The sequence below is a fragment of the Eucalyptus grandis genome, chromosome 9, assembly GCF_016545825.1.
Source record: "Eucalyptus grandis isolate ANBG69807.140 chromosome 9, ASM1654582v1, whole genome shotgun sequence".
Lineage (NCBI taxonomy): Eukaryota > Viridiplantae > Streptophyta > Magnoliopsida > Myrtales > Myrtaceae > Eucalyptus > Eucalyptus grandis.
The window spans coordinates 43,606,109-43,662,954 of NC_052620.1; the positions used below are offsets into that span (position 1 = coordinate 43,606,109).

Genomic DNA, 56,846 nt, shown 5'->3' on the forward strand with positions numbered 1-56,846 from the left:
TACCCAGCGTCCTATTGGGGCCTAGGTTTGGGCCATGTTGGACCCAACATGGGTACATGCGGGGTAATTATCGGCAATTCTTTCTTGGGCCCTAGTTCCTACTCTTGACCAAACGGGTCGCAGTAGGTCCAAACCGTAGAAATTGGGTCATGTTTAAGTTATTAATGGCCCACTTTGCGTCCGTACTGGCCCTTCTTTGGACCGATGTCAAAATTAATGATCCTACGGCTGTGCAGCTTGGGTCTCACTGCAGCACAAATAGGGTCTCCATTGCACTCCATGGGGCCCTATTTGTTCTGGCTTATGGCCGTTGTTGGTCTGTTCTCATAGCCCCAAGTCGTGTGAATTGGAAGTAGTCCCCCTTTTAGGATTTCTATAACGCTGACCTCGCCTGAGATCGGCTGGTACAAAACGTTTCCGCTAGTACGCTACGACAAACTTATAGCGTTCGACTTATGATGACCAAATCGTTACAGGTAAAAATCCTCCAAGATTATTCAAGGTAGGGGGGACAAACTTCGTCTAAAAATTCTTCTAAATTTTAGGGAGGGTGATTACAGCAGATCTGAAACAGAAACAAAAGATTCATAACAAAGAAAAGAAGATATCACGGCAAGAATCAGAGGCCTTATATCCTATAACCCCAACATAAATCTTACTACAGTATGGTTTCAGCAGCAACTCAGCTCGTCCAAAAACGGTGGCGACATTGATCACCTAAGCCTGCATGGAGATGGCTCGTTGTCAAATGGAGTCCTACAAGTTTGCACCATAGCTTCCCATACGTTGGTGGTTTCTTTACAGCAGGTAGAATGCACTGATAACCGAAGAAATGAGGTGGGCACTCATTCTAAAAATGCAAAAGCGACCTGATGCATACATGAAGCATACGTGCGATCAAGGAGCATTGCCATTGACTACTGGTTAACAAAAGGCCATAGACTCGAACAAATTTACTCATCACTGGCCTCAACATTGGCTCCCTTGAGATGCAAGTGCTTTTCCCTCTTCTGAAACTCTGTCAATCCTTTTCCACTTCCGGTGACACCAACCTTACCATGCGGATCATCCGGAGACTTGAAGATGCTCTCACGTTTCCTCCCAGTGAGGAACCCAATCTGTAAAGGGCAAAAGGGAATTACCAAGGAATTTTTTGGCAAAATTCATGGTTAAAAAAAAAAAAAAAATTCAGCAAGTATATATCCAAAACATCACGGGTAGATTACTTAGTTGCCTAGGCTGCACTTGTTAATTATAATACAAAGAGAGGCGTGGATATTATTATTATTTTTTTTTTAAAAAAAAAACCTAAACAAGGTATGTAGTCATTTGCTAGCTTTAAATTCATGTCTCATTACTGAATGTCACCGACCACTGTAGATTGTTACATAGTTCCAAAAGTCTTAACAGTTGTCATTCCATAGTAGGAAAATGGTTTGGAAATAGTGGAGCAGAACAATTCCCAATCTATGAAAATCTCATTTTGCTAGGGCTATAGAGTAAACTACCTTCTAGTGAGGCATTAAACACACGAAACATCCTTTTCAAACAACCTTTAGCTGTCAAACTAAAGAACTTGTTCAAGGGCCCCAGGGCAAGGCAACCTGTAGACCGGATAGTTTCACCAATAATATCTCTAAGAACTGGTAAATTGACCAGTCATTGACAACCTAAGAAGCCAAATATCCAGGCATGTTCCTTACTGCTGTTTTCTTCCTAACTCTGATTCAGAAGTACTGAGGTAACACCAGGTCTCCACAAAATCTCCTCATTGCCTTCTTTGACAAACTTCTTCCATACTTAGCCTCTTCTTTCTTTAGTGTGCCTTTTTTCCTTTTCAGTAATCTTCTATTTTAATCCATCAAACTTCATATGTATGTAACATATATCTTGTTAACGCATGCCCCCAAACATGCTACTAAGGAAATATTTGATTTTCAGAACAGTGATTGTATGTATCACAACGATAGTCAGTGCACTGGATATTGCAACATTTCCTCATTTGCTTACTTATCAAGTGTCCCCATAGATTTTTTTAAAAAATCCATGTCATATTCACATTAGTGTCCCTTCGTATCCTAGTTTTTCCCTTTTTTGCCTGTAGTAGTACCATATCTTTCTTTGGCCAATCAACGACACAAAATTAGATGGCGCCCTACCAGAATATTAGTCTTTGTCAATTTTCATCTTTTGTATTCTCTTTCCTAAAACATACCATGATAATTGCATCACTTGATGAAAAACTTGTGTAGAAGCACTACTGATACATGGTTATTATTCTCGTTACAACATCTAACCCCAAGGAAAGGCCTTCAGTACTTACATCTCAGGAAGGACATTAATCAAGACACTGCACGATGTTATAAATGGCAAACCTTAAAGATGAAGGCCTATCTATTGCCAGATTTCCAAAATATATATTAATGATCCACAATCATGTGCCAACATACCAAAGTATTTCTTTTTCTCAATTTTGCTGCTTGAAAAAATCCCAAGTTCAACATCTTGATAAAAGAGCATATTTTGGCGTGATTATAGCAAGTTTACCTTTTTAGCCCTGCCTTTGGTTGATTGGAACTGCTGCCAATCATTTTGCCGCTTATTCTGTGCAACTTCAAGTTGTTCCATTCGCATTTTTGACTTGAAAGAATGTATCTTTTTGCGCTTTGCTGCTTTCTGGAAGTAAGAGACACAAGCAAATTATAAAATGCCTTCACATTTACAAGTGAAGATTCCGTTCAAAAGTAAAATACATGACTAATAAATCAATCTCCAAGACACATCTTCTCTGCATATTTAAAAAATGCGAACAGGTTCCCTCCGACCCACCTCAAGCTATACTCAATCTGCATCGAAATTTTACAAGTTTCAATATGTTGCCATGGGTAGGACTATTATACTTTTACTCATTTTCTGGGCCATGAAACATTGAGCTCTCAATGAAAAGCCGTGATGAAACATTCTCCTGCCCGAAGCAATTGACAAAGGAACAAAGGCCAAGTACCATCGGATTTGCATAGATGCAAAACAATTTTCTTTTTCTTACTTCTAAACACTGAAAAAGAAAATGCAATGGGAAATAAATTATAATCTAACTTCATGATGGGCAAAAAGGGACACAAAAAACTTACTTGAGAAGTTACCTTTTTCTCTGTTCAAGTTCTATAAAACCACAAAGAAATCGTGCGATGAACGATGAATGTAGCGCCTACCTCTGGCCACAATCTATTGGCCCCAGCAAGAGATCCTTACTTTTTGAAGGCTCACTTTGGATATATCAGTACTCCCAGATCATTACATGTCAGACCAAAGTATATGACAATGATGGCCAGGATACTTCCCAGAGACCGTGTCTGAATACTAGTCAGTGAAATCTAACCCTAAAGACATGTCGAACAACAAATGCTCATAGATTGCAGGAATATCATGACTATTACAAAATCTTGTTTCTTATTGCTTGTTAAAGGGGGTACACCCAATCAATATAAATTTCATGGGACGAAACTACATCAACAGATCTAAATACAATCATATCTACTCCTCTGATAAATTATAGCCCAGAACTGACAGTGGAAAACACAGAGATAAACCAAAAGCCTCATGATTTTAAGTAACAGTCTTTCATCCAACCTGTTTTTGCAAACATACGCCTAGACTTGTCCAAAGATCAATCATATGAAGGTCCATGACTAATGAAGATTTGCACGAGGTAAAAATACTTAAGGGAATCAAATTCAACCGCACCAATTCACATTCATTTTATTTGAAAGGATATGAAAGCGACAATTACCACATCTTCAGGGTCATCTGGCTCTATTCGGAGCTTTGCCGGTAATGTTCTTGACTGGAAATCGACATTAGCAGCCTGCGCAATCTTCCTTTTGATATCTTGCTTCGTAGCTTCAGCAACCCGCTCGGCTTCCAATATAGCGTTGACCTCACCTTCTTTGATTGGCCTCACATTGTCGGGGTCCACCTTAGAACAGGACATAGTAACAATTAGTTTCTGACATAATGTTGAACTCCAACATGGCACCAAATAAATTCTTGACTAGTGATTTCAGGAGAATTGACCTCTAGGCAGCATAAATGAGTCGTTTCTATGAGCAGAAGATCTACTTAGAGATCCCTATGGAGAACATATGAACAGAAGATCTACTTAAAGTCTTTTTGCAGCGAAAGCGTGTCATTTTGAGTCCTGTTTATAGAATTTCTCAATACATACAAAGAATAGCAAGAATTTGTTTGATAAGTAAAGAAAAATTCATCATAGGGCACCACAGGGCTGCACACCAGCATGCATGATTGATACTGTGAAGTTGCAAAATGTATAATAGACCCCTCAACCTACTAGTCATGCAAGTACATTTCAACTAGCGTATAGAGATAACTTAGAAGAACAAAGGTTGAACCACAACACACTTCCTCGAGTTCTTGTAGTCAAATTGAGATACATCCTAATTCGATTGATTGGTAATGGAGAGGGCAGGACCATAGATGAACAACCCATCACAAGACTGATGGTGCCTTTCATAGATGTAAAAATAAAAGCCTAATTAATGTTAGGCCAATAGATAAGAGTCTCGAAACAAAATACTACCTCCTCCTTATTTCCCCACCCATCATAGCAGACATAATATCCATTAGCGGTGTGAGCCTCAATTGTTGCATCATACCTGGACATTGAACAATCAGGCCCGGAAAAGGAAAGTACAGAAAGGTAAAAGGATAATATCATCAAGACCACTAAAAGCGGGGAAAGAAAACCAGCAGTGCCTTTCCATTTTCACATACCATTCACCATCGTCACTATAAACTGCTTGAACTTTAGATCCAATAGGAAGGAGTTGATGATAATCAGAAACAGGTTGCTGCACCAAAGGATAAAATGATAAAATAAGAGTAACTAGTCCTTCACCAATTTATACAGTTCATTACTTTTGCTAAAATCTCACACCAAACCACTTAGAGATAGGACACGATCCATTACTCAGAAAAAGAGGGGATGCATAACGTAATGCCCAAAGTATCTCCGTATCCATAAATATAAAGCAAATAAACAATATTTCTATCTATAGTATCCCCAGGCAGGCCCATGCACAGATCACTCTCTCTCTCTCTGTGAAGATTTTAGACTCTTGAAACTGTAGTTGCATCTTTACCAAGATAAAAAAATTTGCCTATGTCTTGCTGGTAGTCTTAACCCCTCACTTCCGGCATGGAACCCCATGCCATCTATCCAGCTCAAAATTACAATGCTTCTTAAATAGCCTAATTTTATGTCAACGTAATACATAATGCACCGCATATATAAAAATAAGATCTGCAAAGGGTCTCGATAAAAGAATAAACTACAGCAGAAGGTTGCCAACGTGTCATGCAAGGAGGAGGACACCATGTGATGGGCATGGTCTCCGTAAGAATATGGGAAGTCTCAATTTCTCCATAAAAAGATGTAATAGATACTATCAATGAAATCAAGAGATCTAAAAACGAAAGAGAGAAAGAACCATTTTCTTTTCTGAGGAACCCTTTGCCTCGGAAAAACTAAGGGATTCGCTGGCACTTCTCGCAATGTCTGATCCAGAAATCTCATTTTGCCTTGCAGTTGCGAGCAGCTCTTCAGTTAAAGCAATAACCTGCAAAGTAAAGGTTCAGCTCAAGCAAAAACCTAATCACTCAATTGCTAACATCATGAAGCCCAAATTCAAGTAAAACTCGAACTTAGACTCTCAGCGTGGATATCTGAAATCAGGGGGAAGAGAGAGAAATAGTCGCGGTCCATCAGAGCTGAAATGGTCCTGCAAAGGAAAGATTATAGAAGTAATGGCCATTATTGTTACTCCAAATTTCTAGAACTTCCAAAGAAGCTTCACTAGTTTTCTCCAACTGAGTGGCTCCTGCTCTAAAAGATCGACAGCTTCTTAACACGAATCCATCCTCCACACTAAACAGGTTCACGCAACACTCCACCACAGCCATCATCAGTTAATTGAAATAAGTTGTTGAAGCACCAAGAAAGATTAAATCACGAGAAAGCAACTGGATAGAGAAGTAGGATTTCTGAATAACAACCTCTAACGTGAACTTCATCAGAACGCATGTAGATCATAGGATGATAAGCTGAACACAATGCCACATTTGAACACAGTCCACATCGATTAAACAAATGTGACCAGAGAAAGCTTGAATAAAACACAAAAGAAAACAAAGAGATCCACTTGAAATTAACCTCTTCAAGTTCCTTCTGCATATCGGCATATTCTGAATTTCCAGGATCGTCAACCAATAGCTGTCTGACCTGTAAACGGATTAGAGGGGAGTCATATGGGAAAACGAATTTCAAGAACAAACAAACACGCTATAACTCAGGTCACAGGCGTTTGGAGGTAAACCTGAGCTTTTCGCTTACAGAAGAGCTTCTAATCCAAAGCATTTTTCGACTAAGAAGAATGATGTGAGTATCAATTACGTTTGGTCCCTGCCAATTGGGGAGTCGTACCCCACGCCCATCATTGCCCATGCAAACCCCTCATTCTTTCCAACCAAAGAACGATCCTTTAACCCCTCGGACATCCGATTCTCTCGAACCATAGCCTAAGACCAGCAGAGGGAGAGCAAAGGAAAAGCCCTAGATTCGGGTGTGGGAAAAGAAGAGAAACCGCGACGGAGGCGCCAAAGCAGGAATTCAAGAGAGAAACCCTAAATTCGAATGAGGGGGGCCGAGGGAGAGGAGGAGGCAGTCGTCTCCGGGCGAGAGAAGGCGGATTCATCGAGTGAAGAAAAGCGATGGAGATAGCTAAAACCATGGGAGAGGTTGCTGTCCGGTCGGGGATAAACTATCGACCGGCCGTCCGTCGGAAGCAAAGAAAATCGCGCCATCACTCGATCGAGACGCAAGAAAGGAAGGGAGAGGAAATGAACAAAGCCGGGGGATCGGAAGGGCGGAAGGGCGGAAGGGAGAGAGAGGGAGAGGGGGGGTACCTGCCGCAGTTGGTCTTTGTAAGTGGAGAGATTGGAGGAGAGCTCTTCGATGCTCACTTCTTCTTCTCCCCCTTGCATCGTTGCGTTTCCGGCGAGAACTTTCGAGGGATTCGTCCGGTCGATCGACGTCGACGAGTATATGAAGAATAATTATATAGCTTTCTACCGAGAGAGAAGAACTATGGAGAAACAGGAGGAGGAATAACCATGAGAGAACACGAGACGATAAAACAGGAGGCGAAGAAGGAAAAGGAAGGGAAGGAACAAGAAGAAGACATGCATAATAAGCCCATCTTAGAAAACAGGAAGACGAGGAAGAAGAAGAAGAAGAAGGCCCAATACATGGCCCAGTTGACCATGGCCGGCATTCTGTTCGTTCCTCTTATTTTCCAATTCCCGCGCTTAATTTCTGAGAACAGAATTCCCAACATGTAAATTCTGCACATGGTTATCAAAATGCGTGTCGTATAATTCGATTTGATTCGAGGCCTGATCAAAATATTGCAAGTAAATACATTTCAACTCGCCAATGAAACATGTATCCTGTCAATTCAAACTGTTCGATTTCTTGTACGTTTATCTATGTGAGATTCATTACCTTATATGATGAGTGCTATTTATAGAATAAGTGAAACTACATTTTATGCTTTATAGTACACTATTAAATGACCTTTAAGGGTGCGTTTGAAAGCCCCTAACACCAAATAGAGTGTGTTTGACAATTTTTTTTAAACCTCATTTCTCAAAGGACCGCATTCAAAAGGCTGAAAGCCCAAGATCCTAAGTTGCCTTCATCTTTTAGCTTTCGCAGCAACTAGGGTTTAATTTAAAATTTCGTTCCCAAATTGTCTTCACTTAATTTGTGTATCTTTGTTTTTGCCTCATGATATCACTGTTCATTTTCTTCTCCGTTGAGTTGGTTGACATGATTGCAAGGGGTTGGCGACGAGTTGGAGAGAGGTCGGCATGGTCACGGCTACCCCCAACGATCATCACCGTATAGTTGTGCGACCTCCGTAAGTCGCGGTGACTCCTGGTGAATTGCGACAATCCCATATTTAGGTTGTGTGACCTTCATGAAGACCGCCTAAGGTCACACAACTCACCGCGACCTTGGTGAGGACTTGAGATCATGCAACTAGGCAACCCTCACCAGGGTCGCGCGTGATTAGGCCACCTTCGTTGAGGTTGCCTAAGTTGCGCAACCCTCCCTATGGGTCACCTGACCTCGGGCAGCCCTTGCCGGTGGTCTCAGCTCCGAGGGTTGCCGCAACTCGTGATTATGCCGCCTTGCTAAGGTTGCCCAAGTCGCAGGGCCCTCACCATGGGTCACCCAACCTCAGGTGACCCTCAGGGGGTGGCTCGACCTGTGGCAACCCTCATCGGTGGTCTTGGGAGTCAATTGAGGTCTGATGTTGGCCTCCGATGATAAATTTCGATTTCTGATGGTCGTGTGCTCTTTGCCAATCAACTTTTTTTTCTTTTGACCGATTTTTTTTTAATTACAAAAGTCTTCTATAAATATAGTTTCTTCAAATATTATTTTACTTAAAAGTACTTTATAATGTATTTTCATATTATAAATTAATAAACACAATTTACATTTTGGAAAATTTCTTTCAACTTAAAGTTTTTTGTATTTTCCTAAGAGTGCATTTGATTCAACTTTGGTGTAAAGCAAATGCCGAAAGTGGGGAGATGCCAATTGTGTTTGGTTAAAATAATTTTGCAAATGAATTTTGAATTGAATATGTATTTGACAAAAAAAACTTTTGCAATAGGCTTTGGATAGATATATATATTTAAATGACCAAATGCCGAAGGGTTTGGTCCTTTTAAATTGAAAAAAAAGAACTAATGAATGATGAAATTGAAAATTTGAAAAATTTGTGAGAATAGTTTTGGAACAAAATAATGAATTTCAACATTTGATTAAATGCTAAAAGTCCAATGCAAAGCCGAAGTTAGTCCCTATTAGTATTGAACTTTCAGCCTTCCCAGTGTTGATTTTGAAATGAAAGCTCATTCAGTCCAACATTTCCCTTGGGGAAATGTTGAACCAAATGCACCAAATGATTTTCTCAAAAGTTCAACCAAACGCATCCTACGTATAATGAAAAGGAAATTTGCAGATGATTTTAGTCATTCAACTTTAGCTTTGATAGTACGCAAAAATCACCATAAACCAAGGATCTCTGCAAAAGAGCTTTTTCAATGCGTTCGGGTGAGCACGACATAAAAAAGAAATTTTGCCTTCTTATAACGAAGCAGGCAGAGAGCCGGAACAGACGGGATGTGAAGAATGCTTAATGCGAATAGTTTCTCCCAATTCGAATTCAAAGCTTGGACGTCACGGCTTCTGCTCTCCACATTTCCTCTTTTACCAGATGCCGGCAATTATTGCCATATGGAGAAACTAGGCATTTCTAGCCTTCTTCCTTGAAAGATACTCAAACGCCATTCTCTGTTTTCATAAGCAAAAAGTCAATTTCATATACGATATGTTCCAAAGCGAGGAGGAACTTCCCCGTTTCAACTTACAAAGAAATAAACTCTACAGAGTCTACCAAACTGTTCACAAGTGATTTTTCCGTCACCCAAAAACTCTAGACCTGTAACCACCTACTAGTAAAGCTACATCAGAGTTTATAATTAGAGCTCCATATACCACTCAGCCTCAATTGATTCATCACTCTTCTGAGGCTCATGTATCCTTTGCCTCGAAGCAAAGCTATCCTCCAATAGTAAATTTATTCTGTAGAATATTAACAAGAAAATCACTGTCAGACATTGTAAGATGATAATTAGCCGAAACACTTGTCCTGAACCTGTCTGAATTAAGGCACTCACTGAATCATCTTTTAAGAAACATTTGTCTGAACTCGTCATTGGATTTGGGCTTCTCGTCCTCTGCTTCATTGGTTCTTGGCTTATTTGCATCCCAACCTAAGGGCTTAAGACTCCTTGGTCTTGCAAATGTGTTCTTACCAGTCAGCTGGACCTGCTCACCTCTCCCCTTACTAGTTGAATAGTTTGATTTTTGAGGTGCCATACCTACTGTACCAAAACGATCACTTTGCAATTGGACTTTGAATAAATTGCACAAAAAATCAAAAAGAAAACGAAGCAACAGGTCCAATGTAAAGAAAAAAAAAATTACAAAGCAGCCAATGCACCATCTTATGAAGCCACGGCAGCTTGACAAGGAAAACATCAATAAGGGAAGTCACTGATGGACAAACTTGAAATGAGAACCAAATTATCTACAGTAGTTTACCACTAATGAAGAACTATGGGCAGGATATTTGTATGTCAACACATGCGTTGTTTATCATGGTGTGATATCAGGAAATCTGCAGATAAACCAAGCTAACAAAGTTCCTTCCAACAATGACCAAATGTGATAATGTTTCTTGTTACTAGACAAAACGAATCAACAGCATATAAGCTAAGAAACAACCTTATGTTGGAATGACAAAAACAAGAGTGATCGTTGCACCCATTTGAAAAATAGAATCATGAATTTGGCACATTGATCAAACTAGAGCACAATCAACCTGAGTGTCACTCTGATTGCAGGAAGTGCATTCTTGAGCCGATTATAAAAGAGTAGGTACATTTCCTCTTTACCAGTCACAAACCATGTGAAGGAAAAACATATAAAGGACTGAACAGCTGAATATATGGTTTAAAGAGATGGCAAACAGTCTTTGTCAAACTCAATAGATGATAGTAAATTTGGTCAGAAACAACAATTTTCACTTGTCTGTGTACGGATATTGAAAACAGTTACTTCTGAGACCTCTTGCAACATACTCATCAGAGAATTCTTGCAAGCATGACCAAACAAGATGTGAAAACAAAAAGAAGCAGAATAAGCAATGATGAAACCAAGAAACTATTCTTCACACCAACTGAAACAATCATTAGATAATTGGATTGCAAAGGGTAAAATAATAGTCAGGAAAAGGACAAGAAAAAGATACTAGGAAAAATTTGCGGTTCACGAGATATTTGCACTCTATAGCTCCATTTGTTTTGCTGAAAAATTCTCATATGCAAGAAATGTTTTCAGGGGACTTATTTTTAAAGAAATGACTGAAATTCCTCTGTTCCCTTATCCTGAAAATAGTGTAAGGATGGAGAAACAGTGCCCTATATCATTTGGAAACAATCCGTAGGTACCAGAAATTGTGAGTTCAAATCACCCTGGTGATGTTCATGGTCTAAACCAACAAAAGAACAAGTCTGCATTGAACAATTGTATCTGGAGAAACAAGATCGAATTACCAATAACTACAAAGATTGAAGGTATGGTGGAACAAATGCCAGAAGATGGAGAACATATTGTCCAGAATATGCTTACCACTTTCTGCATGATCACTGTGACCAGTAGTTTCTTTTCTGCTTTTCCTTGGATCTGAACGTGCAATGCTCAGCTTCTTTCCTAAGAGCATATATTTATTCTTTGCCACAGCTGCAGCAAGGTGAGCATCATCAATGAAATCAACATATGCCAGTCCCTAGCAAAATAAAAAAAAATATTGAACATCAGCATGCAAAGTTTGCAGGAAAAAATAAATTAATAACACAGATATTGATAAGAAAAGACCAGGAAAATATTTTTTTCTACTATAACAAGATCTACAGTAATCCTTAACTAAAACAAATTGGGGTTCCACTAGGCCAATGAAAAATAATTTACCATAAGAAACTGAAAATGTAGATACAACGATGACACCAACCATTGAATAGGACTGTATAAAATTGAAGAATTAACTCACAATATCCTTGTTAGAAACTGATGTGGAAGTTTCCTTCTGCATTTTTTGTTTTCATGAAATTAAATTATAAAATGTTACAACAAAAGTATGGAGGGTGCCATGCCCAAATAAACTTATAGAGAAAGAGAAACTACAAAGCCTAACAAAATACTTTAACTAAAAAGTGGTTTTTCAGCAACCCATAAACTCAAATGTTGTAACCATATCATATTATTTGCATAAGAGAAGTTAAAGAGTCTAGACTCTCAAAGGCTTTTGATTTTCTTTCCATCCAACTAAACCAAAAGGTTGCTGGATGAACTTCTATTGTGTGGGATGTATCATGCTTTGTGGCAGTTTGAGATATCAAACTTATTCAATTGCAGGATGTAATATTCGCATGAAGAAATGCCTTATAACAAAATGCTCCTGTTATAAATAATTTTTAGTCAACCAGGGTTTCCCCTATACCACCATTTGGAATGCATGTCAGAAATTTCCACCATCAATCCTACCATATAATAAGGTTATTTCCCTCTGAACTATATGAAGGAAAACAATCAGTCCGTAGTTAGATATGAAAAAATGACAGTTAATTGATAAACCATCATTAAAATTGAATTTGGCTCATAAAATATATGTGAATGTATCATTATGAACAATTCAGATAGAAAAGACACGCGGCAGCAGCTGCAGAGAATCATTTGCATAATCATCGAAGCCTTGACTTGCACTTCGCAAGTAATCCAACTCAAAGATTATTTGGTAGCTTATGACATGTTTGGTAACCATTTGGCTCCTGGGAACAATTTTTGCTCAGAAATAGGTTTTTTTTTTGTTTTTAGTCTTGCCCCGAACTGAGTATTCGAAGACGTTCGGTATATGTACAAAATTTCTATTTCTGGAATAGAAAAAAACATAAATGCGTTTGGTACAACCCTCAAATTTTTTTGTGTCGTAGAATTTTTAAATTTTTTATAATATTACGAGATTTTTCTTTTTCTTTTTTTCCTTCTCTTCTTCTTCCTCCTCTCGATGACCAGCTAGAGGAGGAAGAAGAAAAGAAAAAGAAGAAAAGAAAAGAGAAAAAAAATAAATTGGCTTAATTCTAAAATTGTTTCCAAGAACAAAACAGTAAGATTTTTTTACTTCTTGATTTTGTTCCAATTCTATTATCAGGAACTGTGAACATTTGTGGAATTTAATCAGAATCAAAAACTTCGTAAATAAGTAAATCCTATGTATTTACAGCCATATAATCTGGCTGTTTACAGCTCAACAGGAACATTTGTTTCCAGTAGTAAAAAAATTAGCTGATGTTACCAAACGGATTTCTTTTTTCTTTCTTTCTTTCTTTCTTTTTTTTTCTTTTTTTGGTTCCAGGGAATAAAAGAACAGATATAACCAAGAATTGACCAGTTAGCAAACAGGCTCTTAACTGACCACCAGCAATTTTTCTTGCATCAATAGATGAATTTCTTTAAATGTACTCCATTTGCGGTTATTGAAATTTTAATCACTCATCGCACTGGACTTATACATTTTTTAAGTCGATGCACTTTGACCAAAACCTGACCAATTTTCTGGCCACTTGTTGATGTGACCAGCATGTGGTCACTTTTCTGGAGTCATTGCCACATGGCAACCATGTCAGCATTTTGCCAGAAAATTTGCCAATTCCAACCAAAGTGTCAAGGTGTATCAGTAGCGAAACCTTGGAAGTTTAGTACATTAGGCGATTGAATAAAAACTAAAGGCCTAGATGCAAATACTACTAAACATCAGTGACCATGGATGAAATTTACCCATTTTTTCCCATTTTATCTTTCACATTGTCTGTGTGCTTGGGGAAAGAGGGAAGGAGGGGGGTGTGCAATGAGTATATGCATGTGGGTAAGTGGTGTGCCATGTGGGTGCATGCATTATAGAGAGAGAGAGAGAGAGACCCTGGATTTCCCAGTGAATTTATCTTTTAGAATTCGAATTTCACCCACACCACCAACATCACTGAAGAATTCGCGAATGTGGTGATTATTTGCCTGTAACAATAAAAAAATTAAAAGTTCATGTCAGGTATAATTTATGAGAAAAGGTTGAAAAGGCAACTATATAGGGTATAGTTTGTCTTTTATACTAAGACCCCTGAAAAGCAGAGGACACGACATTTACTTGCCTTAAGGTCAAGATTTGATATAAATGCAGTGCATTGGTCAGTATATGCTTTAGATTTAGTATCTGGAGCAGAGCCTTTCGTGTCTTGTTGGTCCATGCCATCTCCAATCTTTATCTTTTCATCCCCAGTTTTTCTTAACTCAACTGCATTCTGCACTTGACCTTTATCCTTCAGAAATGATTTTTTTGTTATCTGTGAAGCGCCTTTTCGCCGTTTTGCTGGAGACTCTTCGTCAGTTATGTCTGCACCAGACTTTCTCTTCTCATGATCATTTTTCCTAATATTATTATCCTTCTGGTCTGCTGTTCTCGACTCTTGCTGCAACGTAAATAACTGGAGCTCCTCCAAACGAGGCATTACCTTACAGAAAACCAAGCCAATCATCAACAGATTTGGAATGTTTCATAGATCAGCTAACTCAACGCATTAAACTCTAAAATAACCCATAATTAGAACACATATAAAAGAAAGTACACAGGCTACATAAGTCAGTTTGTAATAGACATCATCATTGGTTTCTCATGAAGAAACAAACCACTTATCAGGAAAAAAGTGCACACAGGACGAAATGTCTTAGGACAATGCCTACTGCCATGGGTAGAAGACAATCATTGAAGTTATTCTATTTAAGCCTATCATTTCAGTTATCAAAGTCTTGTCAAGCACATTAACCTTGAAAAGCAGTCAAAGGTCACATCAGCAGTTCCTATCCCAGTCAACATTCTATAAGGACTACAATGCATTCTCAGACAAAAAAATAATAGTTGAAAGTCCAGATCTGCACAAAAAACACAGAAATGAAGCCAAGCCAAACTTGTCTTCATTTTATCTCCCAATAAGGATAAAAGTTGGAAGACAGACATACCTTTTGTAAGGCATGGTCAAAGTCTTCTAGAGTACCATGTTCCCTCTCAAAGCGTAACCAGGAGTGGCATACCTCCTAAACAGTTCTGTGTTTTAGAAAGTGGAGATATCATCTAATTCAAGTTGCAGTACATGGAAAGCAAACAGAAACTCTGGAGAGATGATGAAATACCTACATGTTTAATGCTTAATGAATTCTAACAGAGAAACAAGAACAAGTAAAAGGCAATGCAAATAATTACACTATTGAACTTATCAAACTATGTTTTCCTTCCAATTTCTCACTCTCCCAAGCTATTTATCAAATTGTCAATAAGAGAACTCCTCTCGAAACATGGCAAGGCCAAGAACATCGGCTTCCCCGACTCATCAGGACAGAATAAGAAATTTTGGGGGAAATGATGCGTTGAGAAAGATGATAGAACATATTTAGCATTTTAAATGACCGATCATGCATCTACATTTTGAAACTACTATACTGACTACTGAGAAGCTGAAGAGTGGAGTGAATAGAATAGGCACAAAGTCCTCATCTCTTTCCCAACGAAGCAGTCCCCACAACCAGCACTATTACACACTAGAGGAAGTGAGCAAACGCAGGTTGAAAGAAAATGACATCATCAAATCTCCGAGTGCTTCTCTAAGGCATCAACACACATCAAATTTCTTTCCACAATAAAAGTAACATTTCCTAGACAAAATGCTAGTGTTGCCCATTTGTCTGTTTTTTAAGTAAATGCTCAAAATCCAGTCACTAGATTACTTGCAACAATAAATTGGGTAGCTTAGCAGCAAAAGATCATGATTCGATTGCCATCATAGTCCATAGAATAAAGGTATGAGAATTGAGAAAGAGTAAAGAAAAAAAATAACAACCATACAGAGAAAGCAGACAGGGGCAGTAAAATGAAGAATAACAATCACACAGAGCACCAGTGAGAAGGATGCCTCACTTGAAATGAATCTTGAATGGCAAGGCAATTATTCACTATGTAGTTTTGGGAGATCCTATAAATTGTTTGAAGTGATCAGGAGCTAATAAAAGAATGAATCTAGTTCTTCGTTATATGACCCTTTGCAGAAATCTCTCATCTCAATGGTCTTGACATTTCACGAAACTTAATATTGAACATCAGATAATTATAAGGAGGATATATAATGCAGAACAGGGTTGACTCTATTTATCCATCAATGGCATTCCAAAATATCATGTGTCAGTGATTACCAATTCATGTAAAGTGACTAGCAGCAAGAATACCTACGATTTAAATTGCTTTGAAATGGTGTAACGGAAATCATCTTTCTAGATGTAACACCTGACAAAACCTTGTGCAAGCAATATCTTCTAACAATCTAGTCAAATTATGGACACTTCTAAAATCCTTATTTATTGAATGCCATTTTTCCCATATATCATATCAAACCAAACATTTTAATTTTCAATTCTTAACTTCATACGTGGTTGTGTGATTCACAAAAAGAATTCGACCATGATAGATTATGTAAATTCCTAGCTCCAAAAATCCTGAAAATTACATGGAGTAAGTTATCAACAGAAAGAAGATTAACAACTAAATGGACAAAATTACTTACTAAACAAAAGATGGCCAAATCAAATGATAAAGATGAGAATACCTCAGATCCGGATCCAGGAAATCTTTTGCTGTAGCATCTCTTATAGATTGATCTCGCCTCACGTATATGTCCCAGTTCAATCTCCATTGCTATGTAACTTTGCCAAGCTTCCAACATTGAACCACTGCATTAATAGCCATGTTAGACCAAACACAAGATATTAAAAGTACCATGTACTGAAAGCTTCATGCATGGCAGAAGTTATGAGGAGGAACCTGATCTTCAACAAGCTCTCCCAAACTCCTCGGGCAGAGACCATATCTTTAGCCAACTTTGATTCCAGTCGAGCCCAATAAGCATACAGACGTAGTAAGCCATCTGTATTCTTCAGGTGAGGTGCTAAATAATCTGAAGCGCGCTAGGAGAAGATAAAATAATACATGCTTGCGTTAATAAGCTAAATGTCTACCAAGTAAAGGCCAGTCAAAATAGAAACATGGAAACAGGCATAAACCAAACAAGGTTACTTGAAATTAAAGGAAAAAATAGTTACAGTCCATAGAGTTTTCATTATCAAGCATTGCCTACTCATTGCCTCTCTGTGTTATATTCAAGAATTAAAGGCTGCTAAAAGAAGCACCCCTTTAACCATTAAACCCTCTACTAGTGCTAGACCATTTTATTCTCCTTCGAATTTCCCTAGGATGCAACTGCTGAAGCACCACTATGCCCAAAATTAAGTCCTTAGGTAGAGAGGTAAGATTTTAAAACTGAAACGAAGTTTACAGCCACAATGCTGCTTTTATCTTTTATCAAGTACCTAAGTTGGAGAGCACTTCTAGTGAGCAAGGCCTGATAAAGAGTGCGGAAAGTATGACTGATCCAATTTCAAGCCAGCTTAGCATATAAATCAAATATATCTTGAGCAATGCCTTTTAATCAATAACCAGTCAAAATTTAGGATACTTGGGGAACTTTTATATTGCTTTCTCAGTTGAAGAGTGTTAAAAGGATCTCTGTAGGGAAGAATGTACCTTCGTAGTGTAGCACACACTTCTCCTATAACTAGCTGGCTAATTTTACTCAATAAAAATAAAATACAAGTAGTTCTGCCAGGTCTAGAATCTTACCGCCTTTCTGAAATTTTAGGAAACATATTTACAATTATAAGCAGCAAACAAACCTACAGCTGTAGACGAAACCAAGAACATATGGACATCTAGAGGAAAAAAATTAAGGCAGAGAGGAGCTTCTACTACCAACGCAATATATCATGCCTAAGGCATATGGATCAGAAGTACGATAAGACTCAAACAATATAGTCTAAACTCAAAATTTTGCAGTCACCCAGTCACCTGAAAGGTTTCCCTTATATGTTGATAATCCGAGGAAACCTCTAGTTCCGCGGCCAAGGAAATTCTTCGTCTTAAGCCATCCACACGAGTGAGATATAAGTCCAGGTACTGAAAGAACACATAGAAAATGATGTTGACATAACTTCATATATAAATATTTTAAAAATAGGCAAATACAAAACATCAAGAAGTACAAATTTAGTTCAGTACCTCTTCAAAGGTTGAAAAGGTACATAGCAATGACTTGTCAAAAACCTGAAAGTAAACAAAAATACTTATAGTGATAAGTGGAAGTAAGCATTATCACTCAATTCAATCATTTTTTTTTTTTTTTAAATTTCTGAAGTGCGTCACATGTTGAAAACTCCATTCATGAAGAATTTCTCAATATATACACGATAATATAATGTTATCCAACAATACAATCTTAGATACTTATACATAGTCTGGCATACCGAGAAAGCATCATTCTGGCAACAGCATTAGTAAGAAATGAAATAGGAACAAAACCATAGGATTACATTTCAATAGTACTGAGGATACAAAAGAAATTCCAAAATATTTCTCTAAGGCAGACTACAATATACCGCATTTATCTACTTTAACACGTGGAATCAAAGTTAGAATCACCTCCAAGTTATACACAATATAAGCACACACCATCGACCACTTCATTCACACGCAGGCACAACTAGTGCACAAGGCTGACCACACGCAAACACAAGGTTGTACACACTCAACAACAAATGCAATGCATATGCAAAAGTTCACCTTCCTATCCAAGCATTGACTGGCAGTGTCTATAAGTGCAAACATGGCAGTGTAAAAAGAAATCAGCATCATCATATTAGCGGCTTCTAGACTCGAGTTTTTACACAAAAGATTCTTTCCAAACTGTCAATCATTTAAGCAGATTAATAAGCGAAGCGATTTTACTTTAGAGCTAAAGGTAGTTTCCCAATTTGCTTATTGGGATAACTGTCACCAAAACTGCAAAGCTTAGAGAACAACACAAGGATATGTCTGTTTGGTGTGACTTTTACTATCAACTTTTTTATTTTGTCAAAGCAGCTCTCAAAATATGACTCTTAACTAGCAAAAACACCTAAACATTCCAAAATATAGAAACGACTTTACTAATTATTATACTTCAAATAATATTATAAATTTTGGGGCAAGTCGATATGTAAGATTATGCTTTAAAAAAGCCAGAACAAAAGGATCCAAGCAAATTAGCGCGCCTCATTCAAATCAGCCACCAGCTTAAAAGAGGAAAGATTAATTCTATAGTAAGAGCAAATACATACCGAGCAAATCTCACTCTCAGAAGAGCAACCACGTTCCAAGCAAAGTAAATATCTGACCCAAAGCTCACCAAGCCAAGGACAATTCTTTGTGGCCCTTGAGTGGATGCCCTTCACTACATCACCAGCCTAAAAAATGAACCATGATTGTGACAAATTACCCTCCAAAGACTGCCCCTAAAACAATCAACAACAGGTTCGTAAAGCAGAACCTTCAATGTTTTGTCCATGTAGCGAGTATAATCAAGCCAAAGATCAGTTGATATAGGAAAGTCAGTGATGGCACGTTCATAAAGAACTTGGATTCGTGCTGGATCTCCCACAGAGTGCTCAAATTTCAAGTAAATCTGGAACAAATCAAACGCATCATTGTAAGACATAGTCCATAGCAAACTGCTTCTTTCCATCTAGTAATTAGTCAAATATCAGGACAATAAAAAAGGAAGTTTCCAACTTCTGCTTATGATGGATCCAGGAGGAAATTATCAAATAAGCTGCATACCAAATATTGTTGAAGTCTTTCAGCCTTGGACAAATCCTCTCTTGATATCTGCTGTTCAAAATTTACACGAGCATTATACATATCAAGAGCCTTCTCGTATGCGGAGGCAACATGAGGAAAGCTCTTGCTGATGTCACAGGATTCAACATCTTGTGAAGTCCCTTGTTCTGCCTCCCAAGCCTTGTAAACTTGAAGAGTACTCTCCATGTCAACAAGAGGAATAGACAATTGGCGGTGGAAAATATTCCTAATTCGCTGGACCTGCTTATCTTTTGCCTGCAGTGCAGAGAATAAAATAGTAAGCACCATTCCCTTACGTGTTGATTTGTGCAACAACCAACTCCACAAATATCTCTCAAATACATCATGAGAACTTAAAGACACCACGGCAGGTTAAGTTATTTAATAAGAAGAATTCACAGTTCCATTTGTAAGGCATGCAAGATGCAAACTTGTGCATATAATTCTACAGTTTGTTATTTGCCCAACAATCAACCAATCAGATTACTTGGAACACGTTTATGAGAACTGTATAGCACTACATCAATGCAATTCACTCATTCAGTACCATGAGAAGTAACATAAAAGTAGATTTCAAGAATATCCCAATGGTGTAGTTTTCTGCATGGGAATTGCAAAGCAACCATGTAAACTGTTGGGACAGCTATTAATACACCAAATTGCTTGCTCATTGCAACTAATGTGCTCCTCGGAAGTACATCCTTTCATACATATCCATCGGCCCCTTAATTGAAGACACAACACCAAGGTAACTCAATGAATTAGCAACCAGCACAAACCCTAAGGATTTCACACACTTAGATTGTGAATAAGCTCTTCTACATTCTACAAACTAATTTGGAGTTTTTCAGAAAAATGAAGAGACGTGGACACAAGAAATCACTTCTCTTAACTCATAGGAGTGAATTTCTTATAAAACATAGTAAATGACCTAAAGTAACACTTTGGAGCATACAGTGAGCCCACCTCGGAAACCAACTACTCTATCTGTAATATACCACTTTCATAACAAGTAGCACAACCCATTTCATAGCATGCCTATATCATGATCTAGGTAAGTATGTTGCTCCTATACAATTGAAAAGAGAGAAGGGGCCCCCTCCTCATAAAGAGACACATTAACACTCTTCTTCTCTCAAATAGACCTAAAGATTCAGTTCATGAACAAAAAAACCAGAAGTAAAACCATTGAAGCCATGGGCCAAGAAAGGGCACGGTATTCTCACCACAGCATCAGATGCATCGATATTTTGATATAAAGCTTGCTCGAATTCCCTGTATGCCTCCCAGATTTTATTGCCTTCAGTTACATGAAGCCCAGCAGCAGTAAGAGCACGCTCAAACAAATTTCTACCTTTCGAGACACCAGCAACCGAGCATTCACACACTGAAGGATCATTTTCTCGCACAAAGTTTATGAAGTCATACCAAAGAGGAACAGACTGAAACATGAAAGAAAAAATGTCAGTTGCTTGGTCACAGGGCAATATCTTGCGTGTAAGTCATACAGGGACAGCAAAGGTTCCAACTTTTTCCCCAATCAAACGAAGTTACTAACATCGTAACCGGCACTTCAACTTTGAGTAATTCCTATATCAGATTACAGCCCCAGTGACATCACAGAAGTTATCCTTCTTTCCAGCAAAATAACTCTAAGGGCCTTAATCATCTAACAATAGAGTTGTCAAGAGCTTTCAGGAATAGACTACAAGATGGTACAGAAAATTACAGTGCATTTAAAATCTCTACTAATCGCTTGTAACTCCAATAAGGAATTTTTCCTGCTGCGTCATCCAATAGAGTAAAAAATGCAGCATTTCGCATGCAATAGATATAACATTGTGAATGAAGCTAAGCCTAGGTTCAACCAGCGATTAATATCTCATCCCCGATTTCGTAAAACAGGAGGGAAAGGATGACAAGAAGAGCAGCAAGAATTAGAGCCCACCAGATAGTCCGACACCCCACGATCATAAAGCTTCTCGATCACAGCATGGCCATCAACCCTGTGAATAAAAGGGGTAGTAAGAGAGCGTGAAAAACCCCACATAAAGCAATGGCTCGGCTACCAGCAGAAGAACAAGAGACCGAAGCAAGTTAAGCTTCAAGGTTAACACGGCGATGAACTGCCAGGACAAGGCAATACAGGAGAAGCCGACGTTCAAAATTCGTTTTTGGAAGATGGACGTACCCGACCACGAGAGAAGCTTCATCTCGAGCCCATTCCTGCCACATGGCAGGGGTCAGAGGGAAAAGAGCACTCATAGCTTCCCTAGCCAGTCTCAGCTTGTTAAGGTCGCCCGTCTTCCTCACCAGCCTTATGTACTGAAACGAAGAGGAGCGAAAAGGAAGGCCAAGAACGATCGCTATCAGTGTCGACAAGAAAACCGAAAAGGCGAAGGAGCGTCGTGCCATCAAAAGACACGCCGAACTACACCAGTTTAGGCGTGGAATACATGGACGCGGGAGAAGGAAGGGCGAGAAATCATTAAGTGAAGGGAGCACCTGGAGGTGAGCGTCGTAGTCGGAAGGATTGTTGTAGAGCTGGGACTCTAGGGCTTCGATTTGGAGCTTGTCCTGAGCCTCGGAGTCGGAGTCGGAGTCGGAGTCGGAATCGGAATCGGAATCGGAATCGGAAGGGGAAGAACCGGCAGGGACACCCACGGGTTCGTCTGGAGGTGAAGGCATGGCTGAGTCCTGGGCCTCGTCGGCCATGTCCTTCCGGTCCGCTTCTCCGACCATCTCCATCTCCATCTCCATCTTTCTTCTTCTTCTCCGATGGCGGACGCTTTTGGATCAGACTCAGAGGAACACCCCGCTGCTACTCACTACTCACTGCTCTGCCGGCGACAAAATGAGAAACGGTGCGTCGGAATCTATACATTTAAAAGGGTAAATTGTTACCTACTTGTTTTTTTTTCCTCACTTTTTGATATTTCGCTACTATTCTAGTGTTTGAAACATATAATTACGAAAGTTAAAATATTAGCCATTGTTTATTCTTCATCGAATAATACCCAATTCCCGCGTGTTTAAGTTTTATATTACTTCGTTATAATGAAAATCTAATTTCTTCCAAAATGTTCTTTTCTCTTCCTATATAATTAATTTGCGACTCTTCATTCACATTTCGCATGATTATCTTTCTAGGATTTTTAATATTCCGTGTTGAGTGGGAATTATAATTTAGAATTTAAATAATTATTTCGATGCAATACCATCCTATACATCTTCCTACTTGTGTCAATTTCCATTCTCTAAAACCGTGGATTAAAAAATGCAAGGAGTGGATGGAGCTTAAAAAATCATTTTTAATTTTTCTTAGTAACAATAAGAAAATGAGAGCAATATCTGAAAAAGCAAAACGTAACGAATCTATTATGATAATGATGGAAGCAATGGAAGGCAGTTCAAAAAGACGTCGGAGAGTGACAAGTCGATAACTCACTATTTTAAATGCACAATCTACAATCTACAAAAGAAATTATGATTAGGTAAGAAATAAGTGAGTATCCACCTCAAGTTGAATTTAACGCATGTTTTACGAAATGCCAACAAAAATTTAGTAGTACGAACTCGAGCATTTGAATAGTTAACAAATTTGAATAGATATCTGCTCACATTTAAATGGCATATGACTAGAAGTAATTACTTAGGAAGATGGGCAGTCATAATGAATGGCACCATTTTTTTTTTCATTGAATTGACAGGCTTTTCGGCAAATCTTGATTTATTTTTTTTTCCTTTTGGGCAAGCATGCGATTTGTGCATTTTTAAAGCTCCGTGCTTTCGATGGTCAGCAATCTAACCGTACTTCTCATTCGAAGTACATTCCAACGAGTATGGTAGATCATACCCTGCCATTGGGCCCGCCCGGGAGGTGCTGCCATTGAGAATTTAGCAATGATTTTCCATCCTTGATAAGGATACTAGAATTCATATACACTACCATCGTCAACGACTTTTGCAACAAGTTACCGTGATACAACATATTATAGATCTTTATTTTAAAAAATTACGCTAAATATATTTTCTGAATTTTTTTTTTCAACATATCCTTTGGGATTAACTAATAACCATAATTATATAAGTCTTCTTTCGTTGAGAAAAATTAGAATAGATGCTCAAGCTCCTTTAGCCTTTTAGTCTTCTCTTCTTGATGCCGAATCCTTACATTATGGAATCAAAACATTTGATATGCCAAAAAGGGGAAGTCTATAATCGGAATCATGGAAAAGAAAGTCCATAAATAAGAATCCCAAGATCTAGTTACAAATTACCTATATATCATTCTCACAAAAAAAAGAGAGTAAAACACAAGTTATTTTATATTTTAAGCAACAATTCCCCTAGGCCTATTTCCAAGGAAATTGGAGTAGTTCATGTTTTGCCATCGCGACTTGACTTATTGTATTAGATTTCAAAGATCACCATCTATTCATCTGAGAGTGAGAATACACTTCACACACACACACACACACTTCTAATATTAGTTTCCACAGAATAAGCTACATGGAAAAGGACGACTCCTATAACTTTTAGAATTTTAGAACTTTGGATTTTATATGAAAATTTTGGACCAAAACAACATCATTTTGGCCATATTATTGCCACATAAGATTGAGAAAATCATTAAAAAAAAAACAATGTTAGTTTTTTCAGTTAGCCAAGTTAAAGAAAATTAATGAAAAGACTTGATCAAACCGATTTAATAGCTTAATGCGTATAACTCCTTATTGGAAGTAAGATAAGTGAAGGGTACGAGAAGAGTTCTCTTGTGAAAAGAATGATTGACACCTTGCAAATTAGAAGTCCAAGTGGCATTCATTAAGTACTCTATGGATGTGTTTGATAATAATTATGTTTTCGGGAATAATGCTTTTATTCTATTTCTAGATAACTCCTTATTGGAAGTAAGGGCTTGAAAAGAATGATTGACACCTTGCAAATTAGAAGTCCAAGTGGCATTCAAAGCTCTATGGATGTGTTTGATAACGGGAATAATTCTTTTATTCAAAATTTGTATTCATAAAATAGAAATGTGTTTGTTACAATCAATTTTTTTTGGTGACTTAGAACTTCTTTTAATTTTTAAATAACATTATTATATTGTTTCTTTTAATTTTTTAAATAATTTTATTATATGATTTTATTTTTAATTACTTAATTATATATTTTTAATTTTATTTAAAAATTTATATCATATTTTTAATATAATCTTATGTTATAATTTTATCATATTTTTAAAATTTCTTTTATTTTTTAATAATTTCATTATATTTTTAATTATTTAACTATATATTTTAATCTTATTAGATAAATTTATCATATTTTTAATATAATTTTATTATGCAATTTTATTATATCTTTAACATAATTTAATTATATTTTTCAAAATTTATTTTAATTTTTTAATAATTTTATTATATTTTTGCAACTAGCTAGAGGAAGAAGAAGACAAAAGAAAAAAAAAAAAAGAACATGCTTTGTATTGATTTTGAAGTTGTTTTCAGGATCAAAGAAGCATCTTTTTTTTAACTTCTTAATTTTGTTCTAAATTTATTCTCAGAAACAAAAAAAGTTACTAAATAGATTTTTGTTTTTGTTTTTTTTATTGTTCTTGGGAACAAAAGAATAAAATTAAGCTCTATTTGACATGTTGCCGAATAGACCCTATGAATAGTACTCCACAACAATATAGTTACATAGATGCAGATATACAAAAAGCTTGCCTTGTATATCCACAAACTTAGCCATCATTTCGAAAATACAAGTAAATTTTCCTTTCTTCGATATATATAATTGGGTGGTCGAAATCAATTTACGAGACCTCATATATAAGTGCTTTAAAATGCGTTAGTAAATCCATCAAAAGCCGGAGGAGGTTTGAAGCCCCGCCCCACCCCTAGTCGGAAGTTCGAGTCCTTCAGTGGCTCTTCAATCTATTGAAACCCTTCGTTTGATCAGCCTGATGACTTCACTTCAACTCGCTTTCGGCTGTGCAACAATCTGGATTGATCAAGCCCAAAGCAAGAGCATATAAACTTGAGCATTTTTATTTATTTATTTTGAGGGTATGAAACTGCTACCATAGGAGTCGCCCCTTTTCACCCTTTATTTTTCAAAGAAAAAGACCGGCAGCAGATTTTCTGAAGCTGGCAACTACATCACTTGACCCTCGACCTAAACATAGGCTTCTTACTCCGGGGCTACCAGAATTATCGAAGACAACAAACTCTAAGTTTTATCAAACCAGTCTGAAACTGATTATAAAAAACAAAGCCTCGCTAGATATGGATCTTAACTGTTATTGATTCGGGGTTCAGATCGATTCTCAATCCATCTTTAATAAATAAGGGGGAGAACACAGCTAATGAGAGCTGTCGAGTTTTAATGGAGCACAACACATAGACAAGAGAGTTCGGTGAAATGAGTATCGCCTATTTATATGTGCATCCTGATACACCCACACCTCAAGGTTGCCACGCAGTACTATGATAGAGAAATGAACTTGACAATTGTTTCATCAAAAGCAAAATTCAAATGGTAATTGATCGAGAACTTTGAAATGTTTCCAAATAAACCACAGCTACAAAATGACTTGATTATCACATATTCTACCAACACGTCACAGAGAAAAAAGGAAGGCCCTTGAGTTTCTCATCTATCCCGGCTTTTATTTGACAGAAAACCAGGGAGAAGACACCACATATTCTGAAAACCAAGCTTCTCATCCTCCAAATGAACCCTCATCTGCATAAGATCAATTGCTCATCAGATTAAAATTCTGCTTTGTTCATTGAAAAACTAATAAAAAGATGACATCAAATAATATAAGAAGGAGAATTATACAGTTGGTCCTGTTTACTAGAATTTGGCTCGGAGGTTTTTCTCTTCCCCTTTCTTACCCCAAAGAAGCAGGGGCGCCCGAACAACTTAATACAGGTTTCTAAACTTAATAGGAACAAATTTAACTCTACATTGATTCACCCCACATACACAAGCTCTGACAAGATATGGGTAATAAGTTCTACTCATGTTATATGTCCCGTGTCATTACTCACATAACATGCCCCTAAAAATATGAAATCAACCTGCTCGAACGGAAGGCGAAATTATTACAAATCCCATCAACCATGGATTTATTATTTGTAAACTAGATCCGAATCGAATCATAACGATAGATGAAGATGAAGAAGCAAAAGCTAATGACAAAGCTAACCAGGTTTCGGCAGAGTCAAGCTAAGCTTTAAGTAATATGACAGTTTCTTTAGAAAAACATACCATGCAAAATAATCCACAGCATGATAGTTAAGGTATTAATAGATTAACTAACCTTCTTGGATTTGAAACTTATCTCAAACATATCTTTCTTTCTTTGAAACAAAGTACAATGGTTCCCTGATATTTTACCAAAGATCCTATCCAGTCCCCCATGAATCATGAGCTAGGCAAGGTCGATTTAGTTCGATTTCCAAGTGGAAATGGCCTAATGCTTTCCCTTTCAACTAAAGTGAATGACGGATTTGTTTGCCGGTAGGACTATGGTAATAGGCATATACTATATACATATTACAGTAGACTTAGCACTTACATCTCAAAATGAATGATCCTCAATGAGTGTGGAACCCTTTTTAGTAATGTCCAAAAGAGATAGTCGTGCTAGTCGCCTTTCCCACCTTATTAGTTATTAAAAAAAAAAAAATTAAGTCAATGAAGGACTTGGCATGGATTGGAGTGAAAACAAGTTTGGCAAATGAATAATTACTCCAAATATAGATGAGTCATTAGGAATATTTTGGTCTCTTCACCTAAAAAAAATTGTGTAGTAAGTCACATGGACCATGAAAATAGATTCACCATTTGATGTAAATCTTAGATATAAATTGTAGTCAAGAAATGAATTAATAGTTTTAAAAGTAAAATATAACTTTTCATGGTTTGGATTTAATGTCTTACCATCTTAAATTTTGGATTGCTTGCCGGGATCTTTAGGAGGATCGGGTGGTGCTAGAATTGAGATATAAATGTCAACTCCAAATTAAATTTTGGATTGCTTGCCTAGATCTTTTGGTGGGTTGGGTGGTGCTGGAATTGAGATACAAATTGTCATCTCCAAATTAAATTTTGGATTGCTTGCCTGGATCTTTAGGCGGGTTGGGTGGTGCCGAAATTGAGTTACAAATTGTCATCTCCAACGACGTAAGTACCATTGTCCCTATGTCGAAAAGTGGCGTCTGATTCAGCCGTATATGGGTGGGGCTCTCGTTATTATTCTCTGAATCGCTTTGCTCCCTCCAATAAACTGCTAGAGCAAAGCCAATCCCAAATGAGCACTCCCACCAAACAGCCATGCCATTGCCTATTGCAGAGCTGTCGGTTGGGAGCTATTGCTAAACCTTTATTTTTATTTTATTTTTTTCTGGGCCTATAACATCATAGTTCACATTGATATGTGATACGGGCATACAAGTTGTTATGCTAAAATATAACCTAGAGGGGGTGAATAGGTGATTTTGCGAAAATCAAAGAATTTAAACCAATATTGCAGCAAGACAACTCCTAATGAAGTGGTCAGACTTTACCAGTGCACAATTCTATTACAGAAAATTAAAAGAGTAAGGGATAGAAAATTGCACACTCAAGATTATAGTGGTTCAATTTTTGCAAGCTTATGTCAACTCTCCCACGCTATAGTCAATTAGTTGGAATCCACTAATAAGAACCGATCAGGGGAGGGGTTACAAGATCTGAGCACCGAACACTTAGGCTTGTGTGTAAAACTCCTTACATCTTCTCGACCTCTAAAAGGTTACACAATTTTGCTCACTGAATCTGATGTAAATGATCACAAACACCCTTCAAACTTTAGAATCAAGAGCTCCAATACTAGTGAAAGCTTCAAACTTTAGAATCAAAAGCTCCAATACTAGTGAAAGCGAATTATTTTCCTTCTACTTTGAGACCTCATTTTATATCTGTCCTAATCTAAGCTGACCATTGGACATACATTCAACAGGATCATCCAACCAATCCATCCGTTGGTCCTAGATTTGGTTGAGAAGACCTGATTGCGTGAGAATCGCCAAGGTTGAAGCTTCCCGAAAGAAAGATTTGCTGCCCCAAAAGTCAAGTGTCTATGTTTATAAAGAATAGCTCGCCTTCAAAATTTGAGGAAAGTTTAGAAACTTGAAGATTTTTATGAAAACTTTCCTTTTAAAGCTCCTCCAAAATGGAGTAAGTAATCCAGTCAATTTTTCTACTAGTCGTTTGATTAAATATCCGAAAAAGAAAGTATCATCCACGACTCTGATTCTGATTGCAATCATCAGACTTTCCTTCCTAAAAAATACTTTTAATCAAAATTCAAAGTCGGTAAGTTTTGTCAATCATTGAAACCACTGAGGGAATGTTTTCTCAACACAAGTATCCCAAAAATGGCGCACGAAGCCATCATCGTGTCCATGATTTTTAAGATTAATAAATGGAGTTTCGAGCCTGGTACTCGAGAGACATCAGAGACCATTCTCGACTTCAATATCCTGCGCTTGCTCGGCCACATGAAAGGTTTCCAATGATTGCGTGCCCATTCCGTGCGAATGTGAAGCGGTTGCTACGCTAGATGGGTGGTCGCCCTTTCCATGAACAAGCCTTTGCCCTAGGTTGGGTTGGAGACGGTGACCAAACTCGAACGAGGTTCCCATCTAATTCACACAGGCAGACAAGTAGCTTCTCAGCTTAACACAAAGCCTCACATGACTTAAGATATTGGAGATAGGTAGCTAATGCATTCCTAGTAACACAACAGCATGTCGCGATAATCACACAAATTGCTGACCTTAGAGACTAGAGCGTGCAGAGGCAGGGTACTGTAGCTGCAGAGGACCTGAACAATTACTCTGAAAAAGCAAGCGGTCTAATCCCGATTAGAATGCCAGTAAATTATGATGTTCGGAGTTAGGAAAAGAAATCATCCAAGCGAAAGGAGAAGGAGCTACTAGTTCCTGCGTTTTACCCCATTATGAGTCTTGTGATGATGAAACCAGGCTTTTCCATAATGCACGAGTGGAGTCCGTAAGTGCTCTAGTAAGAAAGCATAGATTTATTTTGAGTAGACTGCTCATGATCATCAACAACTTTTACGTGAGTAGGATTTGTTTATTTACCCATATCCAGAAGAAAAAGGCAATCTCGAAAGAATTTTGAAACAAAATGAATTGAATCAGCCGAAGAATAATTCCGGGCCGACGAAACCAAAAGTGATCATCAGAGGGCTTCACTCTAGCGGCTTCATGATCATGATCAGTACTGTCCACCTCCTGAGCTAAGCGCATTATTATATGCTCCAGTTTAGCACCAACAAGGAGCAAAAGCTGCAATTCAATTCAACTTTTCACATTTTTGCTAATCACCGCCATCAACTTTGAACCTCAAACTGAAACCTCTGGGATTAGGAAAGATTGCCAATTCACTTACGATTAATGGCAGAAACGACAACCAAAAGTACGTGTTCCATCCTGCACGAATGTGGGAAAACAAGAGCCTTGGGCGCAGTTGAAAAAAAAAAGTATATATGTGAGAAGAGTGTGGTGGGTTGCTGGGAGATTACCTTGCACATATAGTAGCAGAAAGACGACGATGAATAGCCAAAAGAACCAGCTGCACCAAGTAAACAGCGAGTTGCCCGGTGATATTGAACTTTCAAAGTTAGATTGGAGTCAGAGTGAAACAATGGCAGAGGGATTACCTTATGCTGACTATTTTTATAAAATCACCTTCAAGAATTCGCATCATGTGGTCGTGAAAATCAAATGTCGATTCAGGTACCAAAGGCAAATGGGCCTGTATACATGCAAATGTGTACATTCAAAATAATAGAGCATGATCATCGACCATACTAACCCAAGTCCAGATATAAATAGATATCAACCACTATATATTCTCACCATTTTAAATCCGTGTCGCAGAGCGATATAATCTGACTTGGTGACAGAACCATAGAATTGTTTCATAAATGAAATCTGCAATGCGAAAGTGTCATCATGGCAACAACAATGAGGTAATCGAGTAGTGAAATATGAAGTGTACGCCGTGTGAGATCCTACAATCGCCTCTTTGCATTTGTAAATTATGCCATATGACATAAACATAATGTGCATCAGCATATGAGTACAGCAGGACTTACCATCCAGCTCACAATAGCTACTTTCCTCCAATATCCACTTGCGCGCAGTCTGAAGATCTCATGATGGCGGCGATGAGCATCACCTGCGGCTGCTGCATGCATTTGCTCAGAGAATTAGCTCCGTCGTGTTTAGTGTGCCTTCTTGCTGATATGCGTCATGTATATACATGCTAAAAAACCATTTACGGACGGTCTCTTGTAGTAGGAGCAAGTAGATTTAGATTCTATCGTCACTCATAAATTACTCAAAGTTAGTGAAAGAGTGAGCAACACCTGGTTTGTGCTTTGTACCTAATTTTAAAGAACTCATCATCATATATAAGTGGCTATGCCAAACCCAGGAAAATATGAATTGCTTGCATGCCCAAGGAGCTGGCAATTCGTGTTTGCTATTGTGTTTGTATCAACTATTCGTGCCAGGTGTAAAAAGTTGAATGCCATTAGGTAAGGTTTTTCCATTGAAAATGAATGAAAATGTGTCACTTCAACTATTCGTGCTTGTCCAGGTTGGATCGTGGTGAGCCCATGATCACACAAACATATATATGGGATGTAATTGCAACTTCTATCACTTCTATATCTTGGGGCGTGGGGAAGGCTATAGAATACCGTGTCCTCTCCGAATTGAGTCTTCCCACCTTTTCCATCGACGGACCTGCATAACGGGAGAAGGGATGGCTGTGATGCAAGGAAACTGTTGCGAAAGCATCGGAGAGCCGACATTATACATGTTGCAAAAATGAGAATTACCCTTGCTTCGCTAAGAACCATAGCAGTCCCACAAAAGATGACATGAACGACTGCCAATACAAAGATGAATTTTTGAAGTTGATGTGACGCCTCTATCGACAACAGTGGAACCTGTCCCTGTACACAATTTGAGGCATGGACGATATCGGCATTTGCCGCATGGCAATTAAAGATTTTCCAATTGAGGTGCTCACTTGAAATATCAATGGAGATGTTTCACATATTTAAGCGAAGTCATCCCTTTTTCCGTGACAGCATACCTTACGTGCACAGATGTCCACACTCTCATCCGGTGATAAAAGCCCTCTCTTGTAGTTTCTTGTCAGCAAAAGCTCTCCATGAGTGGCGATATGTGAAGATTGCTTCTTGCATGGGTGCATGTGCGAGGCCAGATGTGTAGAGATACATATTCGACCGAGTATGCTTTGAAAAACAATTAACAGAAACGAAATGAACCCTAAGAGCATCAAGTCTGGACAAGAATGTGAAAAATAGTGCATGTCAGTTCCAAGGTATATGTTGATAATTTACTAACTATATGACATTTTGATATTTAAAAAGGATGCCAAATCTTTAATGTTTTTTATTCCTTGGTGACCAGGAAGAATGTGGTAGGGATGCAATGGGGAAAAATGCCAAAAAAGTCATAAACCTTTTGTCTTTGTGCCGATTTAATCATAATTTTTTTTTTTTTGCCGATTTAGTCCTAAACTTTTTTACGTTGTGCCAATTCAGTCATTTCTAGCCAATTTTGGCTAGATTTTGCTAATTGGATGCCGGCCGGCTGACATGGCCTGATCAGCACTGACGTGGACAACTTTTAATAATATTTTTGATTTTTAGATTTTTGATTTTTGATTTTTGATTTTCTTTTTCTTTTTTTTCCGGCGACCGGCTAGAGGTGACGGCCGGCGAGGTCGAGCCCGCTAGCTCGACGCCAATGGCAGGCATCTAGATTAACTCCGGCGGACAACGAGCAGGGTGCGGGTGACGAGCACGAGAGGCAAAGACGGGCGGACAGGCGCGTGAGCAGGGGATGGCGCGACTGCAGCGAGACCACCTCCTCACCCTCGCCCTTGCCGGCCATAGGCGAGGCTCAACCCTTGCTAGATCCGGCGAGGGCGAGCCTCGCCACCCAGGCCTCGAGGCGGCCTCGCCGACCATGGGTGAGGCTCGACCCTCGCCAGCCGTCGCCTCTGGCCGATCGCTAAGCTCTGGCGACCAGCTAGAGGAAGAAAAAATATATATATTAAATTATTATTAAAATATTATTAAAAGTTGTCAATGTCAGCGTCGATCATGCCACGTCAGCCGACCGGCGTCAAGTTAGCAAAATTCAGCCAAAATTGGCCGGAAAGGACTGAATTGGCATAACGTAAAAAGGTTTAGGACTAAATCGGCACAAAGACAAAAGATTTAGGGCTTTTTTGGCACTTCTCCTGGATACAGAGCATGGTAGGCAACGTGAATCAATGGTTGAAAATGAATGGACCACCTTCTTTAAATTTTTGTAGGGCAACGAAGAGAGCGCCTTGCTTCTTGCGCATTAAGAACTGCAGCATCGTCCAGTTCGATTTTAGAAGATCAAATGCAATTGCAATAGAATCACGAAATTATCAGGAACACGTATTGCGTATAACTGACCTTGCCAAGCGGGTGAAGGCCTCGTTCAGCACAAAGAGAGAGAAAAACAGTGATGAAGCATACACCCGCAAATATCCATGCGGGCGTGTATTCCAGAGATCCCGACTCATTCCCCATCGCCACCACCAACACCGCTCCCGCAGCTACGTTGGTTCAGAAATGAGCCCGGGGCATTTGCAGACCTCGTAAGCTCTAAGCTGGAATATATGCTGGAGACAACAGCTACGCACAGGAGCCGCCCACGAGAATAAGAAGTTTAACAAGGTAAGAAAAGCACAAAGCACATTTTGTTGTGTGATCAAGAAAATATCTATAATTGTGAACTTGAATCAATACCTCAACATAATGAATTAGATTACTTTGATTCCATATAAAGTAAGATGAAGCAAAATTCAAGATTGGTATAAATAAGTAAATAAGGTCCATGACCAATTCAACTTTAGTGGAACATGATATATACAATGGTTCATAAGGGGATATGGTAAATGGGGTCCATGACCATTTCACAATCTACAGTCTATGCAAGAAACTATCATTAGGTAAGAAGTAAGTCATTATTCACTTCAGATTGAATTTAACACGTGTTTATGAATTGCCAAAAACATTTTTTTAGTGGTGCATTTGAATGGTTAACAAATTTGAATATGCAATAACTAACATTTAAATGGTATATGACTAGAAGTAAATTACTTGGGAAAATGGATGGTGATAATGAACGGCACCATCATCCTTCATTGAATCCACAGGCTATTCGGCAATTCTTGGATTTTTTTCCTTTTGGGGCAAAACATGCGTTTTGTGCATTTTTAAGGCTTCGTGCTTTTGATGGTTAGCAAGCTTTACCGTTCTTCTCATTCGAAATGCATTCCAACGAGTATGGTAGATCTTACCCCGCCATTGGCCCGCCCGTGAGGTGCTGCCATCGAGAATTTAGCAATGATTTTCCATCCTTGATAATGATACTAGAATTAATATACTACCATCGTCAACAACTTTTGCAACAAGTTACCATGATGTAACATTTTATAGATTTTTATTTTTTTTATTTAAAAAAAAACATTACGCTAAATATATTTTCTGAATTTTTTTCAACATATCCTTTGGGATTAACTATAACCATAATTATATAAGTCTTCTTCCGTCTAGAAAAATTAGAGTCAATGCTCGAGCTCTTTTAGCCTTTTAGTCTTCTCTTCATGATGTCAAATCCTCACATTATGGACTCAAAACATTTGACATGCCAAAAACAGGAAGTCTATAATAGGAATTATGGAAAAGAAAGTACATAAATAAGAAACCCGAGATCTAGTTACGAATTACCTATGTATCATTCTCACAAAAAATGAGAGAGTAAAATACATGTTATTTCATCTTTTAAGCAACAATTCCCCTAGGCCCATTTCCAAGGAAATTGGAGCAGTTCATGTTTTGCCATCGTGACTTGACTAATTGTATTAGATTTAAGAGATCGCCATCTATTCATCTATGAGTGAGAATACACTCCACACATACACAGAGTTCTAAGATTAGTTTCCATGGGAAAAGTTACACGGAAAGGGATGACTCCCATAACTTTTAGAATTTTAGAACTTTGGATTTTATGTAAAAATTTGGACCAAAACAACATCATTTTGGCCATGCTATCGCCACGAAAGATCGAGAAAATCACTTAAAAAACCACATTAGCATTTTCCATTGACCAAATTAGATAGAATTAACGAAAATACTTAATCGAACCAATTTGATAACTTAGCACATAACTCCTCATTAGAAGTAAAATGACCGAAAAGTATGAGAAGAGTTCTCCTTGTGAAAAGAACGATCGACATTTGGCAAATTAGAAGCCCAGGTGGCATTCATTAAGTATTCTATGAGTGTGTTTGATAATAATTATGTTCTCATGAATCATTTTTGTTCATAAATGATTCATTTTGATTTTGCTCCCTAGAAGAGTTTTTGAGCATTTGAATGCATTTAGTAACTATCCAAAATTTTTATTTCCGGAAAAAAAAAAAAAAAACGTTTGGTATAACCATTAAATTTTTTTGTGACTTATAATTTATTTTAATTTTTAAATATTTTTATTATATTTTTCTCTTTTAATATCTATATAAATTTATTTTATTTTTATTATATAATTTTATCATATTTTAAAATTTTCTTTTGATTTTTAATAATTTCACTATATATAGTATATTTCTAAATTATTTTATTAATATTTTTAATTTAATTTTATAATTTTATCATATTTTTGTATAATTTTATTATGTAATTTATTTTCTCTTTAATATAATTTTATGTTATAATTTAGTTATATTTTTCAAAAGTTATTTTAATTTTTTAATAATTTATCATATTGCTAGAGGAAGAACAAGAGACAAGGAAAGAAAAATGAGAGAAAAAAAAAAAAAAACAGCATGATTTGAGTTGATTCTGAAGCTATTCCCTAGATCAAAGACTTCTTAATTCTATTCAAAATCTATTATCGAAAACAAATTTATTCCCAATAACAAAAAAGTTACTATACGAATCTGTTCTTTTTTATTTTATTTTTAATTTCGGGGAATAAAAGAATAGATTCAGACATTATTTAACAGGTTACCAAATAGATCCTATAAATAGTACATGTAAATACACAAAACGTTTGCGCTTATATATCCACAAACTTAATCATTATTTTGAAAGTACAAGTAAATTTTTTTCTTTCTTCGATATGTGATTGTGGGGGGGGTGATTGTGGGGGGGGAGTGCTTTGAAATGCATTTGTCAGATCAGTAAATCCATCAAAAGCCGAAGAAGGTTTGAGGCCCCGCCCCCACCCTGGTCGGAAGTTTGGATCCTTCAGGCTTCATCTGCTCTTCAATCTATTGAAATGCTTCGTTTGACCTATAAGGGTCAGGTGTAAGGATCAACCCGACATCACTTCGACTCGCTTTCGGCTGCGCAACAATCAGGATTGATCAGCGCAAGCAACAAGAGCATATAAACTTGAGACTTTTTCTTTTTTTTTGTGGGTATGAAACTGCTCCATAGGAGTCGCTCCATTTCATCCTTTATTTTTCAAAGAAAAGGACCAGCAGCAGCAGATTTACGAAGCTGGCAACTACATCAATTGACCCTCAACCTAAACATAGGCTTCTTAGTCCAGGGCTACTAGAATTGTCGAAGACAGCAAACTATTAAGTTTTATTAAACGAGTCTGAAACTGACTAGAAAAAACAAAGCCTCACTAGATATGGATCTCAACTTATTGATACGTTTTCTCTTACTCAGAAAGGCAAATTATAACATATAGACAAGAGAGTTCGGTGAAATGAGTACTGCCTATTTATATGTGCATCCTGATGCACCCACACCTGAAAAGTTGCCACATATAGAAATGGACTTGACAATTGTTTCATCAGAAGCAAAATTCAAATGGTAATTGATCGAGAACTTTGAAACGTTTCTGAATAAGCCACAGCTACAAAATAACTTGGTTGTCACAGTTTCTACCAACACATCACAGAGAAAAAAGGAAGGCCCTTGTGTTTCTCATTTATCTGAGCTTTTATTTGACAAAAAACCAGGAAGAAGACACCACACAGTCTGAAAACCAAGCTTCTCATCCTCCAAATGAACCCTCATCTGCATAAGATCAATTGTTCATCAGATTTAAATTCTGCTTTGTTCATTGAAAGATAAACTAATAACAAGATGACACCAGATAATATAAGGAGAATTATACAGTTGCTCTTGTTTACTAGAATATGGCTCGGGGGACTTTCCCTTCCCCTTTCTTACCCCAAAGAAGCAGGGGCACCTGAACAACTTAAGTTCCATTAAGATAAAGTCATCATTCATCTTCCATAGCTGGCATAGCATAGGCATTCAGACAAAGCATAGAGAAAAGCTATTCTTCCCCCTGAACAACTTAATACAGGTTTCTGAACTTAATAAGAACAAATTTAACTCTATATTGATTCACCCCACAAACACAAGCTCTGACAAGATATGGGTAATAAGTTCTACTCGTGTTATATGTCTCACGTCATTACTCACATAACATCCCCCTATAAATATGAAATCAACCTGCTCAAACAGAAGGTGAAATTGTTACAAATCCCATCAACCATGGCGTAAACTAGATCCGAATCGAATCATAACATCAGATGAAGATGAAGAAGCAAAAGCTAATGACAAAGCTAACCAGGTTTCCGCAGAGTCAAACTAAGAAATATCCTAATATGTCAAAAAAGTCCCTAGGCTCCAATTACTTAGTGCTCAAATTTCGTTCGGAAGAACAACCAGCATGGTAAGCAACAATTCAGCCAGATAGATCTCAAAAACTTCTGTGCCCATGGATTTCCAGGATACTATTCTGTGAGCTTCCAATACATAACTCAAAAATCAAGACAGCAAATAAAGAGGGTCTAGTGTCCAATATCAAACAGGATGAAAGGGATACAATACACATTAAGTGGGATAATTTCACTATAAACTGTGGACAAGCAATTTCATAAACAGTGCACCATGTTGTGCTCCTTCACAATTCCTTTGGTGACATAATAATAAAATTAACAAACAGTGGCCAATAAAAAGACTGATCTCACCATGAACTAATTCCCCTTTCCAAGTAAACCACTTTCCACATTATGAAGAAAAAACATGTCATTCTAAAAAGGTTTCAACTTAAGTATTATATGTACAATGAAGACTGTAAATATCATTTCAGAAATTTTCAACTCTTCAAAATTTTAAGAGAGTCATCGAACAATTGTGACATAAAGCGGGTGGTAGACACAGGTGGTGGCACCACAGAGATATTGTTAAATTCAGAGTAATGTCGGCCCTTTGATTAAGGGGGTGATCCGAACTACCATGTTGATGCCAATAGGGTGGTCAACAGGGGTGGTGGCAGTTGGGAACACAAGCAGGCAGTGGGAAGGGCAGCAGACATGGCTGTTAGATGGCCATGGTGGCTGAAGTCATTAACTGCAGGCTTACTGACTCGGCGGCCATCCCAAAAGATGATAAGATGATCAAATAAAGAGTTGGTAGGAGACAGTTTGCAACCAATCGGATAATCAAGCAACATCAATGAGCACGAAGTTTCTAGGAAAAAATTACATATTGAAAAGAAGATGCTTTTCCAAAACTACACAATGTAACTCCACAGCTTGAAAATGGTAAAAAATTGGTCAATTTTCTAGAACAGACTGGACACCAGAAAATGAGAAAACATTTTGCTCTAGCTTTTTTCCAAAAAACATACAAGCCCTTTTCGTGCAAAATAACATAGCTTCGTCAGCAACCAAAATGAACCAAAAGAATTTTAAAAAAAAAAAAAACGGCTCGCCTTACTCTAGTGGAGTAATTCTATCACAGGTCAAAATTAGGGGCGCTTGGTTTTTTACCTTAAAGTTGTGGTTTAGACAACAGTCTTCCTTAGACCTACACGTTGTGCTAGAGCTATAAGGATCACTCTGTTGTAAATAATTGTTTTTGGGTTAGCACAGCATGGTCCTCTAACAGAATTTTACCATGAAAGCTTTCTATGCAAAGCGTGTGTTCATAACAGAGGCAATCATACCGGAATAGGGACTGAAAGGAAGCTATGGTTTCCCAGTTACAAATTGGATAGGCATTGCAATTTACCAAATCAGTCGACCAAAATTGAACAAAAAAAAAAAAAAAAAATGCACTAAATAAGCAAGAAAAAGGACAAGGCACACGAGAAAGCACATGCACAAACACGCATTGGTATACGATGCACATATTTGCAGTCAAAGCTCAAGTTTGCCCCAAGCATATTAGCGTTTGAATCTTTTGAACTACAGATAAGACTAAATCAGGAACCTAATTAGGATGTTTGTTATGGAAAGCTCAAGTGAGGGTTCCGGGTTAATTATTTGGTGGAGTAGAGGATGTCTGGATAAATTCGGCTCAATATTTGGGTCCACTGGCAATGAAAAATATCGAAAAAAATGGCACGCAATCACTAAGTTTCGATAACTAAAGGCACATTCGTTACTTGGAATCCTAGCCTAGCCAGGGACTAATACAGAAGCGCCGAAAACATTGCCACAAGAAAGGGACTACTACTACTACTTTTGCAGGCCAAGTGACAAAAATTCACCAAAAACAGAGGGGGGCAATTTTGTTCTCTTATAAACGAGTAAGTAGAGAGGGAAATCCAAATCCTTTAATATCGGCGAACAAACCCCGAATTCTCATGGGAACCGCAGCAATTGGAGTCGATCTAACAAAAACCCTAGAAGACGGAGGAAAAAGGAGGGGTGGGGGGATGTGAGAACCTGCGGGGGGTCAGTGAGAGGAGGAGGAAGGGGGATGGGGCTTGTAGAGCTTGTCGTAGACTTGCTCGCCGACGAGGTAGATCCCAAAAGCGACGAGAGCGATGCCGAGGCCAGGAGTGGCGTGGCGGATCTGATTGCCCAGCATCGGGTGCTTCCGCCACTCGTCCCTCCTCCTGAAGAACTCTCCCGTCGGTCCCAGCGGCTTCGCCATTCCCCCCCACTCCCCTCTCTCTCTCTTGCGACTTCTGCTTGCGGCTTCTGCTTGCTCCTTTCCCAAATGCAAAATGCGCCTCCCCTCCCTCTCCTCCTCCGACGATATATATATGTCAGCAAATCCCCTCTCCACTGCAAATGCAATTGCAATTGGGGAAAAAATTGTGAAATTTTTTTAATTTTATCAAATCAATAACAAATTTTCCAATTTTACCGATTTAATCTTAAATATTTTGACAATTTGCTTATTTAATCTTAATTCTTTTAACAAATTATTAATATAGTTCTTCAAGCTAATTTCAATCCGAAAATTGCTGAAGTTGCAATTTCGTCCATGTCAATTATTCTACGTGCCGTAAACAATACTTATATGAATAAATTTTTTTATTTTTTTTAAATCCGAAATTCTTTTATTGACCTTTCACATTTTTTATTCTTTTTTTCCTTCTTCAAGGCCTGCCCTCGTAGGTTTTTGCCAATAGATAGGCAAGGGTCGGTGGCTCTCGGCAAGTGGCCAGAGGCTCCACAAAGATGAAAGCAAAAGAAATAAATAAAAAATATGGAGTTACAACCTCATCAATCTCCCATTTGAAGGCTCATCTTTAAACAACAATAGTCTCTCATAATCTTCACTAGTCTTTATTAGGGGTGTAAAAAAATCGAACCGAATAAAACCAAAAAATTCGATTTCTTGGGTTCGATTTTTATCGGCACAGTTAACTGAACCAAATCAATAAAATCTAAAAAAAATTCCTTCTTTATTATTTATTTTATTTTTAAAAAATTATTTTTATTTTTATTTTTTTCTTTTCTTCTTCTTCTTTAATGGCCGGCCACCAGTCACCTAGGCGGGGGTCGAGCATCATTGGCCCGTGGCAAGGCTCGAGCTCACCTTTAGCCAATTGCTGGCCACCACTGTGGCTGGTGACCACCAATAAAGAAAAAGAATAAAAAAAAAAAAATCGATTTTTATAAAAAATAAAAATAAATGTTTTTAGAAAGGGGTGTATGTAGAGAGAAAAAAAAAAACACAAAAGTAAAAAAAAAAAAATTGAAGCAAACCAAACTGAACCGAGATTTCGATTCGGTTCTATTTCGATTCCGATCGGATTTTGGCTCGGTTCAATAAATTTTCTTATCGGTTCGGTTTTGTTCAGTTTTTTGGAAAATCGAACTAAACCATTTACGCCCTTAGTTTTTCTAATCGTTTTAGGAGATAAAGTATACTTAAAGTTTTAAAACTTATCATGAAATTACAATTGAGTCCTAAAACTCATCAAATTGATGCAATCAAGTCATTTCATTAGCTCCATCCAACTTGGCTAATAGAAAATGCTGACATAGCTTCTTTTAATATTTTTTTTTCTCTAAGGTGGCTAAAACAATGTTGTTTCAGTCCGAAAATGATTTTTACAAAAAAATTATTTAAATTAAATTTAAAAATGAACAATGAAAACCGGGCGATATTGGATTTGCAGCCCTCGCTACTACTGCTGCCCCTCCCCCATCGCCGAAAAGGCTAGCGGTGGTGGGGAATGGTCGCAAATGGTCGCTCACCTAGTTCTAGCCAAGGGTTGCCACTAGCAAGGGCCACTGATCAGCTACGAATGGCAACCCTTGCTTGATCTGGAAGAGGGTTGTGATTCTCTTCAAAGCTAGCAAGGGCTTGCAAGCCCTCCTTTGCAATCGATGAGAATCGCTCGGCCCCAACCATGTGGGGGATTTCAATGGTCCCTTTTTTAATTTAATTTAGACAAAATTTGCATAAAAGGTTAGATTTTGACCAAAATGAAACCGTTTTAGCTTTATGTTTCATGTTTTACTCATGTCATCGCCATGTAAAAGAAAGAAAACAATCAAATCAGCATTTTCCGTTAATCAAGTTGGATTGAATAAATTGAAGATGTTGATTGCACCAATTTAACAAATTTTATGACTTGTTTGTACTTTTTGTAAGTTTTAGAACTCAATTTCATTTTTGTGACAATTTTTAAGATTTGCAGTGCATTTATCTTTTATTTTTTTGTCAATAATTTTGTGGAGAGCATGGTGATATGGCTTTGACGAGAAGCTTCGTGGTGTTAGCATAGTTTGCCACGTCGGCATCTGTGTCCGTCCGGATGCTTTATGGAACGGAAGGATCAACCCGACAAAAGAATATTTCACAAACTCAATTGAACAAAAATTATGGAGAGACCAGCTTGAATTTTTTTTTTTTTTTTTGGCAAAGGTTGAGGAACAATGGGCGCTTTAATACAAATATTTAACAACTGAAGGGAGATTATTAGGCCTGTACTCGACCGAAGATGCTCCTTCCCCTATTTTCCTGATTTGCGTTTATGCAATTGATGCGTTGATGTTGCTACCAAGCGCAACAATCGGAAGGAGTAAACCGTTGTCCCTATGTCTGGAAGTGGCGTCTGATTCAGCCGTATCAGGGTGGTGGCTCCCGGACCTCGAGTTGATGTTCACTCGAATTTATTCTTTGAATCGCTTTGCTCCCTTTGATATGCCGCTAGAGCAAAGCAAATCCCAAATGAGCACTCCCACCAGACAGCCATGCCTATTGCAGAGTTGTCGATCGAGAGCCATTGCTGAACCTTTGTTTATTTATTTATTTAAATATTTTGGGCCTAGAACTAGAACATCGTAGTTCGCATTAATACGTGATATAGGCGTGCAGGTATCCCCAAAATTGGTACACGAAGCCATCATCGTGTCCATGATTTTAAGAATAATAAATGGAGCTTCGAGCCTGGTACTCGAGCGGCATCAGAGACCGTTCTGGACTTCAATCGCCAGAGTAGCTTCATCAACACTATCATCCCGTGATTGCTCGGCCACATGAAAGGTTTCCAATGATTGCGTGGCCATTCTGTGCGAATGTGAAGCGGTTGCTCCTCCAGATGGGCGGTCGTCCTTTGCTTTAGGTGGGCCTTTGCGCTTTTTATCATCAAGCGTTTCAACCCAATCCTTTAGTTGGACTTCGAGAAGGCGACTGACCTTGAACGAGCTTCCCATCTAATTCATACAGGCAGACAAGCAGGTTCTCAGCTTTACACAAAGCCTCACATGGCTTTAGATATTGCAGATACGTAGCTAATGCATTCCTAGTAACACGACAGCATGTCGCGATAATCATACAAATTGCTGACCTGAGAGACTAGAGCGTACAGAGGCAGGGTACTGTAGCCGCAGAGGACTTCAACAATAACTCTGAAAAAGCAAGTGGTCTGATCCCGATTAGAATGCCAATAAATTATGATGTTCGGAGTTAGGAAAATAAATCCTCCAAGGGAAAGGAGGAGGAGCTATTAGTTCCTGCATTTCTTTTACCCCATTATGAGTCTCGTGATGATGAAACCAAGCTTCTCCATAATGCATGAGTCGAGTCCGTAAGCGCTCTAGTAAGAAAGCATAGGTTTGTTTTGAGTATACTGCTCATGATCATCAGCAACTTTTACGTGAGTAGGATTTGTTTATTTACCAATATCCAGAAGAAAAAGGCAATCTCGAAAGAATTTTGAAACAAAATGAACTCAATCAGCCAAAGAACAATTCTGGGGCTACCAAACCAGAAGTGATCATCAGATGGCTTCACTGTAGCGGCTTCATGATCATGATTAATACTGTCCAACTCCTGAGCTAGGCGCATTATTATGTGCTCCAGTTCAGCTCCAACAAGGAGCAAAAGCTGCAGTTCAATTCAACCATTCATATTTTTGCTAATCACTGCCATCAACTTTGAACCTCAAACTGAAACCTCTGGGATTAGGAAAGATTGCCAATTCACTTACGATTAATGGCAGAAACGACAACCAAAAGTATGTGTTCCATCCTGCACGAATTTGGGAAAACAAGAGCCTTGGGCGCAGTTGAAATAAAAGTATACATGTGAGAAGAGCGTGGTGGGTTGCTGGGAGATTACCTTGCACATTTAGTAGCAAAAAGACGACGATGAATAGCCAAAAGAACCAGCTGCACCAGGGAAACAACGAATTGCCCGGTGATATTGAAATTTCAAAGTTAAATTGGAGTCAGAGTGAAACAATGTCAGAGGGACTACCTTATGCTGACTATCTTTCTAAAATCACCCTCAAGGGTTCGCGTCATGTACTCGTGAAAATCAAAATCACGACGCCTGGGGCAATGGGCCTGTATACATACAAATGTGTACATCGAAAATGATGGAGCATGATCATCGACCATACTGACCCAAATCCAGATATAAATAGATATCAACCACTATGTACTCTTACCATGATAAATCCATGTCGCAAAATGACATAGTCGGACTTGGTGATAGAGCCATAGAATTGTTTCATAAACGAAATCTGCAATGCGAAAAGGTCATCATGGCAACAATAATGAGGTAATCAAGTAGTGAAATATGAAGTGTACGCCGTGTTAAATCCTACAATCACCCCTTTGCATTTGTAAATTATGCCATATGCCATAAAAATAATGTGCATCAGCATGTGAGTACAGTAAGACTTACCATCCAGCTCACAACAGCTGCTTTCCTCCAATATCCACTTGCGCGCTGTCTGAAGATCTCATGATGGCGGCGATGAGCATCATCTGCGGCTGCGGCTGCTGCATGCATTTGCTGAGAGGATTAGCTCCATCGTGTTTAGTGTGCCTTCTTGCTGATATGCGTCATGTATATACATGCTAAGAAACCATTTACAGACGAACTCTTGTAGTAGTGGCAAGTGGATTCAGATTCTATCGTCACTCATAAATTACTCAAAGTCAGCGAAAGAGCGAGCAACACCTGGTTTGTAGCTAATCGTAAAGAACTCATCATCATATATAAGTGGTTATGCCAGACCCAGGAAAATATGAATTGCTTGCATGTCCAAGGAGCTGGCAATTCGTGTTTGCTATTGTGTTCGTATCAACTATTCGTGCTAGTTATAAAAAAATGAATGTAATTAGGTAACGTTTTTCCATTGAAAATGAATGAAAACGGGTCACTTCAACCGTTCATGCATGTCCAGGTTGGAACGTGGTGGGCCCGTGATCACACAGACATACATATGGTATGTAATTGCAACTTCTACCGCTCTTATATCTTGAGGTGTGTGGAAGGCTATAGAATACCTCGTCCTTTCTTGGGAGGGTTTCTTTGAAGGGAGTTTTCCCAATTTTTCCACTGACGGATCTGCAAAACACGAGAAGGGATGGCTGTGATGTAAGGAAACTACGCGAAAGCATCGGAGAGCCAACATTATACAAGTTGCGAAAATGAGAATTACCCTTGCTCCGCCAAGAACCATAGTAGTCACACAAAAGATGACATGGACGACTGCCAATACAAAGATGAATATGTGAAGTTGATGTAACGCCTCTATCGACAGCACTGGAACCTGTCCCTGTTCACATTTTGAGGCATAGACGATATCGGTATTTGCCGCATGGCAATAAAAGATTTTCCAACTGAGATGCTTACTTGAAATATCAATGGAGATGTTTCACATATTTAAGAGAAGCCATCCATTTTCCATGACAGCATACCTTACGTGCACAGATCTCCACACTCTCATCCGTTGATAAAAGTCCTCTCCTATAGTTTCTTGTCAGCAAAAGTTCTCCATGACTGGCGATCTCTGAAGGTTGCCCCTTGCATGGGTGCATGTGCGAGGCCAGATGTGTAGAGATGCATATTCGACTGAGTATGTGTTGAAAAACAGATAACAGAAACGAGATGAACCCCAAGAGCATCAATTCTGGACAAGAATGTGAAAAATAGTACATGTCAGATCCAGGGTTTATGTTGATGATTTACTAACTATATGACATTTTGATATTCACAAGGATGTCAAATCTTTTATGCTTTTTTCCTTGGTGACCACGAAGAATGTGGTAGGGATGCACAGTATGGTAGGCAATGTGAATCGATGGTTGAAAATGAATGGACCACCTTCTTTTAATTTTTGTAGGGCCTCAAACAGAGCGTTTTGCTTCTTGCGCTTTAAGAACTGCAGCATCATCCAGTTCGATTTTAGAAGATCAAATGCAATTGCACTAGAATCACGAAATTATCAGGAACACGTACTGTGTATAACTGACCTTGCCAAGCCGGTTAAGGCCTCGTTCAGCGCAAAGAGAGAGAAAAACAATGATGAAGCATACGCCCGCAACTATCCATGTAGGCGTGTATTCCAGAGATCCCGGCTCACTCCCCATCGCCACCACCAACACTGCTCCCACGGCTAAATTGGTTCAGACCTTGTAAGCTCTAAGCTGGAATATATGCTGGAGACAAAAGCTACGCACAGCTGCCGCCCACGAGAATATGAAGTTTAACAAGGTAAGAAAAGCACAAAGCAAGTGCAGTGCAATGACCCCGCAGCATCCACTTCAGATTCTTCTGTTTTCTTTTTTCCACAATCTTCTCAAAGACTCACTGTCTATAAGAAAAATTGACCTTGACCCCTGCAACAAACATACAATAGAATATACGCACACTTTCTAAAACAATACCTCAAAATATACCTATAAAATCAATGTTACTACACACAATTTCTTATGAGATCAATAGAATATCTATAATTGTGAACTTGAATCAATATTACAACATGATGAATCCGATTACTTTGATTCCATATAAAATAAGATGTAGCGAAATTCAAGATCGGTATAAATAAGTAAATAGGGTCTATGATCAATTCAATTTTAGTGGATCATGATTATAGGATGGTCCATAAAGGGATATGGTAAATTTATATATTAGAAAAATAAACCCAAAAATCTTTAATAATCTGTCAAGTTGATTTACACGGTTTTAGCACAATATATACTTCTATTTATCAAATTTCATGGTTATTGCCAAATTTAGCTCCAATAATACTATGTCTTGCTAAAGTATAGAAAGATTTTTAGTAAACATGAATTTGCAACAAACTTTGAAATACAAACCCCACGCGTAGCACGGGCATGCTCAATACTCGATGGCATTTAGAAAATCCATAAATATTATCACCCTTTATGGAGAGAAATAATTAAAAAAAAAAAAAAAGACAGCAGGAGTTACTAGATAGGAAACTTCTTACTAGATACGAAACTTCTCCAATTGATTTAGAGGATGGCGTCGATATGGCAACCCACTCTATAAGGAATGCAGCAACAACAAATTCTTTCAATAAGGAGAAGGCATCTTGAGCTGTATAGAGCTTTAAAAGTGTCAAGCTTCCTGGCGTACTCCTATCAAAAGGTTTGAGAGAGGGGATGTGAATATGTTAATTTAAAACATTTCATAGTTTCTCTACTAACAATTGTATTCTAATTTATAGGATGGCAAAAATGGCATTTGAGCCCCTTCTTAAAAGGAAATTTCACTTTATCCCCCTGATTAAATGTATTAATCTGGTGAGATTTTAGAGATGAACCGCAATTTTTCGGTGGTCCATACCTTATCCACTTAAAACTATTGCCGCTCATTCTGCGACGGGAGTGGCCTCCCTCCTCCCATGGCCTCGTGCTTTTGAGTTTTCATGGAGGAAGCTCAACTTCATTCAATATGGAAGAAGAAGTTCTAAAAATTCTTCAAAGAGACTCTTGGACCTCTTGTCTAGTCAAACAAAAGTCTTACCGGGGGGCACAATCAAAGTGAAAAACTGTCACACAACAAATTCAATCTTCCATTGTTCTCAATTCAAGGAATATACAACAAATTGAATCTTCCATTGTTCTCAATTCAAGGAATATGATGTTTTACCAAAAGGCTCTACATTTACTCATCATGAAATGCATTCGATTTTTTGGATTTTTTTTTTGTCACAACCATATTTCTATCTTATGAGTTATGAATTTATGACTCGCATCATTTTCATGAAATGGAAAAATGACACTATAAGTATCATAATTTTCATATGATCTTTACTTCGATATCATAACTCTTTGATGGATCATTTGGGTTAAAAAAAAAAAAATACTTAAGTGCTATCTTCGATTCCGACATGGTATTAATTTATTCAATAAGCGAAAAAATGATGTCCTCAGCCCTTGTTTTTCTCCCAAATTGACAAATTGGGCTAAATTAGGCCAAGTGGCAAACCCTAACCCTATTTATTGAAATTACCTATTGACACCTAAATTTTGACGATTCAATTATTAATTTTTTACATAAAAATTAGGAATTGACTTTAACTCCTAAAAAAAATGCATCAAAACAAATAAAATGAAAAATGGAAAAAATGGGAAATTGATTTGATTAATTATACATGGAAGTTTGAAATTCTAATGAATATTTGAATTTTATTAAATGTAGAAGTAATTTAAAAATCAAGTGAATAAATGACAAAAAAATTTATTAAAAAAAAAAAATCTGAGCAAAATTGAGTTGATTGCGAAATCACATTTGATTTACCGCTTTTAAGATGGAGACTCGACAAATATCATACAAAGCGACCGTCTGGGATCACTATAAAAGAGAGCTGCATTATTCATGACTGGAGGGGCTTTTTCGAGGGTTTTCTTTTGATCAACGAAAAAGAAAAAGAAAGAAGTGAAAAGTGAAAAGAAAAGGGCCCGAGAGAATACAGAGACAGAAGGGCAAGCGCGTAAAGGCAGAAATAGCAGAAGAAGAAGAAGAAGAAGAAGGAAGTGATTTGACCCTTTACTGTTCATTGTCTTCCCAAGTTCGCTGCTCAGCATCTGCAACCGACCGGCCGGCTCTTCCCCAACCGCGCTGCGCTCGCCTCACCGCGACCCAGCCGTGCCACTAGTCACTGCCACTTCGCCGGTCGTCCACGATCGCCCGGCATAGATCCGACCATCCGACGCCCCTGCTGCCGTGCCTCCTGCTGCCCTCCGCCCGAAGCTCCACCGCTGCAACCTGCGAGATCTCGCACCGCCGCTCCACACCTCTGCCGGTAACCGTGCCTCCGCGAGTTTTCCCCTGCCGATCCGCTGTAGCCCGACGTCGCTGCTCCTGCCTGAACCACGACTAGCCGCGACCGCCGCATCTGCCAACCGAGCCCTCCGCCCGAGCGACGAGCCGCTACCCCTGATCCGAGCCTGCTGCTGTCCTCGCTGCGCCATCAGCTACTGCCCCAGCGATCCCCTGTTTTGTTGCAGGTCTACCTTCGCCGGACCTCGCCAGAGCTCCGACGACCGTGCCCATCACCCTCACCGGAGCCCTTGGGTGACCTACCACCGCAGCCGCTGCCCTTGCACCGTCCCTAGCCGTGCCGAGCCTCCATCGTGATCCACCTCACCGTTTGGGTCTTTGAAAAAAATTCAATTTAGGTAGAGATTTTTATTTTATTTTTTTAGGTGGACTTATTTTATTAGGTAGATTTACTTTATCTTATTTTACTTTTGATGTTTTATTTCTTTGTTTGATTAATTTTCTAATGCATGATCGAAATTCCTTGATGTAGCATTCAAATCGCAACCACATGAATTTTTATTCTATCTGTAAAGTTTTAGATGGAATAATTATTCGCGGGAATAAAATTGATATATTTAAAGTTTAAGGTCAATTTATCGATATCTTTAAGGCTTAAGGTTAATTTATCGATTTTATTAGCAAAATAATCAAGTTTGCATTTCAATTCGAATGGTGGATAGCATTTTTGATGTCTATGGATGGTTTGATGTTTATCTTTTAGTTCTATTTATCTCAAAAGCATAAAAGAAAAATTGCTTTTGTATCCCATGTAGATTAGGATTGATCGCATCTTAGATTAGAGGTTGCTAAGTTAAGATAATATCTTGGTTTTAATTAGGGTTTAGCCTGACTTTATCATTAATATAAGTTGGATAGAATCTTAATTTAGTTAGATAAATTTTTACATTTTTCTAATTTCGAATTTCATGAAAAATACAAAAAAATGTCTTAGAATAAGTTAGTTTCAATCTTTAGGATATATTACATTTAAAAAAAAAGAAAATAAAAATGTCATTGCATGTCATTTAGAATTAGATGCATGCTATTTAATGATTGTTGCTAGATTCATTTAATTAGAAATTGTATGACATTAGAATTAGGTCATTTAGTTAATATTGCATCGCATATTGCATGATTTTCATTAATCAAGTGAAAACAAAAAAAAAAAATTGCATGTTAATTAAAAATCATATCTAGAGTTATTGATATGGATTCTAATTTAACATTGCAGATGCTTTCGTTGTTTTGAGGTAAGTTTTTGCAATTTATTCATTATTTATCTGGATATTAAATTGGTGTTTTGCGCACCCGCATGATCGTCTCGCTCGTTAAGAAAATAGATTTGAAATCAATTTAAGCTGTCTGCAAAAAAAAATTTTTGAAAATAAAAGAATGGTACTGAAAGGGTATTAGAAAAATCTAGTGTAACCAAGTTCCCATACCTATAACATCTGGTTCATGGGAGTAAAGTAAACTCCCGTTACTTTTACTTGATTTCTAATCGACTCACAAAAAAATATATTAGTGGCAACTCATAAATAAAATCTATTTGCATGTTAAGAATTTGAACATAAGTCGTGGAATTTGAACATAAGTTGTGAATTGATATGGGTTTAGGAGAATCTAAGTTAAGTTTAAGCTTAATAATTCATTAGCATGTGGTGCACTCAAAAATTAGGTCGCGATATTACTTATAAAATTGTAGATGATTATATGCAAGAGAGAGAGAATATCGAGGTCATTGAAGAAGAGGAGTTGCAAGACTTAAATGGGTAAGGAAGATGACGCAGAGATGGCCGACGAGGGCAAGCGTGATTTGAGTGAAAAATCTTGTCCAGGTGAGGACGATCTTGCGGGAATCTTTGTAGATGCTAAAAAACCGAAGAACTTGCAATTCATGCAAGTCTCAGTTCTCTTTTTCACAGAAAAAATCAAGAATTAAGTGATTGGTGTTCTAATTCAAGGTGATTCTTGAAACAAGGCAAGCTGAAAGGCATCATGTGAAGCTTCCCATGATTGTTGAAGATGGGGTCTTTTGGTGTGTATATCAGGCATAGGCCGCGCACGATCTTCAAGATCTCCTCAAGGTCCTACAAGAATGTGGATTTGACCGATGTATCTCGCCGACCTCGTCTTCATCTTCACCGCGTCTCTCTCAAATCCTCTACTCATGGTTTCATCTTCATTGCAAGGCCTTCTCTTCGTCCTCTAGCCTCGAAGAATCGACCCCTTCTTCCCCTAGGCTTCCGATTTTGTCTCCCGAGTTGTGGTGACGAGATTTCGAGCATCATGAGAGAGAGAGAGGGGGATTTTGTTCACGATGCCAGATTGGACGAAAATGGTCCATGTTGGGTTTCAATTTCTTCTTAAAAAACCACATTGGAGTAAAAAAATGGACATTTTTTCACTGATGTAACACTTTAGTAACTGTTTGAAAAGATTTAATACTAAAATGAGCACCATATGAAATTATGGCACATCCAATAATCTTTTCCCTTATCAAATCTAGCGAATATTCATTCTTTTTCCTTGGCTTACATACAATGCACTACCTCCCAATTGTCCTTTTGACATGCTCCGTTTGCACGCAGTCAGAACCCCAAGTCTTGCGAGTGCCGGTGCATTTATCGCTCATGCACTGACTAGCGACTTTGAGATGGGATGTCAGAGTACGAGGAGTTTGACTAGTTGACCTATTGGGATACCATTGGCATGGGGTTTAGGACTTGAGTTGAGCAAATCGGTGAGAAGGAGGGCGGATGTGGGGTGAGAAAGAAATGCACCAGTATCGGCTAATAAGGATGAACGAATCCATGGAGGTAATTTTCAAGGTAAGAACCTAAAACCTATCTTATTAGAGTCAATTACAAGCCTGGTCAGTTCGAGAATCAAACTTATTTTTAAGTAATACAACCGTTTCTTTAGAAAAACATACTATGTGAAATAATCCGTGACATGATAGTTAAGGTATTAATAGATTAACTAACCTTCTTAGGTTTGAAACTTATCTCAAACATATCTTTCTTTCTTTGAAACAAAGTACAATGGTTCCCAAATTTTTTATCGAAGATCCTGTCCAGGCCCCTTGTGAACCACCAACTAGGCAAGGTCGAGTTGATTTCCAAGTGGAAACGGCCCAATGCTTGCCCTTCCAGCTAAAGTGAATGTTAGATTTGTTTGCCGGTAGGACTGTGGTAATAGATATGTCACAGTAGACTTAGAACTTATGTCTCAAAATGAATGATCCTATGTGGAATCCTTTTTAGTAATGTCCAGAAGAGATAGTCGTGCTAGTTGCCTTTCCCACCTTTTTAGTTATACAAAAATTAAAGTCAATGAAGGACTTGGCGTGGATTGGAGTGAAAACAAGTTTGGCATACGAATAGTAACTCCAAATATAGATGAGTCATTAGGTATATTTTGGTCTCTTCACCTAAAAATAATTTTGTAGCAAGTTACATGGACCGTGGAAATAGATTCACCATTTGATGTAAATCTTAGAAATAAGTTGTAGTCAAGACATAAATATGACAAAGAAGTTAATGGTAGTAATTGGCCGAAACAAATCAATAGTTTCGAAAGTAAAATATAACTTTACATATTTCGGATTTAATATCTTACTATCTTAAATATCAGATTGCTTGCCAGGATCTTTAGGTGGGTTGGGTGCTGCTGGAATTGAGATACAAATTGTCATCTCCAATATAAATTTTGAATTGCTTGCCTGGATCTTTAGGTGGGTTGGTGTTGGAATTGGGTTACAAACTGTCATCTCCAACGTAAGTACCTTTGTGCCTATGTCTAAAAGTGGTGTCTGATTTAGCCATATGGGGGTGGGGGCTCTCGTTTTTAATCTTTGAATCGATTTGCTCCCTCCAGTATACTGCTAAAGCAAAGCCAATCCCAATTGAGCACTCCCACCAAACAGCCATGCCATTGCCTATTGCAGAGTTGTCGATTGGGAGCCATTGCTGAACTTTTTTTTATTTTATTTTCTGGGCTTAGAACATCGTAGTTCACATTAACATGTGATATGGGCGTCCAAGTACCCCAAAAATGGTACACGAAGCCATCACCGTGTCCATGATTTTTAAGAGTAAAAATGGAGTTTCGAGCCTGGTAACTCGAGAGACATCAGAGACCATTCTTGACTTCAATCACTGCAGTAGCTTCATCAATAATATCCTGCGCTTGCTCGGCCACATGAAAGGTTTCCAATGATTGCGTGGCCATTCTGTGCGAATGTGAAGCGGTTGCTCCTCCAGATGGGTGGTCGCCTTTGTGCTTTTTTTCATCAAACCAACCCCCTATGTGGTGTTTGAGACGGGGACCAAACTTGTACGAGGTTCCCATCTAATTCACACGGGCAGACAAGTAGCTTCTCAGCTTCACACAAAGCCTCGCATGGCTTTAGATATTGCAGATACGTAACTAATGCATCTCTAGTAACGCAACAGCATGTCTCGATAATCATACAAATTGCTGACCTGAGAGACTAGAGCGTACAGAGGCAGGGTACTGTAGCTGCAGAGGACTTGAACAATAACTCTGAAAAAGCAAGCAGTAAATTATGATGTTCGGAGTTAGTAGAAGAAATCATCCAAGGGAAAGGAGGAGGAGCTATTAGTTCCTGCATTATTATTTTTACCCCATTATGAGTCTTGTGATGATGAAACCACGCTTTTCCATAATGCACGAGTGGATTCCGTAAGTGCTCTAGTAAGAAAGCATAGATTTATTTTGAGTAGACTGCTCATGATCATCAGCAACTTTTACGTGAGTAGGATTTGTTTATTTACCCATATCCAGAAGAAAAAGGCAATCTCAAAAGAATTTTGAAACAAAATGAATTGAATCAGCCAAAGAATAATTCCGGGCCGATGAAACCAAAAGTGATCATCAGAGGGCTTCACTCTAGCGGCTTCATGATCAGGATCAGTACTGTCCAACTCCTGAGCTAAGCGCATTATTATATGCTCCAGTTTAGCTCCAACAAGGAGCAAAAGCTGCAGTTCAATTCAACTTTTCACATTTTTGCTAATCACCGCCATCAACTTTGAACCTAAAACTGGAATCTCTGGGATTAGGAAAGATTGCCAATTCACTTACGATTAATGGCAGAAACGACAGCCAAAAGTACGTGTTCCATCCTGCACGAATTTGGGAAAACAAGAGCCTTGGGCGCAGTTGAAATAAAAGTATATATGTGAGAAGAGTGTGGTGGGTTGCTGGGAGATTACCTTGCACATTTAGTAGCAAAAATACGACGATGAATAGCCAAAAGAACCAGCTGCACCAGGTAAACAGCGAGTTGCCCGGCGATATTGAATTTTCAAAGTTAAATTGGAGTCAGAGTGAAACAATGGCAGAGGGATTACCTTATGCTGACTATTTTTATAAAATCACCTTCAAGAATTTGCATCATGTGGTAGTAAAAATCAAATTGCGATTCAGGTACGAAAGGCATATGGGCCTGCATACATGCAAATGTGTACATCCAAAATAAAAGAGCATGATCATCAACCCTACTGACCCAAATCCAGATATAAATAGATATCAACCACTATGTATTCTCACCATTTTAAATCCGCGTCGCAGAGTGATATAGTCTGACTCGGTGACAGAACCATAGAATTGTTTCACAAATGAAATCTGCAATGCGAAACTGTCATCATGGCAACAACAAGGAGGTAATCAAGTAGTGAAATATGAAGTGTACGCCGTGTTAAATCCTACAATCACCTATTTGCATTTGTAAATTAGGCCATATGCCATAAAAATAATGTGCATCAGCATATGAGTACAGCAAGACTTACCATCCAGCTCACAACAGCTGCTTTCCTCCAATATCCACTTGCGCGCTGTCTGAAGATCTCATGATGGCGGCGATGATCAACATCTGCGGCTGCAGCGTGCATTTGCTTAAAGAATTAGCTCCATCGTGTTTAGTGTGCCTTCTTGCTAATATGCGTCATGTATATACATGCTAAGAAACCGTTTACGGACGGTCTCTTGTAGTAGTAGCAAGTGGATTCAGATTCCATCGTCACTCATAAATTACTCAAAAGTTAGCGAAAGAGTGAGCAACACCTGATTTGTAGCGAACTGTAAAGAACTCATCATCATATATAAGTGGTTATGCCAGACCCAGGAAAATATGAATTGCTTGCATGTCCAGGGAGCTGGCAATTTGTGTTTGCTATCGTGTTCGTATCAACTATTTGTGCTAGTTATAAAAAAATTGAATGTAATTAGGTAATGTCTTTCCATTTGAAAATGAATGAAAATGGGTCACTTCAACTATTCGTGCATGTCCAGGTTGGATCGTGGTGAGCCCGTGATCACACACACATATAAATGGGATGTAATTGCAACTTCTACCACTTCTATATCTTGGGGTGTGTGGAAGGCCTTAGAATACCTTGTCCTCTTCCTTTCGAATTGAGTCGTCCCAATTTTTCCACCGGCGGATCTGCATAATGTGAGAAGGGATGGCTGTGATGCAAGGAAATTGTCGCGAAAGCATCGGAGAGCCGACATTATTCATGTTGTAAAAATGAGAATTACCCTTGCTCCGCCAAGAACCATAGTAGTCACACAAAAGAAAACATGGACGACTGCCAATACAAAGATGAATATGTGAAGTTGATGTAACGCCTCTATCGACAATATTGGAACCTGTCCCTGTACACATTTCGAGGCATACACGATATCATTATTTGCCGCAAACTGAGCTGCTCACTCGAAATATCAATGGAGATATTTCCCATATTTAAGAGAAGTCATCCGCTTTCCGTAACAGCATACCTTATGTGCACAGATCTCCACACTCTCATCCGTTGATAAAAGTCCTCTCCTATATTTTCTTGTCAGCGAAAGTTCTCCATGAGTGGCGATCTCTGAAGGTTGCTTCTTGCACGGGTGCATGTGCGAGGCCAGATGTTTAGAGATGCATATTCGACTAAGTACGCTTTGGAAAACGGTTAATAGAAACGAAATGAACCCTAAGAGCATCAATTCTGGACAAGAATGTGAAAAATAGTGCATGTCAGATCCAAGGTATATGTTGATAATTTACTAAATATATGACATTTTGATATTCATAAGGATGTCAAATCGTTTAATTTTTTCCTTGGTGACCAGAAAGAATGCGGTAGGGATGCAAAGCATGGTAGGCAATGTGAATCAATGGTTGAAAATGAATGGACCACCGTCTTTTAATTTTTGTAGGGCCTGGAGCAGGGCGTCTTTCTTCTTCTTCTCTAAGAGCTGCAGCATCATCCAGTTCGATTTTAGAAAGATCAGATGCAATTGCACTAGAATCACGAAATTATCAGGAACGCATACTGTGTATAACTGACCTTGCCAAGCCAGTGAAGGCCTCGTTCAGCGCAAAGAGAGAGAAAAACAATGACGAAGCATACACCCGCAACTATCCATGTAGGCGTGTATTCCAGAGATCCCGACTCACTCCCCATCGCCACCGCCACCGCCAACGCCGCTCCCACGGCTAAGTTGGTTCAGAAGTAAGCCCGGAGTGTTTGCAGACCTTGTAAGCTCTAAGCTGGAATATATGTTGGAGACAAAAGCTATGCACAGGAGCCGCCCACGAGAATATGAAGTTTAACAAGGTAAGAAAAGCACAAAGCAAGTGCAGTGCAATGACCCCGTAACATCCACTTCAGATTCTTCTGTTTTCTCCTTTCCACACTCTTCTCAAAGACTCTCTGTTTATACTAATATTGACTTTGGCCCTTGCGATAAACATACAAAAGAATATACGGACACTTTCCAAAAAAATACAACAAAATATACCTATAAAATCAACGGTACAACGCACGTTTTGTTATGTGATCAAGAAAATATCTATAATTGTGTACTTGAATCAATACTACAACACAATGAACTAGATTACTTTGATTCCATATAAAATAAGATGCAGCAAAATTCAATAATGGTATAAATAAGTAAATGGGGTCCATGATCAATTCAATTTTAGTGGAACATGATATATAGAATGGTTTATATATGGTAAATTTATATATTAGAAAGATAAACCCAAAAATCTTTAATAATCTGTCAAATTGAGTTATATGGTTTTAACATGATATATATTTATATTTATTAAATTTCATGGTTATTGCCAAAGTTAGTTCTAATAATACTATATTTTGCAAAAGTATAGAAAGACTTTTAGTAAGCATGAATTCGCAATAAACTTTGAAATACAAAGCCCATGCGTAGCAAGGCATGTTCAATACTCGATGGCATTTAGGAAATCCATAAATATTATCCCCCTTTATGGAGAGAAAGAATTA

General features: G+C 38.2%; 6 protein-coding genes across 9 annotated transcripts; all 6 read right to left on the bottom strand.

The window, feature by feature from the left end:
* Positions 1-429: 429 nt before the first annotated feature.
* Positions 430-7,062, bottom strand: LOC104420030 (survival of motor neuron-related-splicing factor 30). Of its 2 annotated transcripts, none has more exons than XM_010031928.3 (8): positions 6,985-7,062; positions 6,233-6,301; positions 5,511-5,639; positions 4,795-4,871; positions 4,601-4,676; positions 3,791-3,976; positions 2,548-2,676; positions 430-1,118 (listed from the first exon to the last, which is right to left on the bottom strand). In XM_010031928.3, exons 1-8 carry the CDS (start codon positions 7,060-7,062, stop codon positions 954-956), a joined length of 909 nt encoding a protein of 302 aa, XP_010030230.1. In that variant the 3' UTR covers positions 430-953. The 2 variants fall into 2 exon arrangements, with proteins under 2 accessions (XP_010030230.1, XP_010030231.1); XM_010031929.3 differs by lacking the exon at positions 6,985-7,062 and adding an exon at positions 6,396-6,952 and having other exon boundaries at positions 755-1,118.
* A 2,387-nt stretch (positions 7,063-9,449) lies between these two features.
* LOC104420031 (squamous cell carcinoma antigen recognized by T-cells 3) lies at positions 9,450-22,406 on the bottom strand. Of its 2 annotated transcripts, none has more exons than XM_010031931.3 (17): positions 22,047-22,406; positions 21,733-21,866; positions 21,490-21,547; positions 20,768-20,983; positions 19,521-19,796; positions 19,231-19,365; positions 19,022-19,147; positions 17,925-17,969; positions 17,715-17,822; positions 16,635-16,777; positions 16,420-16,543; positions 14,786-14,860; positions 13,921-14,280; positions 13,694-13,786; positions 11,351-11,507; positions 9,835-10,038; positions 9,450-9,739 (listed from the first exon to the last, which is right to left on the bottom strand). In XM_010031931.3, exons 1-16 carry the CDS (start codon positions 22,299-22,301, stop codon positions 9,839-9,841), a joined length of 2,505 nt encoding a protein of 834 aa, XP_010030233.2. In that variant the 5' UTR covers positions 22,302-22,406; the 3' UTR covers positions 9,450-9,739; positions 9,835-9,838. The 2 variants fall into 2 exon arrangements, with proteins under 2 accessions (XP_010030233.2, XP_010030232.2); XM_010031930.3 differs by having other exon boundaries at positions 9,835-10,041.
* A 6,562-nt stretch (positions 22,407-28,968) lies between these two features.
* LOC104420036 (MLO-like protein 13) lies at positions 28,969-33,280 on the bottom strand. The gene is made up of 14 exons (XM_010031934.3): positions 33,121-33,280; positions 32,972-33,029; positions 31,737-31,948; positions 31,477-31,593; positions 31,336-31,381; positions 30,727-30,818; positions 30,488-30,562; positions 30,289-30,383; positions 30,151-30,200; positions 30,018-30,058; positions 29,708-29,914; positions 29,557-29,624; positions 29,380-29,440; positions 28,969-29,245 (listed from the first exon to the last, which is right to left on the bottom strand). Exons 1-14 carry the CDS (start codon positions 33,235-33,237, stop codon positions 29,057-29,059), a joined length of 1,428 nt encoding a protein of 475 aa, XP_010030236.2. The 5' UTR covers positions 33,238-33,280; the 3' UTR covers positions 28,969-29,056.
* A 3,144-nt stretch (positions 33,281-36,424) lies between these two features.
* Positions 36,425-39,716, bottom strand: LOC104420035 (NADH dehydrogenase [ubiquinone] 1 beta subcomplex subunit 3-B). The gene is made up of 2 exons (XM_039301789.1): positions 39,417-39,716; positions 36,425-36,747 (listed from the first exon to the last, which is right to left on the bottom strand). The coding sequence occupies exon 1, from the start codon at positions 39,625-39,627 to the stop codon at positions 39,427-39,429; it is 201 nt and encodes a 66-aa protein (XP_039157723.1). The 5' UTR covers positions 39,628-39,716; the 3' UTR covers positions 36,425-36,747; positions 39,417-39,426.
* A 2,504-nt stretch (positions 39,717-42,220) lies between these two features.
* Positions 42,221-48,385, bottom strand: LOC104420034 (MLO-like protein 13). Of its 2 annotated transcripts, XM_039301786.1 has the most exons (16): positions 48,250-48,385; positions 46,688-46,838; positions 45,705-46,070; positions 45,556-45,613; positions 45,150-45,361; positions 44,891-45,007; positions 44,736-44,796; positions 44,128-44,225; positions 43,889-43,963; positions 43,696-43,784; positions 43,558-43,607; positions 43,427-43,467; positions 43,117-43,323; positions 42,966-43,033; positions 42,785-42,845; positions 42,221-42,650 (listed from the first exon to the last, which is right to left on the bottom strand). In XM_039301786.1, the coding sequence occupies exons 3-16, from the start codon at positions 45,819-45,821 to the stop codon at positions 42,402-42,404; spliced, it is 1,503 nt and encodes a 500-aa protein (XP_039157720.1). In that variant the 5' UTR covers positions 45,822-46,070; positions 46,688-46,838; positions 48,250-48,385; the 3' UTR covers positions 42,221-42,401. The 2 variants fall into 2 exon arrangements, with proteins under 2 accessions (XP_039157720.1, XP_039157721.1); XM_039301787.1 differs by lacking the exon at positions 48,250-48,385 and having other exon boundaries at positions 46,688-47,397.
* A 3,795-nt stretch (positions 48,386-52,180) lies between these two features.
* LOC104420037 (MLO-like protein 13) lies at positions 52,181-56,055 on the bottom strand. Its single transcript, XM_039302655.1, has 14 exons — positions 55,890-56,055; positions 55,740-55,797; positions 55,336-55,547; positions 55,096-55,212; positions 54,950-55,000; positions 54,345-54,449; positions 54,106-54,180; positions 53,907-54,001; positions 53,769-53,818; positions 53,638-53,678; positions 53,328-53,534; positions 53,177-53,244; positions 53,016-53,076; positions 52,181-52,881 (listed from the first exon to the last, which is right to left on the bottom strand). Exons 1-14 carry the CDS (start codon positions 56,004-56,006, stop codon positions 52,663-52,665), a joined length of 1,476 nt encoding a protein of 491 aa, XP_039158589.1. The 5' UTR covers positions 56,007-56,055; the 3' UTR covers positions 52,181-52,662.
* Between the last annotated feature and the right edge of the window lie 791 nt (positions 56,056-56,846).

What these genes read in the sequence shown, in the direction of transcription:
- LOC104420030 (XM_010031928.3), bottom strand. Translation starts at nt 7,062, where the DNA reads ATGCAAGGGGGAGAAGAAGAAGTGAGCATCGAAGAGCTCTCCTCCAAT. An exon ending in GTTCCTCAGAAAAGAAAATG is followed by an intron (nt 4,872 to 5,510) that starts GTTCTTTCTCTC and finishes CCTTTGGTGCAG; the next exon opens with CAACCTGTTTCTGATTATCA. An exon ending in TATAGTGACGATGGTGAATG is followed by an intron (nt 4,677 to 4,794) that starts GTATGTGAAAAT and finishes TTCAATGTCCAG; the next exon opens with GTATGATGCAACAATTGAGG.
- LOC104420031 (XM_010031930.3), bottom strand. Translation starts at nt 22,301, where the DNA reads ATGGAGATGGAGATGGAGATGGTCGGAGAAGCGGACCGGAAGGACATG. An exon ending in TCGATGCATCTGATGCTGTG is followed by an intron (nt 19,797 to 20,767) that starts GTGAGAATACCG and finishes TCTGCACTGCAG; the next exon opens with GCAAAAGATAAGCAGGTCCA. An exon ending in CTGAGAGTGAGATTTGCTCG is followed by an intron (nt 17,970 to 19,021) that starts GTATGTATTTGC and finishes GTTTACTTTCAG; the next exon opens with GTTTTTGACAAGTCATTGCT.
- LOC104420036 (XM_010031934.3), bottom strand. Translation starts at nt 33,237, where the DNA reads ATGGGGAATGAGTCGGGATCTCTGGAATACACGCCCGCATGGATATTT. An exon ending in TGGTTCTTAGCGAAGCAAGG is followed by an intron (nt 31,382 to 31,476) that starts GTAATTCTCATT and finishes CCCGTTATGCAG; the next exon opens with GTCCGTCGATGGAAAAGGTG. An exon ending in TGTCGTTTCTGCCATTAATC is followed by an intron (nt 29,915 to 30,017) that starts GTAAGTGAATTG and finishes ATTGAATTGCAG; the next exon opens with CTTTTGCTCCTTGTTGGTGC.
- LOC104420035 (XM_039301789.1), bottom strand. Translation starts at nt 39,627, where the DNA reads ATGGCGAAGCCGCTGGGACCGACGGGAGAGTTCTTCAGGAGGAGGGAC.
- LOC104420034 (XM_039301786.1), bottom strand. Translation starts at nt 45,821, where the DNA reads ATGGGGAGTGAGCCGGGATCTCTGGAATACACGCCTACATGGATAGTT. An exon ending in CAGCTGTTGTGAGCTGGATG is followed by an intron (nt 43,964 to 44,127) that starts GTAAGTCTTACT and finishes TTCGCATTGCAG; the next exon opens with ATTTCGTTTATGAAACAATT. An exon ending in CCTTTTTCTTCTGGATATTG is followed by an intron (nt 43,034 to 43,116) that starts GTAAATAAACAA and finishes CTTTCTTACTAG; the next exon opens with AGCGCTTACGGACTCGACTC.
- LOC104420037 (XM_039302655.1), bottom strand. Translation starts at nt 56,006, where the DNA reads ATGGGGAGTGAGTCGGGATCTCTGGAATACACGCCTACATGGATAGTT. An exon ending in TGCGACGCGGATTTAAAATG is followed by an intron (nt 54,002 to 54,105) that starts GTGAGAATACAT and finishes GCATGTATGCAG; the next exon opens with GCCCATATGCCTTTCGTACC. An exon ending in CCTTTTTCTTCTGGATATGG is followed by an intron (nt 53,245 to 53,327) that starts GTAAATAAACAA and finishes CTTTCTTACTAG; the next exon opens with AGCACTTACGGAATCCACTC.